Source organism: Felis catus, chromosome E1 (assembly GCF_018350175.1).
Source record: "Felis catus isolate Fca126 chromosome E1, F.catus_Fca126_mat1.0, whole genome shotgun sequence".
Taxonomy (NCBI): Eukaryota; Metazoa; Chordata; class Mammalia; order Carnivora; family Felidae; genus Felis; species Felis catus.
In genome coordinates this window covers 36,167,149-36,228,096 of record NC_058381.1, presented here as the reverse complement: position 1 = coordinate 36,228,096, position 60,948 = coordinate 36,167,149, and the positions used below count along the sequence as shown (strand labels likewise).

At 51.1% G+C, this 60,948-nt stretch overlaps 3 protein-coding genes, 1 long non-coding RNA gene and 1 other non-coding gene across 11 annotated transcripts in view; 4 read left to right on the top strand and 1 right to left on the bottom strand.

Annotated features, from left to right (window-relative positions):
• The first annotated feature begins 1,492 nt into the window (after positions 1-1,492).
• B4GALNT2 (beta-1,4-N-acetyl-galactosaminyltransferase 2) lies at positions 1,493-27,772 on the top strand. The gene is made up of 11 exons (XM_045044172.1): positions 1,493-1,530; positions 3,232-3,462; positions 3,993-4,130; positions 8,925-9,031; positions 10,053-10,090; positions 12,875-13,055; positions 13,884-13,970; positions 23,338-23,525; positions 24,462-24,602; positions 25,778-25,997; positions 26,538-27,772. Exons 1-11 carry the CDS (start codon positions 1,493-1,495, stop codon positions 26,726-26,728), a joined length of 1,560 nt encoding a protein of 519 aa, XP_044900107.1. The 3' UTR covers positions 26,729-27,772.
• A 12,444-nt stretch (positions 27,773-40,216) lies between these two features.
• Positions 40,217-47,414, top strand: LOC105261183. 3 transcript variants are annotated; one of them, XR_006589547.1, is made up of 4 exons: positions 40,217-40,832; positions 41,608-42,259; positions 46,007-46,090; positions 46,462-47,414. It is a non-coding gene; the product is annotated as an uncharacterized LOC105261183 (long non-coding RNA). The 3 variants fall into 3 exon arrangements; XR_002149147.3 differs by lacking the exon at positions 40,217-40,832 and adding an exon at positions 41,348-41,430; XR_006589548.1 differs by lacking the exon at positions 40,217-40,832 and having other exon boundaries at positions 41,447-42,259; positions 46,527-47,414.
• TRNAQ-UUG lies at positions 40,977-41,048 on the top strand. The gene has a single exon. It is a non-coding gene; the product is annotated as a tRNA-Gln (tRNA).
• A 2,704-nt stretch (positions 47,415-50,118) lies between the features above and the next one.
• GNGT2 (G protein subunit gamma transducin 2) lies at positions 50,119-53,348 on the bottom strand. Of its 4 annotated transcripts, XM_045044488.1 has the most exons (6): positions 53,210-53,348; positions 52,656-52,947; positions 52,056-52,140; positions 51,661-51,761; positions 51,183-51,285; positions 50,119-50,802 (listed from the first exon to the last, which is right to left on the bottom strand). In XM_045044488.1, the coding sequence occupies exons 5-6, from the start codon at positions 51,264-51,266 to the stop codon at positions 50,677-50,679; spliced, it is 210 nt and encodes a 69-aa protein (XP_044900423.1). In that variant the 5' UTR covers positions 51,267-51,285; positions 51,661-51,761; positions 52,056-52,140; positions 52,656-52,947; positions 53,210-53,348; the 3' UTR covers positions 50,119-50,676. The 4 variants fall into 4 exon arrangements, with proteins under 4 accessions (XP_044900423.1, XP_006940293.3, XP_044900422.1 ...); XM_006940231.5 differs by lacking the exon at positions 52,056-52,140; XM_045044487.1 differs by lacking the exon at positions 52,056-52,140 and having other exon boundaries at positions 52,796-52,947.
• Positions 53,349-53,423: 75 nt separating this feature from the next.
• Positions 53,424-60,948, top strand: part of ABI3 (ABI family member 3) — a 9,902-nt gene continuing 2,377 nt past the window's right edge. The window contains exons 1-3 of one of the 2 annotated variants that reach the window (XM_023243412.2): positions 53,424-53,620; positions 58,162-58,329; positions 59,643-59,819. In XM_023243412.2, the coding sequence (XP_023099180.2) occupies positions 53,504-53,620; positions 58,162-58,329; positions 59,643-59,819 (462 nt within the window). In that variant the 5' untranslated portion in view covers positions 53,424-53,503. The remainder of the gene's footprint in view (positions 53,621-58,161; positions 58,330-59,642; positions 59,820-60,948) is intronic. The other variant, XM_023243411.2, reaches the window with a different exon arrangement.

Here is a 60,948-nt window from a genome sequence, read left to right as displayed (position 1 = left end):
TTGTTTTGCAAGCCCGGGGTACAAAGGCGGCTCGCACCCTGAGCAGCCCCAGGGGCGCCCCCAAGCACCTTGCCCCGGGGAACTCAGCATCTCAACATCAGTCAGCCGTGTGTCTGCGAGCAATTGCTTAACCTCCGTTCATTTTGTGCATCCGTTAGCAAGATGCCCCTGAGGTATCAGAAAAGCCTAAATGTAGTTAGTTTGGGGGTCTGGGAACACTAAAGAATTTTCCATAGAAATTCATGGTAATTCAACGGTCTCGTAGGATTGTTTTCCTTTCAGAGGGTGGGAGGAACCTGTAATACATTAGATAGCGGCTCAGTTCATTGCCAGAAATTCACTTCCTTTTTTTTTTTTTCTTTTTAAAGGAGAGGCTGGGAAGAGGGGAAAAAATTCACACTTCAAACAAAAATAGTAGTGGTAAACAACTTCCGATAGGTCTGTAAAAGTTAGGAGATGTTCAGAAATCTTATGATTAAACTTCGTTTTAGTTTCAATAACAAAGCCTCACTGGCCTTTCAGAAATAGTTACTAAGTTAAAGGATATATTCTACATGTTTTGCACAAGACAAAAGGCAACCTTTTATTAAAAGTAGGAATAAAGGGGCGCCTGGGTGGCCCAGTCGGTTGAGCGGCCGACTTCGGCTCAGGTCATGATCTCACGGTCCGTGAGTTCGAGCCCCGCGTCGGGCTCTGTGCTGACAGCTCAGAGCCTGGAGCCTGTTTCGGTCTGTGTCTCCCTCTCTCTCTCTGACCCTCCCCCGTTCATGCTCTGTTTCTCCCTGTCTCAAAAATAAATGTTAAAAAAAAAAAAAAGTAGGAATAAAGCCTGGGGCGCCTGGATGGCTCAGTTAAGCATCTCGACTCTTGATTTCAGCTCAGATTTCAGATTTGATCTCACAGTTCGTGAGTTCAAGCCCTGCATCGGGCTCCGTGCTGACGGTGGGGAGCCTGCTTGGGATTCTCTCTCTGCCTGCCTCTCTCTCTCTCTCTCTCTCTCTCTCAAATAAATAAACTTTAAAAAATTAATAAAATAGGAATAGTCTTCTCATTCTTCTTTTTTTGAAGTTTATTTTTCATTTATTTGTTTTTTTGAGAGAGAGAGAGTGCGAGTGAAGGGCCGAGAAGGAGAGAGAGAATCCCAAGCAGGCTCTGTGCTGACAGCATGATGTCACAGGGACTCAAGTTCCTGAACCGTGAGATCATGACCTGAGCTGACATCGGGAGTTGGACGCTTAACCGACTGAGCCACCCAGGCTCTAATTTTCTCACTAATTTTCAGGCTTTCCCTGTTAAGTTGCACACCAGGTGCAAACATTCCATTAACTGTAAGGCTTTTGCCTGAAGACTTTACAGGGTGTGCTGCTGTGCAATGTAGAGTTTCCAAGTGGAGGTTTTCTATTACAGCACACCGTGAGACTTACAGAAAGACAAATCATCACGGTAAGAACTTGGTTGACATCCAGCAAAAATCAGCGATTGTAGAAACCCGATGTACTTTGGTACGAATTCGGCGGAAGTGAACATAGAGTAAGCAAGCGAATCACCATACGAGTTTCCACTGTCAATGTTTGAAACTCCTGAAGGCATATACCACATCCAATGAGAGTGTTCATGGCGCCTGGGACTTTCATCCATGTGATACTGAAAATATACACATATTGGGCTGGGTATTTCGGTACTTCGCATCTCTAAATTTTCTTGGCTGTTGATGAGATCCTGGGATGAGAATGGATTTTTTAAAAAAAGTTTATTTATTTATTTTTGAGAGACAGCGTGCAAGTGAGCTCAAGCAGGGGAGGAGCAGAGGAAAAGGGGGGAGAGAGGATCCCAAACAGGCTCCGTGCTGTTGGTGCGGAGCCCAAGGCGGGGCTCGAACTCACAGACCGTGAGATCGGGACCTGCGCCGAAGTCAACAGCCAGACGCTTAACTGACTGAGCCACCCGGTTGCTGCTGGGATGGGAATAGATTACAAAAAAAAAATTTTTTTTAAACATTTATTTACTACTGAGAGAGACACAGAGCGTGAGCAGGAGAGGGGTAGAGAGAGGAGGAGACACAGAAGCCGAAGCACGCTCCAGGCTCTGAGCCATCAGCACAGAGCCCGATGCAGGGCTGGAACTCACAAACCGCGAGATCATGACCTGAGCCGAAGTCGGTCACCCAACCGACTGAGCCACCCAGGCGCCCCAAGGGATGGGAATAGATTTAAAGAAGACTTCCAACCCAAGATTGCATGATTTCAGCATCTCGCCAAGTGTCCAGAGAGGACCAGGAGATCAGGATCACACAGGCCACCTTCCCTTCAAAGTTTTATTTTTTAAAACTGTCAAATTGAAGAAAACTTAGAACAGTGTTACCATGAATACCACGAATACACCTTCCACCTGGAGATAACAATTATTATTTTACCACATTTACCTGATGTCTCTTTTTGTCTTTCAAATGGCTGAGCCATCTGAAAGGACGTTCGAGACACGTGGACACGTCACCTCTAAAGATTTCATCAGGCTTCTCAGAATGACCACATTCCTCTATATAATCACAAGAGTACCAGCTCACCTAAAAAAAAAAATGAACAATTCCCTAAGATAATCTAACCTTCAGCCCATGTTCACATATGCACGATTGTCCTGAAAACGTCATTTAAAATTGTTTTTTGGAACAACGATCCCATCAAAGTCCACACGTTCTGTCTGGTTGCCAGATTTCTTTGATTTCTTCAGTATCGAAAGCTTTCCCCATCCCTCCACTGTTTTTCCTTTTGGTAATACTTTTTTTTTCAAGAGTCTAAGCCAGGGGCGCCTGGGTGGCTCAGTCAGTTAAGCGTCCCGCCCTTGATTTCGGCTCAGGTCACGATCTCGTGGTTCTTGAGATCGAGTCCCACGTTGGGGTCTGTGCCGACAGCGTGGAGTCTGTTTGGGATTCTCTCTCTCACCCTCTCTCTGCCCCTCCCCCCATGCACCTTCTGTCTCTGCCTCAAAATAAATAAACAGAAAACCATTTTTTTAAATGTTTATTTTATTTTTGAGAGAGGGAGGAAGAGAGATTGACAGAGCGTGAACAGCGGAAGGGCAGAGAGAGGGGGAGACACGGAATCGGAAGCAGGTTCCAGGCTCTGAGCCATCAGCACAGAGCCCGACGTGGGGCTCGAACCTATGAACCGGGAGATCATGACCTGAGCGGAAGTCGGACACTCAACTGACTGAGCCACCCAGGCACCCCTCAAGAAAAGAGATTCTAACACAACTTGTTCTCTCGTGTGCCTACAGGTGTGAATTTCTACGGCTCCTCAAGATTTCAGTGTTTCTCTTAGGCCTTGGCACTACTGGGTTTCTGTGCCTAAGTGTGGGGCTCAGTAGGCTCACACCGGAGCTCCCTCCTTCTGCTGTGGCTGACCAGCCGCCGAAGCTTCTACCTGAGGAACGTCTCCGGAACCTCTTTACCTACGATGGAATCTGGTGAGGTTCACGTCCACGTTGTTCTGATGTCTCCCTTGCTCCCCCTACGGTTTACTGTGCCTCCTGGTGCCCGTTTTACAGCCCCTTCCCCGCCTTCTCGAGCCTGCGCCCGTCGCTAAAGTGAACCAAACCGGGGGACCAGGAAAGGGTTCGGTCTGCAAGGTGCACAGCACCTGCCAAAGTCCCTTACAACTACGGAGGGCCTGTCCGGCCAACAGTGTGAGAAAGGGGCAGCCTTTTCCACCCGCTGGCCTCCTCCTCTGGTGGGGCCAAGATGCCCCTGGCATCCATGTGACGCGAGTTTAAAGAAAGTGGGTGCAGGGGATGATTCCAGAGAGGGGACCTTCTCCCCCTTCTCCGTCCCCTCCCCTCCCTGCGTCTCTGGCAGGTGTTGCTGCTGGGATCCCAAGTAAGACCTGGGCGGGTGTGGGAAGGAGATGCCCAGGGTGGACGGTGAACCGCACGCCGGGTTTTAGATGGCGGGTTCTCCCCCCTCCCACCCCCTGTTCACAGCCCTTTTCTGGTTTTAGGCTGTTCCCGAAAAACCAGTGCAAATGTGAAGCCCCCAAAGGGCAGGGAGGCTATAACTTCCAGGATGCCTATGGCCAGAGTGAACTCCCTGCGGTGAAAGCGAGGAGGCGGGCTGAATTCGAACACTTCCAGAGGAGGTAATGCAGACCGGGACGGGGGTGGGGGGGTGGGGGGGTGGGGGGCGGGGGGGCTCCTGGGTCTCTCCTGTGTCCTGAGGGTGTGGGTCCCAAGAAAACAGGGAGGATCTCCTTTCTTGCAGGGGCCCCTGGGGGCGTGGGGGAACCGTTAGGAATAAAGCAAGGAGTGAGAACCGAGGAAGATGGAAAATGGTCCGTCCATGAAGACGTTATCAAACTTTGCACGTCTAGGGCATTTCCTTGTAAGATTCGAGCAGAGGAGTGAAGACAGTCTGAGGCGTCCCTTCTTTCCTTCCTCCCTTCCTTTTCCTTTTTTCCCAGCAATCATTTATGAATCATAGTGGAAGGCATGCTATAATAAAAAATAAAACGAACAGAACCACGCTTAGGGACTTGAACTCTGGAACAAGCTGGATGCCAAGTTACCTGCCCCCCCCCCCCCCCAGTACTTAAGTATCTTTATATGAAAAATGGCGATAGAGGTACTTCTTTCGGAGGTTTGTGAAGGCTCGTAATGAACACAGCTAGTATCTCGTAAAGGGTCTGACGGACCGAAGCCTTGCAAAAATATCACCTACTATTATTGTTGTGGTTTACTATTCATGTTACTGTGCTTATGGTTCTTACAAGAGGTACCTGATTCATTAAGAGTTACGTAAGTCACCTAAATATTAGATCGTTATAAGTGCCCTGTGGAGGTGCCAGTTAAATTCGTGTGGTAGAATGCTACTAAATGCCTAAGATTTAATGGGATGGTGAAGCAAAGTGACCTTGGACTCTGATTTGTATATGAGGCAGGAGTCCCCAGCGTCTCCTGTAAGGGAGCATCTCAGAAGGAAGAGTTAAGGCAGGGCCCCAAGCCCGGGCAGGTGGTGGTGGGGGGGGGGGGGAGGGATGGATTTTGTGATGGCTGAATGACAAGAAAGCAGGCGACGGCTGTTGGAGCCTAGTAAGTCAGGGGAGGGCTGGTGGTGCATGAACTCAGAGAGGCCAGGAGGCCAGGAGGAAGGGTGCGCATTTTGCTTTCTGAGTAATGCAAGGAATTAGACAGGGTTTTTTTTTTTTTTTAATGTTCATTTATTTATTTTGAGAGAAAGCAAGAGAGAGAGAGGAGAGGGAGAAAGAGAGGGAGAATCCCAAGCAGGCTCCAAGCTGTCAGCACAGAGCCCCACGCGGGGCTCGATCTCACGAACCATGAGATCACCACCTGAGCCCAGATGGAGAGTCAGATGTTTAACGGGCTGAGCCACCCACGCGCCCCAGAACCGAACGGTTTCTAAAAGTGGCCCGTTCTTACCTGAGATGCTTTTGTAAAACGGGGCTCTGGCTTTTCGGTGCAGAGTACATAGTAGGGAAGGTATAGGGAAGGCGGGGCGACCTGTTGAGGAGGCAGCTGGAAGGTGCATGTTCCTTCTACTCCTGGGACAGCGGTGTCTCTGGGATGAACGGTCCCCAGGTGCTCAGTGGACTGAGCCTGAGTCATGAGTCAAGGAAGGGGAAGGGTGAGTAGGGCCCCTCTGGGTTTGCTTGTGGGAATCAACCACTACCCGCCCCCCCCCCCAAACTACATACAAATAGAAGACTCCAGAAAAAGAGATGGGGCAGCGGCAGGAGGCAGCGTTGCAAGTCGAAGAGCCAGGGGAACACAACAGATGATTCTGGCATGGCTTTGAAGCCTGGCCCCACCTAGCTGCGTGAGGAGCATTCGGGCTCCGCGGTTAACAGTGCGTCTTCCGTGTCCCAGCCGGATGACCTTGGGCGAGCTGCTTACCGTCTTCTGTATAATGGGGACAATAACAGTACCCGGGGCTGTTGGGACTTGTAATGAACTGATCCACGAAAGGGCTCAAAACGGTAGCGAGGTTGTAGCCTCAATGAACTGATAGGACAGCAGAGGTCAGAAAAGCGTATAGACAGCCATAACTTGATGTGATAAAGCTGTCCCACCAAGCGGGACCTGTGCCTGGCTCCGCGCCCAATGGCAGCCTCTGCTTGCCTCCTGCCGGTACCGTGGTTCCCACTGGCTCTCCTGGCCTCCCTTTGCCACTGCCTGTGAGGTCCCTGTAGTCGGGGACTTGAGGTGGCCTCAGCGAGATGCCCGCTCTGGGCGAGGCGCCGAGTTAGGTACCGAGACAGGACTGATCTGAACGCCGCTCCCGGGACGCTCCCAGAGGAACAGAGAGGACACAGTCCGCGTCCACCTCACCGTCCCTGCCGCTGCTGTAAGGACCACCGAGCCCCAGCCCGGTGCGGGGTGACTGTGGGCGGGCTGTGGCCCGCGGAAGGTGGTCAGCGACCCGCGCGGAGCTCAGAAGTTCAGTCCCAAGCTCAGTGTTTACAGGACCAGTCAGAGGGAGGGCCGGGGAGGGGGGCGATGCCTGAGGAGGGAGAACGGCTTCCCATTCTGGGAATTCCGAAAGGGATGGTTCCAGAAGGCGGCCTTCAGAGCTGGCCTCATTTCTGTGACTGAACAGGTGACCTAGGATTCCGGTTATGGGTGCCTTAGTCTTCCTCCAGGAGTGGGACCTTCTCGTCTCCTTGCCTCCTCTCTAACACAGGGGGGCAACACGATCACGTAGAATAAATAACCCAGAATCTTCGGCCCCTGGTGCATGTCACCTAAGCTGTGCGACTCTCTGGGGGTCATAGAATGGAGATGGTTCATACCTTACATGCTTTCTGCCATGTGAGGGAATTCAGCCAACCCCCATTTGGAGATCACATTATCCTTGGCCAGAGAGCACGTCTGATGTGGGAGACGTCAGACATGACATGACAGGGGATCCCCGCCCCGGGATTCCCAAGATCTCTGTGTGCTCTGTCTGTGCCGCGTAATTGTCTGTATCCTTGAAACTATTATCATGATTTTATTTTGAGAGAGAGGGCACATGAGAGCAGGGGAGGGGCAGAGAGAGAGAGGGAGAGGGAGAATCCCCAAGTAGGCTCTGTGCTGTCAGCCGGGAGCCCTACCCGGGGGCTTGATCTCACCAACCGTGAGATCCTGACATGAGCTGAAATCCAGAGTCTGTCACTTAACCGACTGAGCCACCCAGGCGTCCCTGTGTCCTTGAAATTATCAGTGGAGCTTAATATTGGCTAAGATCTCGGGTTCATTTGAGTCTGGTTAGCGCCATGTTATACTTCAATTAGAAAATGGTGCATGGGGGGGGCACTTGGGTGGCTCAAGGGGTTAAGTGTTGGACTCTTGATTTTGGCTCAGGTCACGACCTCATGGTTTGCGAGTTTGAGCCCCGCATCAGGCTCTGCGCTGACAGCCCCCATTGTGGGGCTCGAACCCATGAGCCTTGAATTCATGACCTGAGCTGAAGCTGGACGCTCAACCGACTGAGCCACCCGGGCACCTCTGCTTAAAAAAAATTTTTTTTTTCTGTTTATTTTTGAGAGAGAGAGAGACACAGAGTGTGAACAGGGGAGGGAGGGGTAGAGAGAGAGAGAGAAACACAGACTCGGAAGCAAGCTCCAGGCTCTGAGCTGTCAGCACAGAGCCTGATGCGGGGCTCGAACCCACGAACCGCGAGATCATGACCTGAGCCGAAGTCGGACGCTCAACCGACTGAGCCACCCAGGCGTCCCAGCACCCCTGCTTTTTTTGTTTTATTTTGAGTAATCTATACACCCACCGCGGGGCTCGAACTCACAACCCTGAGATCAAGAGCTGCATACTCTACTGAGTGAGCCAGCCAGGGGCCCCTATTTCATTGTTTTGGAAGCTGCATTTCCCCAATTAATTTTGAAGCAGAGCACGTTTCATATATGTATTCGCCATTTGTAGTTTCTCTTCTGCTAGTTGCCTATTTATATCATTTTCCATTTTCAAATTTTCTCTCTTTTGTATCGTCATAAATATTCGCTACAGTCATCTGATCTTTCTTCCAGGTGATCTAAATGACACCCTTGGCCACACTGGATCCCTAAAAGGCTGCGTTTCAACCATATTCCCTTAGTGCCTCAAAGACTCAGTCTCACTGGATTCTTCCGCGCTTGCCCTTGACTGAGGTTGTTACAACAACAAAACCATAGGAAAACTGTCACTGTGTTTGCTCTGAAAATATCAAGGCAACAAATCACGTTTCTTACGATATATCTTCTTTGTGAGTTCAGTGCCAGGAAGAAGTGTATTCACCTCGGGAGTTGTTTGCTTTTGTCTTTTTGATAATAAGACCAGAGTCCTGACTGGCCACCCGTTTGGACCCTGGCTACCAGGAAGTGACCCTGGCATGGGGCTACCGCAGCTGGGCTGGCCCATATGCTCCGAATATTTTGTTTCTTCTTTTTCACTGGTTGTGATTTGGATTTCGCATGTGCCTTGTTGTAAACTGCCTCGATTCTTTTGTGGGATTCAAGGCTGGAGGGAAGGGCAGGAATAAAGGAGGGAGGGGATGGAGGGGTGCACAGGGCAATCCGCTTTCACTTCCTCCCCCCTGGCAGCACAAAGCTCTGGACACAGGCACCACTTTAAGAACCGACCGGGGGGTGGGGGGCGCCTGGGTGGCGCAGTCGGTTAAGCGTCCGACTTCGGCTCAGGTCACGATCTCGCGGTCCGTGAGTGCGAGCTCCGCGTCGGGCTCTGTGCTGATCGCTCAGAGAGCCTGGAGCCTGTTTCCGATTCTGTGTCTCCCTCTCTCTCTGACCCTCCCCCCGCTCATGCTGTGTCTCTCTCTGTCTCAAAAATAAATAAACGTTAAAAAAAAATTAAAAAAAAAAAAAAAAAAAGAACCGACCGGGGAGACACGTCAGAGCGGCTGCTAACGGTTCCGGTTCTGTCCCCTGCAGAGAAAGGTTGCCCCGTTCACCGCCGCTGCTGGCTCAGCCCAACCTCCCCTTTGGGTACCCGGTCCATGGGGTAGAGGTGATGCCCCTGCACACGGTTCCCCTCCCAGGTAGGTACGTCTCCGTCTGGAGAGGAGCCAGGCAACTTTCATAACCCTTCTGAAGCAAAATTGGGGAGTGGAAGGGGACAGTCGTGTATCGAGTGCCTGCTGTGTGCTCAGCACAACGCAGGAATTTGGCGTGATTTCGTTGAATGTCGGTCTCACTGTTTCCGCCCCTGGGAATCACCCTTAGTAGTGGTGACCTCCCAGGGGACCCGAGATGACACAGAAGAGGACAGAAATCTGTGTGCCTCAAGGGCTCTTAGGACATCGTTGGCTTTTTGGCGTCCCGTCACTCATGGGAACAGGCCAAGATGAGCCCACCTCCTGGGACAGCATATTGAAAAGAGTATTTATGTTGGTTAAAACGCCCCTCCAACGAGGGATTTCTAGACACGTCTCTGGTTCGGGACCACATCCCTGTGAGGTAGATGTTACTTTGCCAATTTCACGGATGATTCCTTTTTTTTAATTGTAAAATGTGCATATCCTAAAATTTACCGTATCCATCATTTTGAAGCACACGGGGTTGTGGCATTACACTCTCATAGTTCGGCAACCGGCACCGTCATCCGTCTCCGGAACTTGTTAATCTTCCCCCACTGAAACTCTGTACCCAATTTAACATTAAGTCCCTTCCCCCCACTGCCCGTGGCAGCCACCATTCAGTAGAATGTCTTGTCTCTGTGAATTTGACTGTTCTAGAAACCTCATATACAGTATGATCCGTTGCGGCCTTCCCTTCAGTAACAGAGATGCCTGGAAAGTGCTAGATTAATTCACAGTCCCCGTCCAGTGCTGAGGGTGGGCATCAGAGGCTTTAGAACCACTGGAATTTGAGGACAGGGGACAGCCCCTAACACAACCCCTAGGGAGAGAGGAGTGTTCGGCAGATGCCCTGGGTAGGAGGGGACACTGAAGGGATTCTGGAAGGATGTATAGGATCCACCGGGAGGGTAGGAGCGTCAGGGAACCTTTGACACCCTCTTAACTGGTGTTTTTTTTTCCTCCTTTCATCTGTGTCTTCCAGGCCTTCAGTTTGAAGGACAAGACGCCCCCTTCTATAAGGCAAGTCCCCTTCCCAGCCCCTTTTTGCGCTTGGCCTCCTGTCCACACCCTGCTTCCCCAGTGGTGGCTGGTCTCAGATTTTGACAGAGTCTTTATCCAGATTGAATATCTGACATGAGTCCCAGGTGGGGAGAGGAGAAAGGGTGCCTCCAGAAGGCATGATTTTCATGAACTCCAGCGGCCGGAGCTCCGAGGAGGACTTCTAAAGACCTGGGCCATCACAGATGCTGCTGCTTCCGCTGCAAGAGGAAGTTGCGACCACAGCTGCGGCCACGGCCACGGCCACGGCTGTGGCTTCTGTGCATGTTGCCTCTGTCAGGGTGAGCTCCGGCAAGACCGATGCTCCGTGCCCTTAGCCTTCCGTGGCCTGCTTAACATGGCTCCAAACCCAGCTCTCCTGCGCGTAGAGCTGATGGGTTGGAGGCAAAAGACATCCAGAGCCCTAATTTGAAAAGGAGTCTGGGAAATGTAGTTTTAGTTTTCCCACTCTGCATGCCAGAGGTTGGGATGGGTGATGAGTGAGCAAATCTGCAAAACTACTCAGTGCCCGATGGCTTTCCCCCCTCCCAGCCAAGCGCTCCCCCCCCCCACGCCCCACCCCGCCACTTTCCCAGTACTCTCATATCTTCTTCAGGGTGCCTTTCTGTACCTGAGTTATTTTATTATTTATTTTATTTTATTTTATTTTATTTTAATTTTTTTAATGTTTATTTTTGAGACAGAGAGAGACAGAGCATGAATGGGGGAGGGGCAGAGAGAGAGGGAGACACAGAATCGGAAGCAGGCTCCAGGCTCTGAGCCATCAGCCCAGAGCCCGACGCGGGGCTCGAACTCACGGACCGCGAGATCGTGACCTGGCTGAAGTCGGACGCTTAACCGACTGAGCCACCCAGGCGCCCCTGTACCTGAGTTATTTTATATGCATCATGATAGACTGGTGGCTGACCTCCCCCACCAGAATAGAAGCTTCTGGAAGGTGCGGAGTTGGTTTTATTCACTGCTCTTCTCTCAGTGCCTCTAGTTTGGATCTCAGAAAACACCTGCCCGCTGACCAAAGCGTTCTCAGCAGACGTGACATAACCCAGTGTACCTTTCACAAAAGACGTCTGGATGCACAGAGGATGAGGAGGCAGGAGAGGAGAGGGACTTTAGGGAGTAGCAATGGGATGGAGAGAAGGGGACCAGTCCTAGCTACGTGTTGAAGGTAGACCCGGCAGGACTCCTTCAGAATAGCAGTGACCTCCATCAGGGACGTCACCAGTTGAATGGATGAAGGCTCCATTCACGAGGCCGGGAGAAGCAGGGAGAGAGTGGAAAACAGGTTGATAGAGAAAAATCAATAGTTTGGTCGCGAAGACTTAACTTTGAGTTAGTCGCCTGGGGAATTTCCTAGCAGAGCAAACAGCCGGGCAGTTAGGGCTCAGAGAGATGGGAGCTGGAGGCATCCATTTAAAAAAATTAAAAAAAAATTTGTTTTAAATTTTTTTTTTAAATTTTTTTTTCAACGTTTATTTATTTTTGGGACAGAGAGAGACAGAGCATGAACGGGGGAGGGGCAGAGAGAGAGGGAGACACAGAATCGGAAACAGGCTCCAGGCTCTGAGCCATCAGCCCAGAGCCCGACGCGGGGCTCGAACTCACAGACCGCGAGATCGTGTCCTGGCTGAAGTCGGACGCTTCACCGACTGCGCCACCCAGGCGCCCTGTTTTAAATTTTTTTAATTTATTTTTGCGACAGAGAGAGACAGAGCATGAGCAGGGGAGGGGCAGAGAGAGAGGGAGACACAGAATCCGAAGCAGGCTCCAGCCTCTGAGCTGTCAGCACAGAGCCTGATGTGGGGCTCGAACCCACAGACCGTGAGATCATGACCTGAGCCGAAGTCGGACACTTAACCGACTGAGCCACCCAGGCGCCCCCCCAAAAAAATTTTTTTTAACATTTTATTAATTTTTGAAAGACAGAGACAGCATGAGTGGGGGAGGGGCAGAGAGAGAGAGAGAGAGAGAAAATGTGAAGCAGGCTCCAGGCTCTGAGCTGTCAGCACAGAGCCTGACGCGGGGCTCGAACCCACAGACTGTGAGATCATGACCTAGGCCGAAGTCAGACCCTCAACTGACTGAGCCACCCAGGAGCCCCTGGAGACATACATTTTTAAGCCAACAGCCTATGAATGATATTTAAAGATGCCTCCTCTAGGGGCGCCTGGGTGGCTCAGCTAGTTCAGCGTATGACTCTCGGTTTTGGTTCAGGTCATGATCTCGGGGTTTGTGGGATCGAGCCCCGTGGCTGACCAGTGTGGAGCCTGCTGGGGATTCTCTCTCTCCCTCTTTCTCTGCCCCTCCCCCGCTCAGGCACATGCTCTCTCTCTCTCAAAATAAATAAACTTTCAAACATATATACATAAAGCCGCCTCCTCTAGAAGGTGTTGAGTAGGAAGAGAAAAGGGGACAGAACCGAACTCTGAAAAACTCCATCTGGAGGTCAGACGGAGGAAGAGGCAGCCAAAGTCAAAGGAAGCAGCCCGCGGCAGTAGGCAGAAATCTGGAAGAATGGTATCCCGTAAGCCAAGGGATGAGAGAGCAGTGGCCCTGGAACACTCCAGGCCCCAGGACTTGATTCTGCTTTGCTGAGGGTAAAGCTACAACTGCCTGCGGTGCCAGACCCCAGCTTTCAGGAGCACCCCGGAGCGCCTCCTCTCTCCCGCCTGTGCCCTGCCCCCTGCTGGCCATCCCGGGTATGTGCCTTTCCTCGCATTCAGCGTCCTTCTACCTCATCCACCCTAGGTCACGCTGACAGCGTCTCTGGGGACCCTGAACACCCTTGCTGACGTCCCGGACAGTGTGGTGCAGGGCAGAGGCCAGAGGCAGCTGACCGTTTCGACCAGTAACCGGCAGCTTTTGAATTTCGTCCTCCAGCACCTGACATACACCAGCACAGTGTATCAGCACCCCAGGGTGGATGTGGGTGAGAGCCTGTGCTTGGAGGGCAAAATGCGAAGGGAGCGGGAAGGCAGCCACGGGACCCTCTCAAAGTCTTCCTCCTCCAGGAAGCCCGCCTGCGTTTAGCACGCTTGTCTTGCTCCTGTTTCTAACCCTGGATGTCTCACCTTCCCAAGTACTGTATTCCATATTATCCCCATGTTGCCACTGACCCCATAGCATGACTGGAAGGAAAGAACACGTACCTCTCTGTGAGGACGGATCATTCGTGCTGTGTACCTGGAAGCCATCGGGCCCTGTTCCCCGTTATCTGTAGCTCTCAGCTGCGGGAGGGGAGGGAAGCAGTCTGCGCATCCGTGTCTCGTCCTGGGCACTGACAGGAAAGAGGGATGTGGGGGAACTCCCAGTCCCAAGGGCAGTGGTTTTGTGTCCCACCCCCCACCCCCGACCCCAGGGATCCCCTGGGAGAACAATCCTTGCCGCCCTGATGGCAGCCCCAGGTTCTTTCCGGATGAATTCAAGTCGCTGTTTTCCCTTTGGGGGCGCCTGGGTGGCTCAGTCGATAAAGCATGCCACTCTTGTTCTCGGCCTCGTGGGTCGTGAGTTCGAGCCCCGTGTGAGGCATAGAACTTAATTGGAAAAAAAAAGGGGGGGGGGCAGTCAGCAGGTTGCCCCAGGGACGCAGAGCAAGTCAGGTGCCAGAATGCTGTCAACGTTATGGGGTCCTCAGTCTCATCCCAGGCGGGACATTCTCTACCGGGCCTTCACCTGGCTTCAAATCGGCTTCCTCGGGGCAGCGTGGAAAGTGACCCAGACGCGGTGCTGCCCACCTTGCCCTTCTGTCTCCCTCCAGTGAGTCTGGAGTCCAAGTCCTCAGTCGCCAGATTTCCAGTGACCATCCGCCATCCTGTCATGCCCAGGTTGTATGACCCCGGACCAGGTGAGGCCCTTGCCCCCGGGGCTCCAGGGTGGGATCCTGCGGAGCTTTTGGTGAGATTCGGAAGGCACGCCCCCCCCCCCCCCGCCCCCCGGGAGGTGGAGGAGGAGATTCAATGAAAATAACAGCTCTGATTGGATTCCTGACAAACAAGCTTTGCTTGGTGGGGGTGGGGGTGGGGTGGGGGGCGGATTCGAGGACACACGCTCCTAATATCGCTTAATCATATTTAACTTATTATATGGTTGGGCTTATTTTGAAAAAAAAAAAAAAAAAACGAATGACAACGTCTTAATAAGTAATAGTAACAAGAACAGAATGGTACTGGGACGTGGCTAGATGTATCAGTGGAGTCCAACTGGAAATCCAGAAACGACCATGTTAGAATTCTACCACGTAATGAAGGCAGCTTTTCAAATTAAAGGGCAAAAAAAGATGGGTTAGCCAAGAAATCCCATGGGACAGCTGTGGAGCTACGTGGAAGATAGAAAGTTGAATCTGTCTTACACCTCATACCAAGAGAAATTCCAAATTGATCAAATATCACATATTTTTAAGTGCTAGAGCAAAAAAAAAAAAAAAAATCCATGGAGTGAAAAAAAAAAGCAATCCTAGGGGCGCCTGAGTGGCTCAGTTGGTTAAGCGTCTGACTTCAGCTCAGGTCATGATCTCACGGTTCATGGGTTCAAGCCCCATGTCGGGCTCTGTGCTGACAGCTCAGAGCCTGGAGCCTGCTTTGGATTCTGTGTCTCCCTCTCTCTCTGCCCCTCCCCTGTTCATGCTCTGTCTCTCTGTCTCAAAAATAAATAAGCATTAAAAAATGAAAAAAAAAAAAAAAGCAATCCTAGAGTATAAGACCTTTCTAAGTACGTCACAAAACACAAAGGCCGGGAAGGAAAGACTACCCACGTAAAATACCCAAAATTGTTCAATGTTTTTGTGGCAGAAACCCACCAAAGGCAAAGGCAAATGACAAAGAACAAATTGGGAAAAAAAAAATCTTCAGCACGCGTTAAAGTCAAAGGTGTGCTTTTATTTGCAAGCGCCTGTGAATCCATAAAAACGCCTAATAAGCCGGGACACCCGGCTGGCTCTCGGTGGAGGGTGTGTCTCTTACTCTGAGGGTTGGGAGTTCGAGCCCCAGGCTGGGTGCAGAGATTACTTTAATAAACAAATGTTTGAAAAAAACACCTACTTGGGAATGCAAGCTGGTGCAGCCACTCTGGAAAACAGTATGGAGGTTCCTCAAAAAACTAAAAAGAGAACTACCCTACGACCCAGCAATTGCACTACTAGGCATTTATCCAAGGGATACAGGTGCTGTTTCGAAGGGACACATGACCCCCCATGTTTATAGCAGCACTATCCACAATAGCCAAAGTATGGAGAGAGCCCAAATGTCCATCGATGGATGAATGGATAAAGAAGGTGTATATATATATATATATATATATATATATATATATATACACAATGGAATATTACTCGGCAATCAAAAAGAATGAAATCTTGCCATGTGCAACTGCGTGGATGGAACCGGAGGGTATTCTGCTGAGTGAAATTCGTCAGAGAAAGACAAAAATCATATGACTTCGCTCGTATGCAGACTTTAAGAGACAAAACAGAGGAACATAAGGGAAGGGAAACAAAAATCATATAAAAACAGGGAGGGGGACAAAACAGAAGAGACTCATGGAGAACAAACTGAGGGTTCCTGGAGGGGGTGTGGGAGGGGGGATGGGCTAAATGGGGAAGGGGCATTAAGGAATCTACTCCTGATATTATTGTTGCACTATATGCTATTTGGATATAAATTTCGATGTAAATTTTAAAAAATATAAAAAAAATAAAATAAATAAAAAAATGCCTACTAAGCCGATGGAAAAATACACAGCTTGCTACAGATTAAATCCAACAATACTTTTAGCCATTAAAATATGTACTCAGTCCACGCTTAAAAAAAAGCGCAACTGTGAAATACATTCATATCAGAAAGGATTGGAGGAGGAGTGGGGGGAAGGCACTCTTTGAAAAAAATTTTAAATCTTTATTTATTTTTGAGAGAGAGAGAGAGAGAGAGAGAGAAGCAGAGCTCCAGCGGGGGTGGTACAGAGAGAGAGGGAGACACAGAATCCGAAGCAGGCTCCAGTCTCTGAGGTGTCAGCACAGAGCCCGATGCGGGGCTCGAACTCACGAACTGCGAGATGATGACCTGAGCCGAAGTCAGACACTTAAACTATGGCGCCATCCAGGTGCCCCAGGGAGCAGGCATTCTTATGAACCCCCGTGGGACGTGTAAATTGGCATAGCCTTTCTGGAGGCAGTTTGGCAATATCTATCAACATTTGGGATGTGTATTCCCTTCGGGCCAGCAATGGCACTTCTAGAAGTTATCATACTATGCTTGTATCTGTGTGAAATGACGTTTGTTTGAGGTTCTTTATTGCAGCAAAAACCTGAGGAGTGGGACGCATTGGTTAGATCAAGTGGGGTCCATCCATATAATGAAATTCCACGCAGTGGCATTCTGAAGGAGGGAAGGGGGAAAACAGGAGATTTTTTTTTTAATGCTGGTACAAAGTGATTTCCAAGTTATAGGCAGGTACAGAAGAGAGGGAAGGGTAAGCTACCATGTCTGTAAAAAGGAAGAGAGAAAAAAAAATGCATCTACATTCATTGCTGGATTAAGGAAAAACGAACAAGTTGGTAACATTGGTTGCCTCCTGGATTCCTCATTGGGGGACAGAGATGGGAAGAAATTGTTCCATGCTATAACGTTCGATACATTCAGAATTTTGAACCGCTTGGCACTTTTTGAATATATTATGTATGTATTCAAAGTCTATTCTATCCAAATAGAGTCTATTCAAAATACAAACTGAATTACTATTTAAGGGTAATAGCATGAAATATCCAGGGTGAAGGATTTAAAATATTTGCCTAACACAACTATCTCAAAAATAAGAGAATTAAGTACAAGAAAGTCACATAATTTGTTTTCTTTTTTGGCTTCAGGTTTGCTTTTAAAGACAAGGTGTTATTTTTAGGTAGAAACTTCCACAATCTTATCCCCCTCCCTGCTGTTAACAAATGATCACATATGTCTTTCATTTCCTGGTTTTTGTACATTTCACACGTAAATTTCTATTCCCACCCGCATGGGTGTGCGCGCGCACGCACGCGCATAGAGCATTGAGCGTGGTTTTGAGCTGTTCATAAAAGTTATCGTACCTTATGGTATGAAGTTCTAGATTCTGACCTTTTTTTGTCAATCTGCGGCTTGTCTTTTGATTTTGTTTCTGGCGTCGTTTGTTATGTGAAAGTTGTACCCTTCAATGTAGTAGAAGTGATTTTTTTTCCTAGCTTTTGCTTTTTGTGCTTTGCTCAAGAAATTCTTCCCTACCTTGAAGCCGTAACGATATGCTCCTGTATTTTTTTTTCAAAGTTGTAGGTTTGGGTTTTCACATGTAGATATTTAATCCCCGCGCAAGTTATTTTTATGTGTGGCATGTGCTGGGGATCTGATTTTTTGTATATGAATAGCATATTGTCCCCACACCATATTTTTTTTTTAATTTTTTTTAATGTTTATTTATTTTTGAGACAGAGACAGAGCATGAGCAGGGAAGGGTCAGAGAGAGAGGGAGACACAGAATGTGAAGCAGGCTCCAGGCTCTGAGCTGTCAGCACAGAGCCCGATGCGGGGCTTGAACTCACGGACTGTGAGATCATGACCTGAGCCGAAGTCGGATGTTTAACTGACTGAGCCACCCAGGCGCCCCCCCACACCATATATTAATGAGCCTATCTATCCTCCTCCTCCATGGCTTGTGTGACCAGTCTGTCACATACCAAGTTTCATATATGCAGGGATCTGAATCTTGGCTTTGTTGGGTTGCATTGGTCTGTTTCTCCTTGGGCCAATCCCATAAGACTTCAGTAAGCTGTATAATAAGTTTTACATCTAGTGGGGATAAAATCTATACTTCAGAGGGCGCCTGGGTGGCTTAGTTAAGCTTCCGACTTTGGCTCAGGTCATGATCTCACAGTCTGTGAGTTTGAGCCCGGCGTCCGGCTCTGTACTGACAGCTCGGAGCCTGGAGCCTGTTTCGGATTCTGTGTCTCCCTCTCTCTCTGACCCGCCCCCTCTCTGTCTCTCTCTGTCTCAAAAATAAACATTAAAAAAAAATTTTTTTTTAAAATCTATACTTCAGGATGACTGTACTTCGTTTGCAACATTTTCTTAACTCTTCTGGGTGTTTGACTTTTCCATTAGAATTTCAGGATCCTCTCCATCAAGCTCCTCCAAAATCCCTTGAGATTTTGGTTAGCATATCATAGAATTTATGGATGAATTAGAGATGAGTTGGCAACTTGGTAAAGTTGAATAGTCTCAGTCACGAATCTGGTATACCTTTCCATCTTATGGTTTCTGCGATAGTCTCTTCATAAGCTCTTCAATCATTAATTTATTTTGTAATTTTATTCGTAAAGAAATTGCACACATTTCGTTGGATTTAGTCTTAGGTGCTCTATGTTTTTTATTGTTACTGTGAATTGAATCTTTTTCTTCTTCAAAAAAATTTTTTTTAATGTTTATTTTTGAGAGAGAGAGAGAGAGAGAGAGAGAGAGAGAGAGAGAGAGTATGAGTGAGGGAGGGGCAGAGAGAGAGGGAGACACAGAATCCGAAGCAGGTTCCAGGCTCCGAGCTGTCAGCACAGAGCCCGACGCGGGGCTTGAACCCACGAACCGCAAGATCATGACCTGAGCCTAAGTTGGACGCTTAACCCACTGAGCCACCCGGGTGTCCCTGGATCTTTTTCTTTTACCTCTTGATTCGTTGTTGCTAATATGCAGGACAGCAGTGATTTTTTTTTTTTTTTTTTGAGAGACAGAGAGAGAGAGAGAGAACATGCAAGCAGGGAAGATGGGCAGAGGGAGGGAGAGAGAGAACCTTAAGCAAGCCCCATGCTCAGCAGAGACTGTGACGTGGGGCTCGATCCCGTGACTGTGAGATCACGACCTGAGCCAAAATCAAGCGTTGGATGTTTAACTGACTGAGCCCCAGGACATCAGTGACTTTCAAACGTTGGACTCATAAAAAGCATCTTTGCTGCCCTCTTATTGATGATGTGTTTAAACACAGAGTCTGTTAGATAAGTACTGATTTTTTTTTTGTCCCTTCCTTTGCTTTTAATTCTTATACTTTTTTTTTCTTGTCTTACTCCATTTGGCAAAAACTTCCGGTATAGGGTTGAATAGTGGCAGTGAGTCCTAGAGGGCGATTTGACTTGTTCCTGAGCATTCTAGTGCTACACTATTAATGTTTGCTGTGTGGGAGTGGTAAATGTATCAGGCTAAGAAAGTTATTTCCTTCTGTTTCTATTGCCAAGGCTTTTTCTGTTTCTACCTTCTATTTTCTGTTTTCTTACTAAGAGTTTTTATTATGGATGAGTGTTGGATTTTAATCAGATAATTTATCTGCATCCGTTGAAATAATTTTTCTCCTTTAATTGGGTTCATGTAGTGATTTACATTGGGTGATTTTCTTTTTTTCCTTTCTTTCTTTCTTTCTTTCTTTCTTTCTTTCTTTCTTTCTTTCTTCTTTCTCTTTCTTTCTTTCTTTCTTTCTTTCTTTCTTTCTTTCTTTCTTCTTTCTTTCTCTGAGAGAGAGACAGCACTTGAGTGGGGGGAGAGAGGGAGTGGGAGAGGGAGAGAGAGAATATTAAGCAGGCTCCACACCCAGCATGGAGTCCAACGTGGGGCTCGATCTCACGGTTGTGAGATCATGACCTGAGCTGAAATCAAGAGTTGGACCCGTAACTGACTGAGCGACCCAGGAGTCCCTGATTAATTTCCTGCAGCGGAATATCCTCACGTGTCTGGAACAAACCCATTTTTTTTTTAACTGCTTTATTCTATTTATTTATTTCAAGTAACCTTGATGCCCGGTGTGGGACTCTTGATCTTGGGCCAAGAATCACATGCTCTACAGACTGAGCCAGCCAGGCGCCTCTGCAACAAACCCATTTTTTTTTTTTTTAATATAATTTATTTTCAAGTTAGCTAACATACACTGTGCTCTTGGCTTTGGGAGTGTGCTCTTGGCTTTGGGAGTAGATTCTCATGATTTATCGCTTCCATACAACAGCCAGCGCTCATCCCAACAGGTGCCCTCCTCAGTGCCCATCACCCGTTTTCCCCTCTCCCCCACCCCCATCAACCCTCAGTTTGTTCTCTGTATTTAAGAGTCTCTTATGGTTTGTCCCCTCCCTCTCTGTTTGAAACGACTTTTTCCCTTTCCCTTCCCCCACGGTCTTCCGTTAAGTTTCTCAAATTCCACATATGGGTGCAAACATGTGATATCTGTCTTTCTCTGACTTCACTCAGCCGAATACCCTCCAGTTCCGTCCACGGCAACAAACCCATTTGGATGGCAGTGTGTCATTTGACCAAATGCTGAATTAAATTTGCTACTATTTTGTTCAGGATTCTCGCGCCTGTGTTCAAAACTGAGACTATCTTTTCTGGTACTGTTCTTGCCCGGTTTTGTTATCTATATTATACAGTCTCATAAAATGAGTTGAGTCGCTCTCCTTTTTTTTTTTTTTTTAAAACTAATTTTCTGAAATGAATTGTAACAATACAGGAATTACAGGTCCCTTGAAGGTTTTTTCTTTTAACTTGTCTGGTCCTTGTGTCTTTTTTCTTTTCTTTCTTTCTTTCTTTCTTTCTTTTTTTTTTTTTTTTTTTGTCTTTGGTCTAAGTTTGCGGGGGAGGTGTTTGGGGGTTAAGGGGAGGAATGTGAGTGGGAAGAAGCGAGAGAAAAAGGAGAAATTTTAAAATATCAACTCTCTGTGTCTTTAGTGCTTATTGATCTGTATGTACATTGAGTCCGTTTTTAAGTGTTTCTATAGCATTATCCACTTGATATAAAATCACCAATTTGGGGTCATAAAAGTTGTTCATAGCATTCTCTTTTGCTTTTAAAAACAGGGGTGCCTGGGTGGCGCAGTTGGTTAAGCGTCCGACTTCAGCCAGGTCATGATCTCGTGGTCCGTGAGTTCGAGCCCCGCGTCGGGCTCTGGGCTGATGGCTCAGAGCCTGGAGCCTGCTTCCGATTCTGTGTCTCCCTCTCTCTCTGCCCCTCCCCCGTTCATGCTCTGTCTCTCTCTGTCCCAAAAATAAAAAATAAAACGTTGAAAAAAAAAATTTAAAAACATTCTAATACATGTGAAGTCACGTCCCTCTTTTGGTTCTTACCATTTATTTTCTGTAATTTTAAGTTGTTTTCATATCCAAATATTTTCATTTCACTTATGCCTGATTTATTTCATTTTCTTTTTCATACATGTGATTCTGTTATTTCTTGCTTCAAAGATTAAAAAAAAAATGGGGCACCTGGGTGGCTCAGTCGGTTAAGCGTCCGACTTCGGCTCAGGTCATGATCTCACAGTCCATGAGTTCAAGCCCCGCATCGGACTCTGTGCTGACAGCTCGGAGCCTGGAGCCTGCTTCAGATTTTGTCTCCCTCTCTCTCTGCCCCTCCCCCACTCATGCTCTGTCTCTCCCTGTCTCAAAAATAAATAAACATTAAAAAAAAGAACAAAATATTAAAGATTAAAAAAAATTTTAACGTTCATTTTTGAGAGCGAGAGAAAGAGAGAGAGCGAGCATGAATGGGGGAGGGGCAGATTGAGACGGAGACACAGACTATGAAACAGACTCCAGGCTCTGAGCTGTCAGCACAGGGCCCGATTTGGGGCTCGAACCCATGAACCATGAGATCATAACCTGAGCCAAAGCTGGACGCTTAACTGACTGAGCTACCCAGGTGCCCCATATTGCTTCAAAATTTTAAGCATTCTCATTTTATTTTATTTTTTTTAATTTTTTTTTCAACGTTTTTTTTATTTATTTTTGGGACAGAGAGAGACAGAGCATGAACGAGGGAGGGGCAGAGAGAGAGGGAGACACAGAATCGGAAACAGGCTCCAGGCTCCGAGCCATCAGCCCAGAGCCTGATGCGGGGCTCGAACTCACGGACCGCGAGATCGTGACCTGGCTGAAGTCGGATGCTTAACCGACTGCTCCACCCAGGTGCCCCAAGCATTCTCATTTTAAATCGTTTTTGGATTCCTCTGTTATTGCCAGTCTATCTGGAATGGGTTCATCTCTGTGGTCAATCCGTGGTGGACTCATTGGCTGTTGTTCATCCTAATTTTTCTTTGGGTGTTTTGTAATTTTTGTGGGTGAGCTCATCCTGAGTAGGAGATTTCGCTTGATTGTTTTGTTTTCTCTCTCCCTTCCCTCTCCGGACTCTGCCTCATGGTGATATCTGGCTTATGGAAGAGCCAGTTTCTGGGCCCCACGGTGGCGTGGCACAGGTCATGGCTGGGGGGGGGGTTGGCGTCATTTCTGTTTGGGCCCAGACGTGTGTGCAGGGCTGATAGCCGTCCTGGGGTTCCTTGCCTGGCAGGGAGTAAGGTGGCGAGGGATGGAGGGTGTGCAACTTAGCTCCATTCTGTGGCTTCTAGCAACAAGCCTGGCTCTGGGGGCGCCTGGGTGGCTCAGTCGCTCAAGCGTCTGATTCTCGATTTGAGGTCATGATCTCAGCGTTTGTGGGATGGAGTGCGCCACTGGGCTCTGTGCTGACATCTCGGAGCCTACTTATGACTCTTCCCCTCCCCATCTCTCTGTGCCCCTCCCCCCAACACGCACAAAGTTCATCTGGGTTTTTTTTTTTATCCTAAATTCCTCAAATGAATGAAGTCATATGATGTTTGTCTTTCTCTGACTAATTTCGCTTAGCGTGATACCCTCCGGTTCCATCCACGTGGCTGCAAATGGCAAGATGTCATTCTTTTTGGTTGCTGAATAATACTCCGTTGTATAGATATCCCACATCTTCTTTATCCATTCATCCATCCATGGACATTTGGGCTCTCTCCATACTTTGGCTGTTGTCGATAGTGCTGCTATAAACATGGGGGGGCACGTGTCCCTTCGAAACAGCACCTGTATCCCTTGGATAAATGCCTAGTAGTGCAATTGCTGGGTCGTAGGGCGGTTCTATTTTTAACTTCTTGAGGAGCCTCCATACTGTTTTCCAGAGTGGCCGCACCAGTTTGCATTCCCACCAGCGGTGCGAGAGAGATCCCCTCTCTCCGCATCCTCGCCACCATCTGTTGTTGCCCGAGTTGTTCATGTGAGCCGTTCTGACAGGTGTCAGGTGATATCTCATTGTGGTTTTGATCTTTATTTCCCTGATGATGAGTGAAGTTGAGCATTTTTTCATGTGTCGGTTGGCCCTCTGGAGGTCTTCTGTGGAGAAGTGCCTGTTCATGACATCCACCCTTTCTTGGCCAGAGAGGAAGCTCAGAGACCTGGTGACCATCGCCACCAAAACTTTCCTCCGTCCCCACAAGCTCATGACCATGCTCCGGAGCATTCGGGAGTTCTACCCAGACTTGACCGTGATCGTGGCCGATGACAGCAAGGAGCCCCTGAAGATTAACGACGACCATGTGGAGTATTACACCATGCCCTTTGGGAAGGTGTGTCCCCGGCAGATGGGGAGGCATCTGGGTCCTGGGACCCAGAGTCAGTTCTTCCCTGGATGGGGCTGTCTGAGTGGCCTTCCCAAGGAAGCCCGATTCTGGGGTGGAGGGGGTGGGGCTCTTCTCTGAGCCCCGTTGCTGACTCCACCTTCACAGAGAAATCGGGTCACTCTTACTTTTCTGCGCTAACGAGGCGATCAGTCCGTCTTTCCTCACGCTTGGTGTGGACATTAGTCTTTCTAAGTGACTTGAGGTGTCGGACATCCTAAGGATTCCTGACCTGCAGATTCAAGAGCAGAGAACCTCGTGATCCCTATGATTCCAGCCAAGCTAGAGGCACTCTCCCTCTCTCCCTTTCTCTCTCCTTCACATACCCTTTCCTGCAAGGACACACAGAAAGAACAGGGGATGATATATACTATAGCGTCCCACCCTCCAACACTTTCCAGGCACCAGGAGGGGAAGTGGAGAGAGAGTCACAGAGTCAGGCGAGAAAGGACTCCGGTCACCCCACATTGGCCCTGGGACCAACGAAGGGCTTCCTGGCCTTTTCTTTCTTTTTTTTTTTTTTAACGTTTATTTATTTTTTGAGACAGAGAGAGAGCATGAACGGGGGAGGGTCAGAGAGAGAGAGGGAGACACAGAATCGGAAGCAGGCTCCAGGCTCCGAGCTGCCAGCCCAGAGCCCGACGCGGGGCTCGAACCCGCGGACCGCGAGGTCACGCCCTGAGCCGAAGTCGGACGCTCCACCGACTGAGCCGCCCAGGCGCCCCTCCTGGCCTTTTCTTCATATCAACCTCTGATTCAGGGAGTCCCTGTCCTTCCTCCTGTTTGGGGTGCAGCCTGGCTGTTGGGAACTTAGCAAGCTCCCGGGGGATTCTAACACGCGCCCGGGGCCCGGCAACCTCTGCCCTCCCCTCATTCCATCCACAGGGCTGGTTCGCCGGTAGGAACCTGGCCATCTCTCAGGTCGCCACCAAATACGTTCTCTGGGTGGATGATGATTTTCTCTTCAACGACAAGACCAAGATTGAGGTGCTGGTGGATGTCCTAGAGAAAACGGAACTGGACGTGGTAAGGCTGAGCTGCCGCTTTTTACCCCCCCACCCCCACCCCGCTGCACCGCTGCAATCTGTAGAGACAGCCAAGAGAGGGAAGAGAGGCAGGGGCAGGGGAGGGAGGGCTCCCGGGAGGGCGAGGGGCTCATGCAGGAGATGGGTAAGCCAGCACAGCTCGGGTTGAGAGCGCCACACCGGGGATCAGGAGGTGTGCGGCCTCGGTCTCTGCCTCCATATTTACTTTTCTCTGAGTAAATGACCCCCCCCGCCCCACCCCTGCTCCGCTCCTAACCCTTGTTCTATCTTTAAAACGGTGTGTTTATGGGATCACTTCTAACTTCCTCCCCGGACCAGTGTGAGGGGAAACAGAGCAGTGGTCTCTGTTGCTGTCACACGCCATTGATTTGTTTTATTGTATTATTATTATTATTTGTAAACACTTTTTATTGTTTATTTATTTTTAAGAGGCCGAGGAGGGGCAGAGAGAGGGGGAGACACAGACTCGGAAGCAGGCTCCGGGCTCCTAGCTGTGCGCACAGAGCGCGACGCGGGGCTCGAACTCACGGACCTGAGATCCGTGATCTCACGGATCTTACAGATCTCACGGTCGTGAGATCACGACCTGAGCCGAAGTCGGACGCTTCACCGACTGAGCCCCCCCCCCCAGGCGCCCTTCTGTCACACATCATTAAAAAAAAATGTGAAGGGTACAACGTTTTTAAAAGCGTACGTAGCCTTATTGAGGTTAAACAAAAGAGGAAGAAGAAGGAGAAAGAAGGGACGCCTGGGTGGCTTAGTCAGTTAAGCATCCGACTCTTGATTTCGGCTTAGGTCGTGATCCCGGGGTTGTGAGATCGAGCCGTGCATCAGGCGCTGCTCTGAGCGTGGAGTCTGCTTGGGATTCTCTCTTTCTCTCTTTCCCTCTCCCCTGCTCTCTCTGGCTGTATCGTAATTTAGTCCACTTAAAACTCAGAGGGTCTATTTGCTGAACGAAGAAGGAAGGAAGTGGTGATTCTTCTCTCCTCTCAGGGTGGGGGGTGGGGTGGGGGGTGTCAGCCTCTGCTTTGCCCTCAGCCTGCCTTTTGCTCCCTCATCGGTGACTGAGGTTCAGTCCAGGAAGGCTTCCTGGCAGAGGCAACCTGAACATCAAGTCTGCGTTCTCTGACGCGCGTCTCTCTGCCCACGGGTCAGGTAGGTGGCAGTGTGCTCGGGAACGTGTTCCAGTTTAAGCTGTTGCTGGAGCGGAGTCAGAATGGGGACTGTCTTCACCGGAGGCCAGGCTCTTTCGGACCCCTGGATGGCTTCCCCCGCTGTGTGGTGACCAGCGGCGTGGTCAACTTCTTCCTGGCCCACACAGAGCGACTGCAGAGAGTTGGCTTCGACCCCCGCCTGCGGCGAGTGGCTCACTCAGGTGGGGAAGAGCTGGAAGGGTGAGGAAGGTTCTGGCCTCCGGACCGACCTCAGGAGTCTGTTCTTTCCAAGGGACACGCGCCACCGATCGTGGTCCTTGCCTGCCACGCTGGGCCTCTCTCCCTTTTCCCCCAGACTAGGGAGTTCAAGGTCTCTCTTGCCTCCCTTCTCCCCCCTCGTTTTGCCTCTTATCCCCCAACGGCTGCTCCCATGTGAGACGCCCTCCCCCTATAGGTCGGTCCCCTCCCTCTTTCCCCTCTTGCTCCCTCAGTTCGGGAGTTCATAGTTCTGTCCAGCCGGAAAGCTGATCTGTGTCTCTCTGTGTCTCTCTGTGTCTCTGGCCACATCCCTGAGAAACGTGCTTGTGAATTCCTTTGCACTCATCAGCCTGGCAGGTGGCTTTGCATGGGCTCCACCTCCCGAGGGGTATAAACTGTGCCCTGCCCCCTGCCACGCCCCCCCCCACTTCCCCGCCCCCCTGCCCGGACCCTGGGATATGGCCCTGGCGTCTCTCTAGCTGATGTTCTCCCTCTCTTCACAGAGTTCTTTATTGATGGGCTCGGGAGCTTGCTTGTGGGGTCGTGCCCAGAAGTGATCATAGGTCACCAGGCCCGTTCTCCAGCGGCGGACCTGGAGAAGATGTACAGCACGTTCCGGACCAACACCCACAACCAGATCCAGTTCAAGCTGGCTCTCCATTACTTCAAGAACCATCTCCGGTGCTCCACCTAAAGGTGCCCGGGCATCAGGAATGCTCTAGACGTACCCGTCGTGGGACCCACAACAGCGGGACTGGTGCTGGGGATACCCAAGTATAGACTCCTGAGAAGACGGATGTTGGAAAGAATAAGCCAGCGGGTGGGGCAGATGGGTCAGGCTCAGGGACGAGAAATGCCCGTCAGAGCCTAAGGGTCGTTAGAAAGGGACCAACCCCCGATAGGGGCAATAGAGGCGTTATCAACAACAGTCATTATTAGTCTGTAGGACCCGTTACCAGTTAGGGACACACAGCATCTCTCATCGTCTCATTTGACCTCACGCAAAAGAGTCCATGGTGGGTTGTATCCTTGGTCGAAAGAGTGGCTGCTGGGGTTTTGAGGGTTATTCGGTAGCAGTTATATCATGGTCAGTGGCACCGCTTCCGGCATCCACAAATGTTTGTTTGTTGTCACCCTGGGGGCTCCGATAATGTGAATGACGCAGGGTCCTTGCCTTCAGGAGGCTGCAGCCTGGTCCAGTCGAGTCCGCTAAGCGGAATCGTCAGCCAGGTTCGGAGAAGCGGAGGAGGAAGGGTGACCAGTGCCCGGGCAGCTGAGGAAGGTTCTGTGAAGTGAGCTTGTCGGGAGGCTGGAAGCCAAGGGGATTCAGGCAGCAGAGAGAGGGGCGGGGACAGCGCTGGAGTCCACCGTCCGCCAGAGCAAAGGTTTCCCTGGCATCAGACTCACCACCGCAAGGAGGACACGTTTCCAGAACGCCAGGGATTGAACTCCGACCCCGTGCGAAGCAAGGTGCCGTGGTAAACAAAGTGCGATGGCATTTCCGGGAACTGGACACCAACTGCTGACCACTCAAGTCCCTGGTCGTCTGCAGAGAGGAGCCATCACATGTTGTTGAGGAAGGCTTTTACTGTTATCTCAGGAGTCAGCAGATTCCCCAAGTGCTGTATTAGCCCTGCCGTTGGGGTTTCCACTCTTTCCTGCGGAAGATCGTCTAGGGGAGTTCAGGATTTCTGAAAACGGGGCTGTGGGCTGGGAATAAAACGTCACGAAAAACGTTTTGGTGGTCCGATGATTTTGGAAAATACCGCAAGACGTAGCTCCCTCTTGGAAAGTTGCGATGCACATTAGCACATGTGAATTAGCATGTCAGTTCGCTAATTCACGTTAGCATAGGCTCTGAGAAGTCCTGCAATAAAGAAAGTCAGGTTGATTGTGTTTAATTCGGGCTTGCCTGGGTATGGATATACGCTGGCAATCTTTTTTTTTTTTTTAATTCTCCCAAACCCAGAATTGAACGCATACCTCGTCCCGTTGTGTAGGTCATAAAGATTCTACTGCAAAAGCTGCGGCAGCTTTAACTAACAGGGACAGTCATTCGGTGCTGGTCCATGCACTTGACCTCCAATAACATAGCTATATAGGAAGACCATGTTGGATTGTCCCATCCAGTCCTGCCTTTAAATTTTTTTTTCAACGCTTTTTATTTATTTTTGGGACAGAGAGAGAGCATGAACGGGGTGGGGGGGCAGAGAGAGAGGGAGACACAGAAGCGGAAACAGGCTCCAGGCTCCGAGCCATCAGCCCGGAGCCCGACGCGGGGCTCGAACTCACGGACCGCGAGATCGTGACCTGGCTGAAGTCGGACGCTTAACCGACTGCGCCCCCCAGTCCTGCCTTTAGAACCAGGCAAGAAAAGCCCCTGTCTGGAACCTTTAGAGAACCCTGTATATCACATGTGCTTGCTGACGAACATCTGGGCGTCTCCGTCACTCGGATCCAGTGCTCAGTTACTCTCGATATTCACTCCTGGGACTAACAGCATTCAGGCCCGGGGGGAAATGCTTCTCCACACCTTATGTCTTCAAAAGACGGCTGCATCCGGGGTGCAGTGAAAGCCTGAGGCCGTTCTTTGGATGCAGGTAAGACTTGAGCTGCAAAATGCTTAGGTAAGAGAAAAAGACGAATGTTTTAATTTGTTAAATTCTTCCTCTCAGATCCCACACAAAGCAGGAGAGTCGTGGTTCTAAAAGTGCTAAAAAAAATCAGCGTAGTTTTCACAACTGCACATAGTGTCTTCTGGGACATTTAAAAAGAGTAAACCATTTGTACTCTTTAGTTTTTAAAAAAACTTTTTAAAAAATTTTTTTTTTAACATTTCTTTATTTTTGAGACAGAGAGAGACAGAGCATGAACGGGGGAGGGTCAGAGAGAGAGGGAGACACAGAATCGGAAGCAGGCTCCAGGCTCTGAGCTGTCAGCCCAGAGCCCGACGCGGGGCTCGAACTCACGGACCGCGAGATTGTGACCTGAGCCGAAGTCGGCCGCTTAACCGACTGAGCCACCCAGGTGCCCCTAAATTGGGTTTTTAAATGAGCTTTTGTCCATTATCATTTTGATTTTGCCTTTTAATCTTAATAGATCATTTTGAGTATTTACAATTTTTTTTAAGATCTTTTTTTTTTTTTTTTTAAAGCCGTCTCCACACCCAGCGCCCAAACCCACAACCCTGAGATCGAGTCAACATGCTCCAGCAACTGAGCAAGCCAGGTGCTCCAACTTTGAGTATTTTAGAAGAAAAATCACTTTCAAAACATGAAAAATAACTTTAGTTTAAAAATTGTTAACATTGGCTTCAGTTTACCCTTAGGGTACATTTCTTGCAGTTTGAACACAATCATCTTTTATTTTTTTAATTCCTTGGATTATTGCGACTCAGAGTGCAGGTCTACAGATTCCTAAAGAGCATGTGTCAAAAGGTAGTCAACACACTGCGTCCTTCATTGAGAAAGTCTTGCCACGAAAAGCATCAGCTCAACTAAAACAACGGGCTGAAGGATCTAGATGGTTTTAATTCTGATGCAACCTCCTTATCTCAAGGCAGAGAGGTAGCAAAGAGCTCGCAGACCAGACCTCAGGGCATACTTTGGATTAAGGGTTGACAAAATTTTTGCAAAGGACAAGATGGTAATTATTTTAGATTTTGTGAGCCACTTAAGGTCTCTATCACATATTCTTTTTTTTTTTTTTCCCATAACCCTTTAAAATGTAAAAACAATTCTGAGCTTGTGGGGCCAAAACTAAACCATATAGGCTGTCTTCGGTCCACTGGATATAGTTTGTTGACAGTTTAGCACTGTCATTGGCAAAAAAACAAACCAAGACAAAAAACCGAGGTGCCTGGGTGGCTCGGTCAGTTACGTGTCCAGCTTTGGCTCAGGTCATGATCTCGCAGTTCGTGGGTTTGAGCCCCGCATCGGACTCTGTGCTGATGGCTCAGAGCCTGGAGCCTGCTTCCGATTCTGTGTCTCCCTCTCTCTCTGCCCCTCCCCTGCTCGTGCTCTGTCTCTGTCTCTCTCGAACATAAACATTAAAAAAATAAAAAAAAAACAAACAAAAAGCCCAAATTGCCATTGGCTACAAATTACGTGAAAAATGTCGATTATAAAAACATAATTAGTGAATTTCCACAAATTCCAATAATTTGTGGAAACAAAAGCAAGAAAGTTACATTATATGGCATAAATATATGATAAATTATGAATTATATTCATTATCTATCTACTTTTTCTTTTTTTATGCTTATTTATTTTTTGAGTCTGTTTATTTATTTTTGAACACATATTTTTTCTTATCCATGTGTCACCAGTGCATGAACTAAATAACCAGACATGCTCAATGATTGTTAAATTCCGTTGCTTCGGTATCTTGCCAACTTTTAGTCCTGTGGAAGCCACAGCTTGACAATATTTGCGATTTTGCCATTATGAAAAATTTTTTTAATGTTTATTTTTGAGAGAGAGAGAGTGAGACAGAGCATGAGCAGGGGATGGCCAGAGAGAGAGGGAGACACAGAATCGGAGGCAGGCTCCAGGCTCCGAGCTGTCAGCACAGAGCCCGACGTGGGGCTCGAGCCACGAACCGTGAGGACGCGATCTGAGCCGGAGTCAGACGCTTAACCGACTGAGCCACCCAGGTGCCCCGTGATTTTGCCATTATAAAGATAGATTTGTCAAGGTTAAGAGGCTAGAACATGTATCTTAACAGTTTGCTAGTTTCAGTTATTATTAGCTTTTAAACATTGAAATACTTTTAAATAGTTAAGATATAAATAAAATATTTAAATATATTTTTTAAATGTTCATTTATTGTGAGAGAGCGAGAGGGAGAACGGACATGCGCGTGAGCGGGGGACAGGCAAAGAGAGGGAGAGAGAGAACCCCAAGCGGGCTCCAGGCTGTCAGCTCAGAGTCCGACGTGGGGCTCAGCCCCACCAACCGTGAGCGCATGACCTGAGCCGAAACTAAGGGTCGGATGCTTAACCGACTGAGCCACCCGGGTGCCCCTACAATATTTAAATATTGAGACAGCTATTTAATTTGTCCCAGGCCTGCTTCCAGAAAAATGTCTGCCTTCCTAAGTAAATATTGCATTCATGCTATAGGAAAACACAGTTGTGTGCTTTCACAGAAATGAGATTATCCTGCAACGTCCTTCAGCGGGGACTATTCTGACATGCTGTCCTTGTCGTGGGTATGTTCCAGCCAGGCGCATTTTTTTCCGCCCCCGTCCCAAGATCTGGAACCGTTTAGTCCAGCAGGGAAGAGTAGTTCAAACGGAGCTCTTGTAGGGTGTTTGCCTAAACTGCGAGCCAACTTTCCAGGCGGATCAACTACCCGGAGAGTGTGTGACTCCACAGCCTGGTCAAAATGTATCAGACCAAGAGCGTCAGGCTCCTGCGCCCACGGCCAGCCAGGCTGTGTCTCCTGGAATTTGAATCGGTCCCGCAAAGCCAGGCTCTCCGGGTGCCCGGACGTCAGATGTCACGCACGCAGGAGCTGCGGACATGCCCCTTCCGCCGCGTGGACTGAGGGGCTGAGAAGGCCGGCCTGCAGCTAGAAAAAAAAATGCAACGTGTGCTCAAGGAGAAGCTGAAATGAGAGACGCCTGCCAGCCTTCTGGTTCTTTCCCGAGGTCTGGCTACAGTCCTGCCCTGGGATTTTGTGAAACGCTATACCCTTATAATTCTTCCTTTTTGCTTAACCTAATTTGAGTTGGCTCCTGTTACTTATAACCACAGTGTCCTGAATCATACAACCATTCTGTGTGTCCGCCTGTTCTCAAACCAGAAAAGCATAAACGAAAAGTCTTCTCCTTGGGTGGTTTGGAAGCAGAAATCGGGTCACAGACAGTAACAGGCACACAGGCCTCCCTCGAGCCTTGAATTTCAGACACGAGCAAGCAGCCCGGACCAAAGCAATGACACAAGTTTCCTTCCAGGGCAGTGAAAGTGAAGTATCCTTTACAATGGTGAAGGAGGGCAAAGGTAGTGAAGGAATCCTTCCGGATACTTCTGCGAGACACCAAATGTCAGGGCAAGCTGGTGCAAATAATCGTGTTGGCCTGCAGGGGGAGCTCGAGCCTGCTCTCTCCGTCTCCCCTCTATCCACTGATTCCCAGCGCCTTGCTCAGGGAAATTGCTACAGTAATGACTTTCAGAAAAGAGGAATTTGTTGGCTACCAGTGGTAGTTGCTTGTTTGTGAGGGTGTGTCCATTTCACGTGGGTAAACGACATGGGGCTGGGAGCTCTCTCCTCCACCCTTAGGAAGGTCCCTCCCCAACTGATTTTGATTTTTAATGGACCAAAACCATATATAAGCCACTACAAAAAGGTCATCTAAGAGGGCCACCTGGGTGGCTCAGTTGGTTAGGCATCTGACTCTTGATCTCAGCTCGCGTCTTGTTCTCAGGGTTGAGAGTTCAAGCCCCGTGTTGGTCCCCATTCAGGCCTCTTGTTGGGCCCCATGCTAGGAGCGGATCCTACTTAAAAAAAAAAAAAAAAAAAAAAAAAAAAAAAAAAAAAGATGATCTATTAGAATGCTTTTACCTACAAGCACCAGAAACTTAACCCAAGTTGAAACTTGTCTTGAACGGTCTCATATACAGCTTGAAGCCTAGAGATGGGGCAGACCACAGGTGTCCTATGATCGGGAGGGAGATCAGGGAGTCTGAACCCTGGCTGTTCAGACCATCCGGCAACTCCAAGTTCTTCCCTCTCGTAGGAGTCCCCTTTTCCATTATCTTCCATATCCCCGTCTGAGGTCCTTGGGCAGGGTGACCCTTCTGTGGCCTGTCAGAGCTTTAACTGCCCACTCCCTGTTAGGCAGGTGCGCACCTGCCTGGGACTGGCCCTAGGAGGTAAAACTCATTAGCAGTTATCAGTCAGATGTTGAAGGAAATGGAAATTGCCAGTGAAACCTTGTTAGCTCCTCCGTAAAACGTAAGAGGTTTTCTGTCATTTCTTTTTAAATTTTTTTTTCAACGTTTTTTATTTATTTTTGGGACAGAGAGAGACAGAGCATGAACGGGGGAGGGGCAGAGAGAGAGAGAGACACAGAATCAGAAACAGGCTCCGAGCCATCAGCCCAGAGCCCGACGCGGGGCTCGAACTCACGGACCACGAGATCGTGACCTGGCTGAAGTCGGACGCTTAACCGACTGCGCCACCCAGGCGCCCCTATTTCTAGTCGATTCCAGACATCTTGTCTAGATGTAGTCTTTGAGACGGGGAAACTCGTTCTGGTAACCACAGGCCTCTATGCTTCGTTTATCCTCTGGCCCTCAGTTAAATGGCTTCTGCCTTGAGGCTATTCAAAATCTTCTAAGGTACAGAGAGACTATAATCTGCTCTTTGCCCCCAGCTGTTTCCTCTTTGTGAGCAGAAATTTTTTTTATTTTTTTTTAACGTTTATTTTATTTTTGAGACAGGGAGAGACAGCATGAACAGGGGAGGGTCAGAGAGAGAGGGAGACACAGAATCCGAAACAGGCTCTAGGCTCTGAGCTGTCAGCACAGAGCCTGACGCGGGGCTCGAACTCGCAGACCACGAGATCATGACCTGAGCCGAAGTCGGATGCTTAACCGACTGCGCCACCCAGGCGCCCCGTGTGAGCAGAAAATATTTCAAACATCACAATGTACTAGGCTGGTCTTTGGCTCAAACGGGTCTCCTGCGAAGTCTCTGGTCTCTGTTGGTGCTTTCTCTCGGGGTCGAGAATTTAGCTTTCCCCTGCCCTGCAAGGCTCCAAATTATAGGATTGCCAGTAAGCTTGGATGGTATGCCACCCTTAAAAGAAACATGTTACACCTGCTTGAAAACAGGGCGCCTTCAGCCTGAAACTTGTCTTCCCTTTACAGGGCCATCCTAAAAGCTACTGCATGAAGTCACTAACGGATGCCGACATCCTGATTTTTCCTGCCAGTTCCCATTCTCAACACTCTTGATAGGCACATAGTCTGTGCTGCGGACACCAGCGAGTTTCAGGGACACCAGTCTTCCAGAGGTCACCGTCTCTACCCCTTCTCTTCCGCTCTTCAGTTAAGGTTTGTGCCTTTTACTTTATATAAATAGTATCTCAATAAAATATCATTAAAAACATTAGACATATATACTATTATGGAACAATCCTCAAGATGTGGTGCTAAATGAGTAAAACAGAGTACAGAACAGCGTTTCCACTTCTTAAAAGAAAAGGAGGGGCGCCTGAGTGGCTCAGTCGGTTGAGCGTCCGACTTCGGCTCAGGTCATGATCTCACAGCTTGGGAGTTTGAGCCCCGCGTTGGGCTCTGTGCTGATGGCTCAGAGCCTGGAGCCTCTTCAGATTCTGTGGCTTTCTCTCTCTCTCTGCCCCTCTCCCACTCACACTCTGTCTCTCTCTCTCAAAAATAAACATTAAAAATTTAAAAAGAAAAGAAAAGGAGTATGGGGTGTCTGGCTGGCTCAGTCAGTAGAGTTTATGACTCGATCTCAGAGACAGGAGTTCATGCCCCACGTTGGACACAGAACTTACTTTAAAAAAAATAAAAGGAAAGAAGTATGCATATTCACGTATATTTGTATAAGAATAAAATATCTCGGGGCGCCTGGGTGGCGCAGTGGGTTAAGCGTCCGACTTCAGCCAGGTCACGATCTCGCGGTCCGTGAGTTCGAGCCCCGCGTCGGGCTCTGGGCTGATGGCTCAGAGCCTGGAGCCTGTTTCCTATTCTGTGTCTCCCTCTCTCTCTGCCTCTCCCCCGTTCATGCTCTGTCTCTCTCTGTCCCAAAAATAAATAAACGTTGAAAAAAAATTTAAAAAAAGAATAAAATATCTCTAGGGGCACCTGGGTGGCTCAGTCGGTTAAGCGTCAGACTTTGGCTCAGGTCATGATCTCATGGTGTGTGAGTTCAAGCCCTGCGCTGGGCTCTGTGCTGACAGCTCAGAGCCTGGAGCCTGCTTCGGATTCTGTGTCTCCCTCTCTCTCTCTGCCCCCTCCCCACTTGTGCTCTGTCTGTCTCTCAAAAATAAATAAAAGTAAAAATAAATAAATAAATAAATAAAATATCTCCAGAAAAGTATCAGAAGTTGCCTCTGAGAGCAGAAAATTATAGTGAAGAAGTTTTATCTGTGCATTTACTTTTGAATTTTATATTGTGCTCGTGTATTACCCATGTAAATATTTTAAGCTTTTTAAGGAAAGAAGAAACAAGGTTTTTAGGTAACCTGTCATTATTATGTTAAGTGCCAAAGCGGAACATGAAATTGTACAGTGACGATTATGTAGAAATGCATTTTTAAAAAGGAGATGAAAAAAAAAACCCAACGTCAAAGGTGCTTGTTGGCTCAGCTGGAAGAGCGTGGGGCTCTTGATCTCGGGGTTATGGGTTTGAGCCCCACATTGGATGGAGAGATTACTAAAGAAGATAAATAAAAAAACAAACAACCAAATAAATAAAAGTGCTTGTTGGAATTGTAATTATTTTCAAATCCTTCGCCGTCCTTATCAAAATAACACCCGCAATCTTCACAGAGTCTAGAACAAACAATCCTAAAATGTGTATGGAACCAGAAAAGACCCCGAATAGCCAAAGCGATCTTGAAAAAGAAAACCAAAGCAGGAGGCATCACAATCCCAGACTACAAACTGTATTACAAAGCTGTAATCATCAAGACAGTATGGTACCGACACAAAAACAGATACTCAGATCAACGGAACAAGAATAGAGAACCCAGAAATGGACTCACAGATGTATGGTCAACTAATCTTTGACAAAGTGGGAAAGAATATCCACTGGAAAAAAGACAGTCTCTTCAACAAATGGTGTTGGGGAAACTGGACAGCGACATGCAGAAGAACGAAGCCGGGCCACTTTCTTGTAACACACACAAAAACAAACTCAAAATGGCTGAAAGACCTACATGGGAGGCAGGAAGCCATCAACATCCATGAGGAGAAAACAGGCAACAACCTCTTTGACCGTGGCCGCAGCAACTTCTTACTCAACACGTCTCCAGAGGCAAGGGAAACAAAAGCAAAAATGAACTATTGGGACCTCATCAAGATAAAAAGCTTCTGCACGGCGAAGGAAACAATCAGCAAAACTAAAAGGCAACTAAAGGCAGAATGGGAGAAGATATTTGCAATTGACACATCAGATCAAGGGTTAGTATCCAAGATCTATAAAGAATTTATCAAACTCAACACTCAAAAAGCAAATAATCCAGTGGAGAGATGGGCAAAAGACATGAATAGACACTTTTCTAAAGACATCCAGATGACTAACAGACACATGAAAAGATGTTCAACATCACTCATCATCAGGGAAATTACCAATCGAAACCACAATGAGATATCACCTCACACCTGTCAGAATGGTTCACATTAACAACTCAGGCAACGACAGATGTTGGCGAGGATGCGGAGAAAGAGGATCTCTTTTGCATTGTTGGTGGGAATGCAAGCTGGGGCAGCCGCTCTGGAAAAACAGTATGGAGGCTCCTCAAAAAGTTAACAACAGAACTACCCTATGACTCAGCAATCGCACTGCGAGGTATTTATCCAAAGGATACAGGAGTGCTGATTCGAAGGGACACATGCACCCCCATGTTTATAGCAGCGCTATCGACAATGGCCAAAGTATGGAAAGAGCCCAGATGTCCATTGATGGATGAATGGATAAAGAAGATGTAAAAAAAAAAAAAAGAAAAAGAAAATGTGGTGTATATATACAATGGAATATTATTCAGCCATAAAAAGAATGAAATCTTGCCATTTGCAACAATGTGGATGGAACTAGAGTATATTGAAATCGTTATTACTCTGTATGTTAACTAACTTGGATTTAAATTTAAATAAGTAAATACATAAATACAAATCTTTTTTTTTTAAAAAAGAGTTATGAAGGATTTTTTTAAATTTTTTTTAACGTTTATTTATTTTTGAGACAGAGAGAGACAGAGCATGAACAGGGGAGGGGCAGAGAGAGAGGGAGACACAGAATCGGAAGCAAGCTCCAGGCTCTGTGCCATCAGCCCAGAGCCCGACGCGGGGCTCGAACTCGCGGACCGCGAGATCGTGACCTGAGCTGAAGTCGGACGCTTAACCGACTGAGCCACCCAGGCGCCCCAATACAAATCTTTCTACTTGGGGCGCCTGGGTGGCTCGGGTGGTTAAGCATCGAACTTTCGATTCCGCCTCAGGTCAGGATTTCACAGTTCTTGAGATCCAGCCCCGCGCTGGGTTCTGCGCTGACAGCACGGATCTTGCTTGGGATTCTCTCTCTCCCTCTCTGCCCCTACCCCGCTCGCACCCGTGTGCCTTCTCTCTCAAAATAAATACATAAACATTTAAAAATCTTTCCACTTTACTGCCTTTTCTACAGTTTCCATTAGAAATGCTTTACCTTTTTTAAAATTAAAAGAATTGTTTTTAAATGTTTATTTTTGAGAGAGAGAGAGAGAGAGAGAGAGAGAGAGAGAGAACGTTGAGAGAGGGAGACACAGATCCGAAGCAGGCTCCAGGCTCCAAGATGTCAGCACAGAGCCCGAGGCGGGACTCGAACCCACAAGTCACGCGACGATGACCTGAGCCAAAGTCGGACACTTAACTGAGCCACCCGGGTGCCCCTACCTTTTCTTTTTTTAAGTTTCTTTCTTTATTTTGACAGAGACAGAGACTGCGTGAGTGGGGGAGGGGCAGAGAGGGAAGGAGAGAGGGAAAATCCCAAGCAGGCTCCGCACTGTCAGCCCAGAGTCCAACATGGGGGTCGAACTCACGAAAGCATGAGATCGTGACCTGAGCCAAAACCAAGAGTCAGACGATTAAGCGACGGAGCCACCCAGGCGCCCCATAGAAATGCTTTACCTTTTAACATCTGAAATGATAAGGTAATTATTTTAAAAAGAGAAAGTGAAAACATTCGAGAAAAGGATAAAATGTGGATGCTGCTTTGTTCACAGAAAGTAAGCAGCCAGATTGCCCCATCAGAGCCTCAGGAACGCGAGGCCCAGAGCAGGGGGCTGGGCAGGAGGCTCAGAGACTCAGGGCATCACGGGTCACCTTGCACGAGGTGGCCCTTAAACGGCTTGCCTGACATAGCTGGGGCTCCCGAGGCAAAGTAGGGGATTCGTGGCAGATGTCACCTATCCTGGGCGCAAGGACACAGAGCAAGGCTGGCCCTAGCCCAGCTAACCTGGAGCAGCGTCAACATGGATAAAGGAAACTGACCAGACAATGAACATGAATGCTTCCCACTTACTCAAAACGCTATTGTACCTTCGCTAGCCATTGATAGGCTCACGAGAAACTTGGAAGAATATCTGAAAAGTCTCTAATCCCGGACTTTAGCTGTCTTTTCTTAACCTCTGACCTCATTAAACTTTCCGGGGGTCCCTTCTGCCTCAGTCCAGCCGAAGCCTTGCTATCCCCACCTCTCACAGAGCCCCAGACTTCCCCAAGCTCCAGGAGCCACCTTGTGGAAGCCGAGAGTCTATTCTCCAAGCCTTCAAGAGATGCCGTGTTTGGGGGGTCATGCATGATGCATTTACGTTAAAAGAAACTAGTTATGCTGGGGCAGGGAGATTACATATCGTCTCTGTTTTCTCTGGTGTCTCAAAAAGAACAAATGTGATGTTAAAGGAAATGTAGCTTCTTCCTCCCCAGTTCTCCTGGGCCCTCCCGAGGGGGTTCTGTGAACGTGTTTGGTATGGCACTAGCCACATTTAAAAACCAGCAAGTCCTGGACCCCGCCCCCCAAAGAGTTCACAGTCCAACCCAGGGGAAGGGGGGGGGGGGGAGGGAACATGGGAGAGACTGAGCCACAGAACACAAGTACCTATCATTCCAGCAAGTAATGACACAAGCTGTAAGGGAGATGATGCTTTTCTGCCACTTGACGAATTCACGAGCGGGGATTTCGGCGAGGGTGTCTGGCTGGTAAAATTTTTCAAGCTGAGGAGGTGGAGGGAAGCGGAAAAGAAGTAGGGAATAGGAGGAGGGTGAAGTCCTCCCGCCGGACAGAAGGAACCATCTCCTGTCCACTTCCAAAGGGTATAATCGCAACTCTTTAGGGTTTCGATAGTAGCTTTTGAAAAATTAATTTCAGTACACGTTCACCGGTACAGAAGGAAATAGATGGGAAACCAGAGATGCCAAAGTCCTTTGATATTTAGTCAATTCGATATTGTCACTCCAGCCTAATAAAGAGACACCCTTATCTCACCATAGAAACTCAACGGGAGTTTGGTTCGTTCCTCAAAATGGAAGATCTTTAATGTTTCTTCTGACAATATACAAGAGTTATATTTGTTCAAGGAATACAGAAAATCGTAAACTAGGAGAAAAGAGCCTCATCAATTTATTCCCCAGGGCTCTCTGTCAACAGCAGACCTTTTTGGATCTGGGCTCATTAGATTTTTGACCCAATGCAACAGAAAAGGATTCTGGGTAACTTACACAGGAAAGGTACTTTGCTGGAAGGAAGTCAGATAGCTCCTGGCATCAGAGAAGCAAACTCAGGAAAATGGACAAGAACCAAGGGGAACTAGGCAACCAGGAACGGCCCCAAGGTCAGGACCCTGGGCTGTCTGTCTCGGGCGCCACTTCTGGGGCCAGTGGGCATGGCTGCTACCACTGACCCCGAGGCACTGGGTGTCACAGCAACTGCCAGCTGCAGGCCAAGTTCCAAAACGTCCCCGTTTCTGGGCATCCGTCCCTTTGGATTCTAAGTCCAGCAGAGCAAGCTAAGTACACACTCACTGTCACTCTGGAGAGCGAGTGTATCTGTCTTGGAGCAAAGCCGTGCCATCACCCAGACCCACACAAGGCTGGATCCCTCAAGACAGGCAGTCAGATGACACAGGGCAAATCAATCAACGGCAAATGTCTGTCACACACACACGGACACAGCTTTTCTGTTTCTATGTAAGTGGGCATTCTACACACGAATTAGTAAATAGAGTTTTGTTTTGGTTGGGTTTGTTGAGGCCTGTCGCTCTTTTCATGTCAATACAACAAATCAAAATAATGCAACAAACCAAAACGGTGTCAATGCAATAAAAACGCACCCCCCCCCCAATACCTGCACAGCAGTCATCGTACAGAAACTGTCAATATCTACTAAACCGATTTTCAACTGACGGACATTTCTTTTCTGCTCTTTCCCATGATCAACATCACAGCCGAGAACACCCCCGAACACTCCGCCGCACCGGTCTTAAAGTAGTCCTTTAAGGATAAAGTTAACAGAAGTGAAACCGCTGAGCCGAAGGTTCTAAAAGGCTATTAAAAAGTTAACGCGAAAAAGCCCAGGAGCGAGTCTACCTCCCGCGGACCCCGCGGACCCCAGATCCACAGGTTGAAAGGAAACACCACCGCCGCCACCGCCCCCACGGGGGTCCCGCCGAGCAGGACGCGGAAGCGCCTGATCCCGGGTTCCGCCGTCGCCCCCGAGTTCCGGTAGGAACCCCGGGCTCGCGTGCGCGCCCGGGGTTTGAACCGGCGTCCCGCCCCGTGCCGGGCCGCTTCCCTCCCCGCTTGGCCACCGTGGCCCGGGCAGAGGGCGCCCCGTGGAAATAAATAAATAAACAAGCCCGGAGCCCAGGCAGCGTGCGCCAGGCTTTCCGCTCGGGGCAGGGGCCGAGGCCGCCCCGTTCCGCCTTCTCCGCCCCCCAGCCCGCCGTTCTTCCGGCTTCCCGGGGGCGCACGTCAGGACCCCCGGAGGAGAGCAGAAGAGCAGGAAGAGCGGCGGCAAGAGATGACACCGCGGGACTCGCAACGTCGGGGGCCGCGGAAGCCCTTGCTGGTCCGCTTCCGTCCGCCCGAGCGGTCTCGGGCCCGGAGCCCAGGGCCCAGGCCGGGAGAAGCGGGCGTCCGCCGTCCCTCTCGGCAGGCAGCTCCGCGCGCCATGTGGCTTGAGAAGCCTCCCGGCCGCCTAAAGCAGCCAGCAGGTCCCATGGTGTAATGGTTAGCACTCTGGACTTTGAATCCAGCGATCCGAGTTCAAATCTCGGTGGGACCTCACCAAACCTTTTGGTTTTGCAATTTCTGTTTTGAGGACTGCTGGCGGCGGCGGCCACCTCGGGCGGGGTCGCTACCCCCGTGACCTAGGGGATCGCGGTTTAGGGTCCCTCCCCCTCTCGTTTCACTGCCGGCCTGAGGGTCGCAGTGCGCATGCGTGAGAGTCCGGGCGGAAAAGTGATGGTGGGGGTGGTGACCGAATGTGCCTTTACCCTGGAGGGGACGGCGGGGAAACCCGAGGGACCCTGGGAGCCTGCTTCGGGCGGTAGCCTGTGGGTCTAGGGGGACACCACCCCCCCACCCCCCCACCCCCCCCCCCCCAGCCAAAGCTGCTGGGGATCCTTCTTCCTATCGGCTAATGTGCAGTGTGCGCTCAATCACTGGTTTGTAAACCTGGAATCAAATGCCGGGCGGTGGCAAGGGACGCGGGAAGCAGTAACGGGCTGGGAAGTAGGGTGTGTGTTTGGGGCCAGTCCGCCTGGGAGTCGGTCACAGAGTGAAGCGGGTCTGATTGGTTGTCTGTTACTCAGGCAGTGAAGCTGTCCGTGTTTGTTCATCAGGCCTTGCCAGCGGGTCAGAGGATCTCCGCCGGCGGTTTCTCCCCATATGGATGGGGTGTTTCTTCCTCAGACGGCCAGAACCTCAACCAACAGGACTGAGCACGTCTATTGGCGAATCTGTCCAGGATCGGTGTTTTGGGCGCCGGCCAGACGCGCGGGATTTGCAGGAAAGGGTGTGCCTCCGGGATGGAAGGGAAGAGACGCGCCTGGAGTGTTGTCTGCTTCGAATTGTATCTGGGTTTTGAGAGCTGCGGGGCCCTCTGGGATGAGAGACGACGGGGCCCAATGACGCATTTGTGATCTCCCTACAGGGTGATTGGCACTGTGGCTGTACGTGGCCGCCCCTTGGGAGGGTGCCATGGAAACAGAGGGCAGGGCTGCCCTGAGCACCTCTCCTCCCCACCCCTCCCGCACGCTCCATAAACGTTTGAATGGATTTGTGTGTATGAGCGATCCCGGCCTCAAAAATATCTAGATATGAGAGGTGGGAGGGCTTACTCTACCAGATATTAAAACTTATTATCATCAACTATAAACTGTAGGAATTAAGATAGCGTGGTGCGGGTGCAGGAGAGACCAGCATCCCAGTGGAACAGAATAAAGGGCCCAGATAGAGCCCCACACGTACTTGGACAAGTGATTCAAGGCAGAGGTAGGACAACAGAGCAGCAGGGAAAAGAATCTACGTTTCGATAAATGATTCCGGGCGTCCACATGGAAAAATAATGAAATCAAATTCCTCCCAACTTACACTAAACACATCAATACATTCCAGGTGACTCATAGACCTTAACGGGAGAGGAAAAGCAGTAAAGCTTTTGGAAGAGAACGTAGACTATCTTCGTAACCTTAGGGTAGGGAAAGTCCTCTTAAACAAGACACAAATATTTCTAAAAGCTTAATATATGTCACCATATTAATATGATGCTCTATGTTCTCCCTATCAAAAGACCCCAAGAAGAAATTGAAAAGGTAAAGCACAGGATAAGAAAAGATCTTGTAGGACCCCCTCATGTATGACTCTTTGTGATGCATCACTGGCAAGGAAATTGTATCTAAATTATTTCAAGAACTTGTCATAATAAGGACATCAAATTAAAATGAAAAAAAATCGGTAAGAAGAAACACAAACAACCTAATAGAAAAAGAGCAAAATACTTGAACTGGCACATCACAAAAAAAGGAAAGCCAGGGGCACCTGGGTGGCTCAGTCGGTAAAGCATGTAACTCTTGACCTTGGGGTTGTGAGCTGGAGCCCCAAGTTGGGTGTAGAGATTACTTAAAAATAAAATCTTAAAAAAAGTAACAAAATACTAATATATATATATATATGAAAAATATATGAAAAAAAATTTCACTAATATATATATGAAAAATTTTTCATATAAAATTTCCAAAAAAAATTTCACTTATATGAAAAATATATGAAAAAAATAACAAAATACTAATATATATATATATATATATATATATATATATATATATATGAAAAGCTGCAAAGCATCATTAATCATCAGGAAAATGCAGATTAAAAGCTCCACAAGATACCATTACGCACTCACCCGAATGACAATGCTGAATATTAGTAAGGATAGGGAATGTGAACCCTCAGAGAAATGTAAACGGGTAGAAACTAACTTGGCATTAGCTACTGACACTGAAGATACTCCAAAATCCTGTGATCGAGCAATTTCAGTCTTGGACATACCTCCACCGAAATGGGCGCATTTGTGTACTTGGCAACGTGTATAAGAGCGTTTGGGCAACATGATAGCCAAAAATTGGAAAGAACGCAAATGGCCGGCAGTAGAATGGGTAAGTAATTGACAGGCCGTACAATGGAATACTATCCAGCAATAAAATGGATGAGTCTTTAAAAAAAAAAAAGTAGGGGCGCCTGGGTGGCGCAGTCGGTTAAGCGTCCGACTTCAGCCAGGTAACGATCTCGCGGTCCGTGAGTTCGAGCCCCGCGTCAGGCTCTGGGCTGATGGCTCAGAGCCTGGAGCCTGCTTCCAATTCTGTGTCTCCCTCTCTCTCTGCCCCTCCCCTGTTCATGCTCTGTCTCTCTCTGTCCCAAAAAATAAATAAACGTTGAAAAAAAAAAAAAAGTATGGAGCGAAAGAAGGCCGATCTAAAAGAATAAGTCATGTGGGACTCCATTAAAAAAAGGTGCTAAACAGGTAAAACATAACTACCATATATTGTTTAGACTTGCAAACTTAGATGGGAAAACGATTAAGCAAAGCAAAAATTCCCCCGTAAGTGAGGATACCCCTGGGGAAGAGAGAGGGCCATGATTGGAAAGGGGCCAGCAACAGTCTTCTGGGGCTACTGGTATTATTATTATTATTTTATTATTTTAAGTAATCTCTATGCCCGGTGTGGGGCTTGAACTTATGATCCCAAGATTAAGAGTCACACGCTCTACTAGCTGAGTCAGCCAGGTGCCCTGGTACTGGTATTATTCTATTTCTTGTCCTGGGCAGAGGTTACACGGCCTGTTCGCTACAAAAATCTGTTAAAATGCACAATAAGTTATTCATTATTCTGAATGTGTATTGTATTTTGACATTTAAAAAGTCAAAAAAAAAAAGGGGGGTACCTGGGTGGCTCAGTAGGTTAAAGTGTCTGACTCTTGATTTCGGCTCAGGTTATGAGTTCATGGTTCGTGAGCTCAAATCCCGCGTGGGGATCTGGGCTCACAGCATGGCACCTGCTTGGGATTCTCTCCCTCTCTCGCTGCCCCTCCCCTGCTAACTTTCACTCACACACACTAAATAAACAAACTTAAAAAAAAAAAAAGTCAAAAAAGTACTTATCTAGAGACGTGTTTCTGCCCTGGTCACGGATGAGGGGAATCTGAGATCAAGAGTTTGCCCACAGGGGCGCCTGGGTGGCTCAGTCGGTTAAGCATCGGACTTCGGCTTGAGTCATGATCTCTCGGTTTGTGGATTTGAGCCCCACATCGGGCTCTGGGCCGGCTGACAGCTCAGAGCCTGGAGCCTGCTTCCGATTCCGTCTCCTCCTCTCTCTGCCCCCACCCCCCACCCCATGCTCATGCTCTGTCTCTCTGTCTCTCAATAATAAATAAACGTTAAAAAAAATTAAAAATAAATAAAAATACCAAAGTCTGTCCACAGACTGGGAGCTTGGGGAGTCACGAGAGCGATCCTCCCCACTGAGCCAGCCCGAGGGCATTCAGAGGATCAGGTTCAATTCTAGGCATTGCATGAAGACGTTGATGAATTTCCCCCTGCCACTAATTGGCTGAGTGCATTTGCGTAAGCATTTCAAATCCTCTGAAGTTGTAACTCTGTGAGGTGATGGATGTGTTAATGAAGCTTACTGAGGTAGCCATCTCACAATCCATAATGATAACAAATCATGATGTCGTACACCTTAAACGTATACAATCATAGATGTCGATTACATGTCAGTTATCTGGGAAAAAAGATTCGGAGCCTCACTTGTAAAGGAAAAGGGACAACGGTGCCTTTTGCATAGCAGTGTGGCAAGAACTAGTAAAATAGTAAGCAAAAGCCCTTTTCTCTGCTTCTGAGCCAAGACAGGCTCTATAATAGTAACTGCTAGAAAGACTATCAGAATAGTGAGGATTCCGGAAGCTCAGATCCTTGAGCAAAGAACACAGGCTTATATGGGGAGGAAAACAAAACTAGAGGCGGAGAACGAGAACGTGTGGGTGGAAGTTAGAGGGACAAGAGGAAGAAGTTTCTAACAATTTGAGCTGTTCATCCACGGAACAGGCTTGAGAAATTCTGAGCTTCTCATGCGTGGTAGTCTCCCGGGCGCGTTCGAAGGTCTTTGTCACCTGGAGGTGTGGGAAGGTTTCTAAAAGTGGGTCTCCACCTGCTAAATTGATTTCACAACTCACTAATGGCTCTTAACCTACGCTTAGTAAAACACCAGCTCCCCAGCCCCGCCCCAGCCCCCTCTGTCCTTCCAGATTTTCTGAGAGCCTCTCCCCATTTCCTTCTCGGAGCCTCTCTCTCCTCCGACAGTCTGAGGAGCCCTTTGCAAGGATTTTATTCCCACGAAGGGCGCCCAGAGGCAGCGTTTTTCAGAAGGTAGTGACTGTAGTATGTTGTCCTTGACCAGAGGGACCAGGAGCGGGCAGAGACCAGGGCCACCAGGGAAGCCAGGCCTGCGCCTAGCCTGGCCTCCCCCTTGTGCTAGATTCCCAGGGCGATCGGTTTATCACCGTCTTTGGCTACTGGTTTGCACGTGGCATGATGTGTCTCCAACACTTCTCACAATGCCTGACCCCTAGAAAGTCTACAAGTGCCGGGACACACGCGGTCATTTAACACCCATTGTTGTATGCCTATGATGTTCAGGGTGCCGGGAATACAAAAGGCAAAGACTTGACTTCTGTCCTCAGGGTGCTTGAAAGCTGAGCGGAGACACCGAGGAGGAGAGTGTGACACGAAAAGGAACAGGCCGGGGAGTAAACGTGGACACAAAGGTCAGTGAAATCCAACCAGGGAATAGGAAAGCCAGAGGGGCCCAGGGGATGTTGAGAAACGACTTCAGAGTCGCCTCCCCTCCCCCAGCTTCTAACCTCAGAGATGGTGGAGGAGGAGGAGGACAGGGAGGAGGACGGTGAGGGTGCTATTTTGAACCCTATGTTAAACTCTGCTCCCCACCCCCCCCCCCCCCCCCCGCTTCTAAGGCCTGGGGATCCCACCCTGGGAGTCTCTGGTGAACGTGGACTATGGAAGGAAGAAGACAGAGAATTTAAGAATTCTTCAGCTTGACATTCGTTGACCAGGAAATTAGGAGTCCGAGTCCCTCTCTGCCTCCCTTTTCCTGACTTGGTGTCATTTTACTGCTCAGGGTCATCAGAACTTCAGTGGCCCGCTCTGTGCTTGGCCTCCTCGCACCTTGGCCTTCCCTTCTAGGTCCTTTTCATGGCCCTTCCTCCTCCTGAGTCGCTGATGTTCTCCAAGCTCCATCGTTGGCCTCATCCCATCCTGCCCCACGCAGCCATCCCGCACGGACTCACCTCCTCTTTCCATAGAATCAGCCGCCACCTCCCAGTGGTTCTCAACAGGGTACGAGGGGAGGGAGGAGAAGCCGAGGGGAATCACCTAGAATCATTTGGTGAGAAGGGCGTTCCCACTGGTGACACCACCATTCGCTCGCTCAGTCATCCCAGAAAGAAACTTGAGGTCATCCGTGACAGTCACCTTGCCGTCCTGCTGGGAGTCGAGCGACCTCCAAGCCCTGAAAACGTTACCTCCCGAGTCTGGTTCCAATTCATCACCTCCTCTCCGTTCTTACTCCGATCCCCCCAGTTCAGGTCCTGAGCAGGTCTGCGCACCTGGATCCCCGTGGTTCCCCTTTCTCTGGGAACCGCCCTTCTCAGAGTGGCCCAAAGATCAGCAGGGAAAGGAAACTCCTTCATCTCTGATTCCTGGGGAGCAATCAAGGTTCTGGTCCGATGATCAAGGTCTTAGAGCCCAAGGGAGGGACTGAAGACAACGGTATCTGGGGAGGGCCGTGTGGTTGGTCCACTTAGGCTGAGTTCAAGCGGCATGAGTAGATTTACCAGAAGGCCGCCCCTGCAGAAGAGGCTCTTTATAACCCCACAGACGGGGGGACCCCTGGGCCGACGGGGGCTCATGAAACAAAGCAGCCAGAGAGGCAGGAATAGAGGCTGTGTTGCACGTGCCGTGGCTCTGGAAGATGCTAACATCAGGCGAAGCTGGGGGAGGGGGACACGGGAACCTTCTGTACCATCTGTGCAAGTGTTCTGTAAATCTCAGGCAAGGAGCGAATGCTCTCAGATCAGATTTGCTGATCTCACCGTGTGTCCGTCTGTCCGTCCTCTGGACCCTGCCGGCTTTATAAAGCGAAGGAGGGGTCCGGCGAAGCCCGGGCTTGGTGCCAGCTGGGAGACACTTGGCAAAGACGAGGTGCCGTCACAAGACGGCTGCTTGCGTTCTGAAGTGAACCAGTCACGACGCACGGGGCTTTTCTCTCATGGGTGTGAAACCCCCGGATCTACGGGACTGAGGCGGGGATGGGGTGGGGCTTAGATGACACCCAGGCTCCCCCCTCCCAGCTCATCATCATGCCCATCGCTGACCTCATGAAGGTTTGGGCATGCGGGGAAGGAATGCGGCCACCAGGGCACCAACTAATAATTCCTTTGACGCCGATAACTCCTCGGCCCTTTGAGGCCCCTCCTGGCATCCGGGAAACAGACGGAAGGGGGGCTCAGAGCGGATGGCTTAGGGATCTTCTTGTTGCTCCCACACCTCGGGGTGGACGGGACGGGTGTGGGAGGAGCCAAGAGCACACCCGGGGCACCTGGGCAGTGTGCCCTGAGAGCAGGTGCGCAGAAGAAGCTGCTGCTTTGTGCAGAGCCCCGTCCAGGGTTCAAACGCCCCAGAAATAACGGTTAGAGTCACCCCTCGACCGAAGGCTCCAATCAGTGAGATTCCGCCTGGAGGTAGTAGAGCAAGGACCGGGCGGGTGGAAGAAGGAAGCCACAGCCACGGGGCCTGTGGCCCTATCGCCGTAGCCCCCACCTGCTTTTCCTTTCCTACCTCTAGAACCTTCTGGAGTGTTCGCCCTCCCCCCCCCCCACCTTAAAAAAAGAAGAGTTCTTGGGGCTCCTGGGTGGCTCAGCAGGTTAAGCGTCTGACTCTTGTTTCGGCTCAAGTCGTGCTCTCACGGTTGGTTGGGTTCAAGGTGCGTGGGTTCAGGCCCCACATCGGGCGCTGAGCTGACGGTGCAGAGTCTGTTTGGGGTTCTCTACCCACCCCCCTCCTCGGCCCCTCCCCCCCTCGTGCTCGGGCTTTCTCTCTCCCTCTCAAAACAAGTAAACATTTTTTAAAAATTTAAAAAAAACCAAGAATTCTCGTATTTACGTCTTTGCCCTTTCTCGTCCCTCTCTTCCTTCTCCCGGGCCGGGTATGTTGCGAGTGGCTGAATTTACTCGAGGCTGAATCGCAGAATGGCGAGGTGGGGTCGGGAGGGAATTTTCAGGATGGCCTGGGGAAAGCAGTGGACCCTTCCCAGGAGGTCCTGGATTCTGACCAGCGGCCATGACCTCACCAGCAGGCCCTGGGTGCTAAGAGAGCGGGCAGCCCCAGCGGGATCACTGGGTTACGCTGCGTTTGTTTTCCCGTGGGTGACCGTTCGGTCCTATCCGGTCGTCTCCCAAGCCAGGAACTCGTCCTCCTCGACAGCTCCCTCTCCCTCGGCCACCACTCAGCGAGGGGTCAGGACCTGAAAATCTTATTTTACCCAAAGAACTCCTCACCCCCATCTCCCCGCTCTAGACCTACGACGGCCAACGCCCCGGATCCAGTGATCATCTCCTTCACTGTGTCTCCGTGCCAAACACGTTTTCTTCTAACTGCAAACACCCGCCAACCCGCACCCGGCAGCTTGGTGGGTTACACCAAGACCCCTCTGCTCACCTCCAAGCCCACATCTCTAGCCGTGAACTCCAAAGCTCTAGGCCCCTCTCTTGTTCCCCCCTGGACCCTGCTTCGGATTCTATGTCTCTGTCTCTGTGTCTCTCTCTCTCTCTCTCTCTCTGCCCCTCCCTTGCTTGTTCTCTCTCTCCAAAATAAATAAATAGACATAAAAAAAAAAGAATATGAAATAAACCATGACATCATGAGGTTATCACCTCCTTCTAGAGGCCTTTCCCTGTTTTCCCTCCCAGGATGCAACTCACTCATTCAGCTGGATTAGGCTGTCCTCCTCTGGGTCCCCTCATCCATCCCCCCCACTGCCCCCACACGTTGCACTGAGCGCCCTGTATCACGTGAGTCCGCCTCTGGCTCCCTAAAACCGTAATCTCCTTGCTAACAAGGCCCAGGAATCAGCATCCTCCTTCGTGGGGTCCAGCCTCCCTTCTGCGAGTCAGTTCCTGTCCCCTGGCTGCTTAATGCCTTCGTAGGCCTTCTGCTGCAATGAATGTGAAGAACAAAGTTCTTGACTGCGCGCGCAGAAGGTTCTTGAAGGCTTGACCCCCTTCTCCCTCTTGGGCCTCTGTCTGCCCAGCTCCGCCCCGCTGCCCACCGGCCCGCAACAGTTCACGCTGACCTTGCCCACAGGCCTGAGTGTCTGCGCTGTGCTCCTCCCTACCCCGCCCTTGACGTCCCCTCCCGCTCGGTTGCGCCTAGTTGCACACCTTCTCCGCGAAACTCCATGAAAATAGGAGCCACGTGAGCGTCGTCATTCTTCCCCCCTCGTGCCCAGCACGGAAGAGACACTCAAGAATCTCAACTACAGGGGCGCCTGGGTGGCTCAGGCGGTTAAGTGTTCGACTTTGCGCTCCGGCCGTGACCTCACAGGTTCGTGAGTTCGAGCCCCGCATCGGGCTCTGGGCTGACAGCTTGGGGCCTGCTTTGGAGTCTGGGTCTCTGTCTCTGTCTCTCTGCCCCTCCCTTGCTTGTTCTCTCTCTCTCTCTCTCTCTCTCCAAAATAAATAAATAAATAAATAAATAAATAAACATTAAAAAAAGAATATGCAAGAAATCATGACATCATGAGTTGTCAAGCTCTTTGTGTCCTCAGGCCCCTCTGGGGCGATCTAAAGTGACTAGGGGGAGGACCAAGGGATCGGACACACGACGGAGAAGAAGGACCCCCCCCCCACCCCCCACTCCGGCCCTCAACCCAAACTACTCTGAATAGGAATGCCGGTTTGCGGAAGACAGTGGAGGGGAAGACAGGAACGCCCTGTGGTGGCCCAGATGTCTCTAAGGATTTCCGTCTCAGGTCTCAGGGTGTCGCACGCTCTTCAGACCCCCACCGCACAAGGTGTCAGCTGCTGAGCCAAGGAGGCTCTCCTCAGAGGGTCTCCAGGCGGGACCAGCAGTGAGTGACCCAGCAGGTGGAGGAGGGGAGAGTCGAAGAGGTTGGGGAACGGACCCCCAAGTGCACGGCCAGGTGTCTTTGCTCATGCTGTGGCCCAGAGACGGTGAAGACTGCCTGGCTCCCTGGGCGTCCGGGGGACACTCGCGTCCTGGTGGAGAGTGGGGCTGAGGAGGGACGGCCGTTCAGGGCAAGGGGGCCCCAGGGCCGTCAGCTTATCACACAACTGCCTTTCTCCTTGAAGGGATTCTTGTCCTCGGGGACGCCTTTGAGAAGAGGGTCATTTCCTGCTTCAGCCTCCACAAAATCCTTGATTTCCTTTCCCGTCTTGGAAATCTGTGAGGAAACAAAGCGTGGCCCTAGAGCCCTTGTTTGTCTGTCGGGATCCATGGTTCGCTCGGTCCAAGAAAACAGGTCCTGGGCAGGGTGGGGACAGAGGCTGCAGAGGAAAAAGACCAAAGGGACAGGCAGGGGCTGGGGGGGGGGGGTGAGTTCTTGCCTCCGAGGGGCGCCGGCCGGAGCTGGGGAGGCCCGCCAGGCCGCGGGCCTCGCTCCTGGCCACCTCCATGGGGCTGACCCCCAGCCTCCCTCTGCGTGCTATCTCTCCTGCACCATCCACCCCACCGTCTGTCCCTTCTTCCTGGGGTCCCGGCTCCGGAAGGACCGGGCTGTGGTGGAGAAGAGAAGAGGGGCAGGGGAGGGAAGACGAGGCTTACCGGAACTCTTGCATTCTTCACTTCCTTTTTGAGCTGTTCAACGTTCATCTTCAACAGGTCCTTCTCGCTGAGCTCCTGGGCCATCCTGCCCCCCCGGGGACACCTGGGTCCCGGAAAGGATTTCGCAGCTGGGATCGCAGTCCCCGTGAGCCCTCTTCCCTGCCCTGCCCTGCCCTGCCCCTCACCTCAGGCCCTGCGTATTCACACCCTAGACTCCCTCCCCATCTGCAAAATGGGTATAATGATGGTCCCCTCCCTCCTTGTATGATCTTTGCGAGTCCTAGGAGAATAAACGCATCTCAAATATTTTTAACGCTCTGGCTGGCGCATAATGAATCATAAACGCATTTATTATGATGACGGGAGTTGGCTGCAATCAGCACCATCACGACAGGGTCATCGGGAAGGCCTGCCAGGTGCCCCGCTTGAATAATTCTAAGACTAAAGCCCAGCCCAGCGCAACCTCAGCCCCTCTCACCTGCCCGGAAAGAATGTGGACTTCAAGTCCCCGACTCGGACGAGACGGTGTTTGAGCTTCCCCCGCTTATCGGCTGGAAGTCTTCAGATAAAGCAGATGGTCTGGAAGCCAAAACCTCTGATGCCTAAGCTGATCAGGGGCTCAGGGTTCTAAGCCCATCCACTGGCCTGAGCCTCCAAGCCCTCACTGCCCCTGGAGCAGATACCCTGCCCCGTGCACCCGCCCTGCTCCCTTAGTGACCCTCCTGGCTTACAACCAGTCCTCACCCTCCGGCCCGACACACTCCCCTCCCCGTGCCTTCTCTCCCAAGCCCTCCCCTCCCCTCCCTCTGAGCCTCCTCTGAGCCTTTTCCTCTCGGTGAAGCAAGTCCTAGACCAGCTCCTAACGTCCCTCACCCAAGAAACGGTGGTGTCTCCCCCTGGAGCCCTGCGATGACACCTCACGAGTTCCTCCCAGCTCGTCCAGTCCTTCCTTTGCTTACTGAAAACAACAGACTCCTCACTTAGGAGGCTGTGCCTGCCAGCACTTGGGGCCACGGCCACCTCTAACGCCCGGGTCCGTGCTTCTTGGCCTTCACGTGTCCCTCTGAGCCCTGAGTGCGGGTCTCCCTCTCCAATCGCTGAGCACGGGGCCCACATCCTGATATTTCTCTCGGCCTCCTTCCAGAACCCCCTAAGGGCCATGCTGTCTCGTAGATCCTGAGCTCCGGCTCAGGCCGACACCTGTCCCACGACAAAGGGACCCTGTCGAGAAGCAGATGCCGGAGACACCAATATGGCCAGTAAGGGATCCTCTTCTTCCCCTCCCTCTGGGTTGACACAAGGGGCGCTGGAAGGGGCTGGGAGGAGGCTGGAGTCCACCCTGACTCCCCCCCACCCCGGCTCCAGACGCCGAGCCCCACCCCCAGCTGCGAGCGCTAAGAATTTAAGGGCAGGCCCGGGCCCTGCAGGCCTCCAGTCCAACCGCCCTGTTCACGCAGGATGGAAAGCACGCACCTCTGGAGACCAGCTCGCTGCTCTGTCCGCCGATGCTTCCTGAAATCCACCGGCTAATCTGGACCTTACACCTGGGGCTTCTCAAAGCCAACTCCTTCCTGTTGTCTAATCGGAGTCCCTCCCGCGTCATCTCGTCTTACCTCCATCAGGCACAGGGCATGGGCCCCAGGTCTCCCTCACACATAAGCCTTCAGAGGCTTGGGAACACTTCTCAGGGGGCCTCTGGCTGTGTCTTCCCGGTGTCTGAGCCGACTCCTCTCGTGTTGGCTGTGTTCCACTGTTGCTCAACACCCTACGGCCCCCAGCACGACTGGTCTCCATAGCCTCACCACCCTCCACTCCCCAGGCCCTTGGTGACTCATCCCTGAGCTTCCCAAGGAAACCCCCACCCTCTGCCCTTTCCTCCCCTTCCATGAGTGGAAAATCCACCTCCACTCCCCAATCCCCCCAGAGCAGGCCAGCCCCCTTCCTCCTCCGTCTCCCACCCCACCCCCACCCCCCACCCGCCTAGCAGTTTCCTCTCCAGGCCCAGGGAGCAATCACAGCGCCCCGACCTTGGCTTCCTCTGCTGGGAGGGATTGGGGGGCTGGGCTCCCAGAGGGGCCCCTGGCTTCCCCCTTCCTCTGGGCAGGGGGCAGAGAGTCTCAGGCCCCGGGAACAGGGACTCACTTCCTCTTGTCCCGGAATGAGCCCGCCTGCCCTTTGCAAGCAGGTTTGGGTCTCTCACGCAGAGGAAACCAAAAGCGGTGGGGAGGGGGGGGGTGGGGAAGGGAGAGCGACCAATCAAGGACAGGGTGAGGCGCAAAACCGGCCGGCTCCCAGGGGAGCCAGCCACAGGCTGGGGGGCCATGGCCGAGCTGCAGCAACTGCGGGAACTTGAGATCCCCACGGGCCGGGAGGCCCTGCGGGGCAACCACAGCGCCCTGCTGCGTGTCGCCGATTACTGCGTGGACAACTACGTGCAGGTAGGCAGACGGGGCACAGGCCCCGAGGGGCCCGGAGGCCACCTCCAAGGCAGGACCACGGGAGCCATTCTGACAGGTGCTGGCGCGTCCTGGGGCCCGGCTGGGAAATCACCCCAGGCCCTGGCTTCTTTCCAGGCCCCCGAAACTTCAGCCCTGGTGCTGTGCTACCCGGCCCATGCCCACCCCCCACCCCCCCAGGTCCCTCCTCTCTCCGGGAGCCTCAGAGACGCCCCGGGACAGGCCACTCGTCTCCTTCCTGGGTCCCGCTCGCACCCACGGGCCCAAAGCCTCGTCCACATGCAAATTCTGTCATCGTCCTTCCGTTCGCAGGCTGTCTCCAGGTGAGACCTCAGAACTCTCCAAACAGTGAACTTGAGAGAGCGGGGAGAGAAGCCTCTCCCTGATATCTGAGTGAGAGGAGACAGACCTCGAGACCAGGCTGGGTTAAAGAGACGGGGTCTGACGCAGAGGCAGGGGAAGGACAACGGGATGGCTGGGAGCCGTCTCCCGGCAAAAGACGACCATGGTGGCGTTTTAGAACAGTCCCCTACATTGTATAGTTGTTCCGAGACCCTCAACGTAGATTCGTGGATCGAGGGAAGAGGTTGCGAGGGAAACTTGGCAATGACTGAGCACCTCTGTGTTTTCATTAATGCTCGTAAGCACCTTATGAGACAAGTAGCGTTATTCCTCTTTCGTAGGTGAAGAGCCAGCAGCTCAGGGAGGCAAGGTGATTTGTCCAGGGTCACCCAGCTCGGATGTGACAGAGCTCGGCCTCGGCCTCCTGACTTCTGAAACCGGGCTCTCTCCTTTCCCCCTTTCCCCTTCCCTGACATGCCCTATGAGGCAAAGCCAGCTCATTCGCACTGGAAGCCCCGGGGACCTCCCGGGGCAGTCGAAGTGTTGGAAAAAAAAAAATAATAATAATGAAAGTAGCAAGTGCTTATGGGAAAATGGCAGATTAAAGAGGGTCGATGATAATAGCAGTTAAAGCGCTCTGCACCCTTCCTTTGCGCAGGCATGTGGCCCGCATGGCCTCTGTGGGTCCTCACCCCCCCCACCCCGTCCTGAGAGGGGAGAGGGGCTCTCACTTTACAGCCGGGAGGCTGAGCCTCAGAAAGCCGAGCTCGCTTTCCCGAGGTCTCCAAGCCGGTGGCCGAATCCGGATGCGAACGCAGAACTCTGACTCCAGAGCCCATCCCCAAACCTCTAGGTGAATGTGCGGCCCTGAGAAATAATTGGTTTGCGGAGAAGTTGAGTGACCCGTTTGTGGAGGACACGGACCGTGTGGCTCGGAAGGCAGCCGGGTTCTCGTGGTGCTGGAGGGCATCCTCTTCTGGACGAGGGCAGAAGGAGTTCTGTCTGTTCCTTCAGTAGCCTCTGTGCACCCCCAGGCCCTTTCAGATGGGTTCTCGCTTCTATTCACCACGCGCACAGGGGATTTAGGGGTCACCGAGACCCGAGTCCGATTTTTTTTCTTTTCTTTTTTTTTTTAGTGTTTATTCATTTTTGAGAGACAGAGAGACACAGAGCATGAGCAGGGGGAGGGGCAGAGAGCGAGGGAGACACAGAATCCGAAGCAGGCTCCAGGCCCTGAGCCGTCAACACAGAGCCCGACGTGGGGCTCGAACTCACCGACCGCGAGATCGTGCCCTGAGCTGAAGTTGGGCGCTTAAGCGCCTGAGCCACCCAGGCGCCCCGACCTGAGTCCGGTTTCTAACTCCGCCGCCTACCAGCGGCGAGACCCGTGGCAAGATACCCTCTGATTCTCACACCTTTCTTCCGGAAGGTCACACGGGTTCAGTTGTGATCATGGTCAAAGCAGGTAGCCCGGCACCTGGCCCTTAGTGGGGACGGAGGGGGGGGGGGATAAATGGAAACGATTACCATTGCTGTCATCACCACCGCCATCATCATCATTCATCGGAACGATGAAAGGCACAGGCAGATAACGAAAGTCAATTCGAGCGAGGTGAAGCGGCCCTTGTAAAAATACCGAGGGCATCGAGAGCCCTGACCCAGGTCAGAGTCCCCGGACCCCTGCTTCCTTCACGCAGAACACTAACTAATTGACCTCGGTTACCTTACCCAGCCTCTTTGAGCATCTTGGTCTGGGGAGCAAATGCCTATGAGGGGCTTGGGCAACTTCTCAGAGCTGCTTTTTTTTTTTTTTAATTTTTTTTTAACATTTATTTATTTTTGAGACAGAGAGAGACAGAGCATGAACGGGGGAGGGGCAGAGAGAGAGGGAGACACAGAATGGGAAGCAGGCTCCAGGCTCTGAGCCATCAGCCCAGAGCCTGACGCGGGGCTCGAACTCACGGACCGTGAGATCGTGACCTGAGCTGAAGTCGGACGCTCAACCGACTGAGCCACCCAGGCGCCCCTCAGAACTGCTCTTAAATCAGGCCTGGTTCCCATGCCCTCGGGCCTCCCCACCGCCCCCTCCCTCAGCCCCAAGGCCCCAACCAGGTGTCAGGAAACCGGTGGGGAATGGGGGAGGGCAGGCTGGGGTCAACTGCAGAGTTCTCAGTCAGAGTCCACTGAGTTTACAGACAAGGTAATTTGCATCATGAATGAGCAGTGGGCCATGAAGGTGGATCTCACACCCTCGTACCTCCAGGCCCGACTGTGGGCCAAGCCCAAACCAGGGGTCAGCAGGTATCCAGGCCCCAGCCTCCCAGAGCTGGGCCCAAGCAGGCACTGTGCTATCTGGGCTAACCGTTCCACACATCGGTCCTAGCAGGGGACCTGGGGGGAGGAATCTGGGTGGGGACCAAGGAGGAGTCGTCATTGCCCCATTCTGGGCCTTTGTGTCCTCACCTGTTAAAGAAAGGTCTTGAACTAGAAACTAGACCTGCTATCCGTTCTGGTTTAAACACCCCAGGTTGATTTCAGGTTGATTTCTTCACCTTTTCAAGGCTCTTGGTTACATACGCTGATGAGGTGTAAACTCCGGGCAAATGAGTAGCTGCTGGAACAGAAAGGCAGGGAAGGGCCGCCCACAAGGATCTGGGCCTGCCCTTTGACTCCAGCCTGGCTCAGGCCACCCTGGAGGCATCCTGCTCTAATGGGTTCTCCGCCGACCCGGCCCTGAGGAGCACGCAAGGGCCTTTAGCAAGGGGGCAGCATGGTGCGGCCTTGTCCGTCAGTGCTTGGGCCTGGCCCAGACTTGCCCTGGACTCACCCCTACCCCCTAGAGAGGGGGACAGGCTAAATCACAGCAGTGTCATGATCTGACCTGAGATGAGGAAGCTGCGTGGGGAACCAAATAACAGAGAAGTTTTGCTCCAGCGCCCGTGGTCTGACGGGGCACTGAAAACAACACAAAACAAGCAAGACAAAACAAACAAACAAACAAACAAGCAAAACCCTCTTCTGTCTTCGGCCATTCCCTGCCCACCGTTCCACGGCTGACTGGCAGTGTGACTCCGGCCAGCACCTGGCACAGCGCCTGCCATGCACTAAGGAGATGCCCAGAAAGTGTCTGGGGTCACAGTCAATTCATTACTTAACTCACAAACGCGTATTTATTAAATCTCGTCTGTGTGTTGGGCACTGTTCCGGGGTAGGGTACAGAATAAAACAGACAGGCTCTCTGCCTTCACCGTGCTTACGTGTTAGTATACGGGAGGGCGGATGGGAGGGGGAGCAAGGTAATAAATAGATCAATCATTTCTGACAGTGCTAGGTGCTATGAGGACAAGGCTACAGGAGAAACACGGAAGAGAGCCAATACAGAAATAGGCTAGGAGAATCTTAAGGTGGTAACAAAATATGTCTCTAAGGAGCTGAGACTTAACAATAAGGGTCCTGGAAATAAGTACAGTAAGTGCAAAGGCCCTGAGGTAGAAACAATCTTAGCTTGATCAGGAACAGGAACCTAATGGCCAATGTGCATGGGGGGGGGGTGCGTGAGAGGGGGTGGCGAGGGATGAGGGGGGACAGAAAAGCAGAACCCACCCTGTGGGGCCCTATATAGGCCATGGTTGGAAGTCTGGATTTACCGGATTATCAGTGTATTGTTCCCAATACGCTGAGGGAATGAATGAATGAAGTCACTCGTCTCTGGGCCTCAGTTTCCTTGTCTATAAAATGGACTAGGTCATTGGTTCCCAAACACCACCCCACGGACTGGAGAAAAACAAGAAACCCAAGAGTCACCTGGGGAGCTTTTAAAGGCACAGACTCATTGGCTGCATTTCCAGGGCTTCTGGTTAGAAGGGCTGGGATTGGGGCACCCGGGTGGCTCAGTCGCTTTAGCTTCCCACTTCGGCTCAGGTCATGATCTCACGGTTTGTGGGTTCGAGCCCCGCGTCGGGCTCTGGGCTGACAGCTCGGAGCCTGGAGCCTGCTTCGGATTCTGTGTCTCCCTCTCTCTCTGCCCCTCCCCGTCTCTCACATTCTGTCTCTCTCTCTCTTTCAAAAAGAAAGAAAGTTCAGCCCCCACATTCCCTCCACCCTCTCCCACCCTACCCGCCCAGCCAAGGATCCAGCAGAATCCTTGGGCTGGCTTCAGACCAGGGCCGTGTGTGTTTCAGGCCACAGACAAGCGGAGGGCGCTGGAGGAGACCATGGCCTTCACCACCCAGGCTCTGGCCAGTGTGGCCTACCAAGTAGGCAACCTGGCCGGACACACTCTACGGATGCTGGACCTACAGGCGGCCTCCCTGCGGCAGGTCGAAGCCCGTGTGAACACGCTGGGCCAGGTAAGGGGCGTGTGGGAGGGCCTCTTGCACCGGCCCCCCATTCTGCAGCGCCCCCTGCTCGGCCACTTCCTCCGGCGAATGCTCTTTCTCGCCTTCCTCCAAATGCCTTCCTCCACCACAGAAGCCTGGCGATTCCCAAGCGTTTTGAGCCTCCTCCTCTCTGGTTATGTCTCCGTGCTGGGCCTTGCCGCCCTCCCAGACTAGGAACTCCTTGAAGGCAGAGCTTTTTCCTGCTCTGAACTCTCGCCGGCGCCGTAGGCAGCAGGCCTGACCAACCCCGGTTGGCCGTACAGGACAAGAAAGAGGAAGAGGGGCCTTGTTTGCATCTCAACCCCGGGGTGGTAACGGGCTAAGTTGTCCTAGACCCGAAGTGTTTGCTGGGCAAGGCCGTCTTCAGCCCTGAAGACAATGCCACCACGAGACAGTGGCCCCCCGCCCATCTAGCACACTCACCCTCCTCCTTCCTTCCTGGATCCCTGGCGGAGGAATTGCCCCATCAACAACACGCTCAGACCCGCTGGAACATCAGCCTGGGTTGCCCATCACCCACGTGTTCACGGCGGGGTGTGTCTTTTCCTCTCCCCGCCCCCGCCCCCCCGCGGACCGGAGTTCCCACCCTCTGGATGCCGTGAGTCGCCCCACAGAACATTCCAAGAGGAAGCGAATTCACTTATCCGTCCCCCCAAGGGAGTCAGCTGATACAGCCTCGATTCTCCGCCCCCTCCACATGGTCCACACCGTCCACCTCTGCTCCCGAGCCAACCCGGGGCTCCGGTCTCTTCCCAGCATCTGCAGGGATGCCGGGTGTTCTCTTTTCCGCTGGATCCTGCTCCAGCTAATAATAACCCTCATGCTCTTCCAGCAGGAAGTCTCGCCAAAGTGGCTCCTTCCTCGCCTGGCAACTCTTTTCCCAAATACTGCGTGGCCTGGGGGGAGAAAATGTACTCTTTCTCTGGATCTCTCGGCCTCCCATGGTCCCCACCCCCACCCCAAGTCTCTATCCTCCTCCTCCCTTAAGAGGAAGGGCACTAGGGGCGCCTGGGTGGCGCAGTCGGTTAAGCGTCCGACTTCAGCCAGGTCACGATCTCGCGGTCCGTGAGTTCGAGCCCCGCGTCAGGCTCTGGGCTGATGGCTCAGAGCCTGGAGCCTGTTTCCGATTCTGTGTCTCCCTCTCTCTCTGACCCTCCCCCGTTCATGCTCTGTCTCTCTCTGTCCCAAAAATAAATAAACGTTGAAAAAAAAAATTTTAAGAGGAAGGGCACTGGGGCAGAGGCCACCTCCCCCCTCTGTCACCTCAACCCCTGTCGTGGCAGATGGTGAGTATGCATATGGAGAAGGTGGCCCGAAGGGAGATCGGCACGTTAGCCACCGTCCAGCGGCTGCCCCCTGGCCAGAAAGTCATCGCCCCCGACAGCCTCCCTCCCCTCACGCCCTACTACCGGAGACCTCTCAACTTTGGCTGCCTGGATGACATTGGCCATGGGATCAAGGTAGAGAGAGGGCCCCTCCTCTTCCCCACAACCCACCCTCTCCTGTTCCGTGTCTCCCTTCTCCCCGGGCCCCCAGTTCTCTTCCACGACCATGTTCTTGTCCCAACTTGCAGCCCTTTTTCCCCCTCATTCTCTGAAGCCATCACCTTAGCTGGACCCCTACTCTCCGAGCCCCCCCCCCTCCTTCCCGGCCCCTCCCTCCATGGCCGGCCTTTAACCCTGTCCCCAGATGGTCTGCTGAGGGTGGGGTCTGAGCAACCCCCTTCCGTGGGGGCTGGGTGGGTGTGAAGGGGAAGAGGGGAAGGGAGGATGTCAGGGGCGTGCATGAGAATCGTTCCCCAGCCACACACAGAGAACAGCAACTTCCTCTGTCTGGAGGTTTGAGGTCACCGCCGAGCACTCACCCGGGGGGCTGCTGTGGGGGTGGGAAGGGGCGGGGATGCACGCGGCCGCTCAGAGGGGACCTGTGAAGCCAGGGGAGCACGGCCACTGACATTTTCTGCTCGGCTCATCTCCTGAGAGGGGGGAGAACACACACGGTCCATTTCGTCAACATGCCAGGCTAGCTTAAGGCTCCCCTGGATCTAAACGACCTCTTAACACCCTTAACGGCCCGTCTCCCCCAAAAGGGGAGACGGCACTCCCTCCTCCAGCCACCAGGCCTCCCCACCAGTGAGTTCTCCTCATTGTCCAGCTTCCATTCTTTCTTTGCGCCTCAGCTCGGGTCCTTTTTGTCTCGTGCCTCGCGGAGTACAGCAGAGGGCGGCGTTCCCCAGGTCCGTGGACTTGGCGACACCCCACCAGTAACGTGTGGGCTCGCCCTTGCCCTGTGCGCACTTTAAACGCCCTGCCCCTCTCTGTCCTGAGCCGCCCAAAGCCAGCTCTGCGGGCCCATCCAAACGACGGGTGGGACATTGCTAAGTGTGATGGTCCCCTCCGCCCCCACCCCACCTCCTGAGCCCCGCGCGCGCGCGCGCGCGCGCGCCTGCCGGGTTAGGATCTGTCAGAATTAGAGACCACCAAGCTGGCCACTGAGATGCTTTGGGGAGCGAGGTGCGAGGTGCGGATGCTAAGCTGGTTGGAGGAAGTGGCCGTCAGACCGCGTCTGCTCAGGCTTCCGTCGGGCCTG

Excerpts from the sequence above, each read along its gene's own strand:
- B4GALNT2 (XM_045044172.1), top strand. The coding sequence starts at position 1,493 with ATGTACTTTGGTACGAATTCGGCGGAAGTGAACATAGA. Across the intron at positions 1,531-3,231 it reads TCGGCGGAAGTGAACATAGA|AAAAGAGATTCTAACACAAC; the intron begins GTAAGCAAGCGA and ends GCACCCCTCAAG. Across the intron at positions 10,091-12,874 it reads AAGACGCCCCCTTCTATAAG|GTCACGCTGACAGCGTCTCT; the intron begins GCAAGTCCCCTT and ends CATCCACCCTAG.
- GNGT2 (XM_045044488.1), bottom strand. The coding sequence starts at position 51,266 with ATGGCCCAGGAGCTCAGCGAGAAGGACCTGTTGAAGATGAACGTTGAA. Across the intron at positions 50,803-51,182 it reads TGAAGAATGCAAGAGTTCCG|ATTTCCAAGACGGGAAAGGA; the intron begins GTAAGCCTCGTC and ends GTTTCCTCACAG.